The following is a 72,089-nucleotide window of genomic DNA, read 5'->3' as shown; positions in this document are numbered from 1 at the left end:
TATGAGAATCTCATAAAAATATTGGGATGCACCTGTGTTCAAAACTCGCACACTGGATTATAAATATAGACCATATGGTGAAAGAACCTGCAATGCCCTTGAAGGACAGACCTCGCAACTCGATAGTTTAACAGTTCATCAATGGTGACGCTACGGGTTATCATTGAAAACTTCTCGACATCCACTCCTAAGCGTGGCATCGTTTAGTCATGAGACCATGAATTTTATTGATAGCAATAACAACAATAACAAAGAAAAAGGAAGGAGACCAAGAATGTCTAAAACCAATCATGGCAAGCAGGACTGGCTAACATCGATGCTATAGCAACCTCTCCACCAAAAGCATCCATCATCGAGCAGGGCAGATGGATAGGCGGAAACAAATTCCAAAGATTTAGTCTCGTATACGTCTTACATCTAAACACCATTCACTCTGCATTTTCAACTAAGTAGGCCTGAAGACAACAGCAGACTTCGACAACTCTAAAAGTGCAATTAGAAAGGGCCCTCAGATCTCATAGCTAAGCAAAATATCACAGGTAACAACTTCTCATCAGAAAGTGCAAATAGACATATGAAGCAAACCCAAAATGAGATGATCAAAGTTTAATATAAGTGTCGCCAAGCAAATTTCATTTTGCATTTAAAGAACACAGCTTTATCATAGTTCTTCTAACAGAGGCATCAATGATTTGACCTAACAACACAAGGCCATGCATTTTAATGTTGGAAAAAATAGGGCCGTGTTCAGACCAATATCATATGCAAGGGAAGCAATGTTCATAGCATGATAAAGATGGATTACGAAACATGAGAAGCCCTCAGATCTCATAGCTATGCTCTGTCATTTGCTGTTAATTTACTGGTTTTCGTCTCAAGCCTTCACCATATCAGAAGACATGTCAATGTGAAGAAAGAGAGAGAAAGAAAGAGAGAGAGCTGTTCTGCAAATGAAACATAAATGACCAAAGGAGGAAGAAGAAGAAGAAGATGTTGAATGTTGACGCCACTGCTCATAGCAAAGGTCCAAAACGAAATTCGGAAATAACTACTCCATTTCAATGAGTTATCAATCATTGGGCCAAAAAGAATAGCTGCCAAATGAATTTGCCAAAAAGGAGTATTTTTTAACATAAAACGATGAAATATAAAAAACCCAAATCTGCAAAGTAATCATTCACTAGACCAACATCTACAACAATTATGACTGAATCAAACACCATTCCAATAACCAATTATCCTGAAGCATTGCTTACATCAGAAGTTATATATAAACAACACGTATACCATGACACGAATTGAGGTCCAACAAGTAAGCACAGTGCAGCCCTCAATCAGGCTGACGATTCTAGATAGAGATTTTCAAACAGATCCTTAACTTGAACACATAGTCCGAAAAGTCGGCAATCAAGGAACATGAAAACAATGGATCTCTAAATAGACCATATGGAGAAAGAACCTGCAATTCCATTGTAGGTCAAACCACGGAACTCAAATAGTTCTAAAATTTCATTAATGGCGACACTATGGGATTTCATTGAAAACCTTTCCACACTACTAGCAGTGTCATAATTAGTCATAAGATCATGAATTATATATATATAAAGAACCAATAACAGTAACAAAAAGGAGGGAAGGAAAATAAGAATAAAAATAAACCAATGATGACAAGTAGTATAACTGTATAAAGGATGGACGCCAACATTGATGCCATGGAAACCACACTACAGTAAGCATCCATATCGAGTAGGGAAGAGGGATATGAGGAAACTAATTCCAAATATTGCCTGGTAAAAGAATATCTTTTAAGTTTTAAGACTACATGGAAAGACAGTCATATAGGTCTTGCATCTAAACAGCATTCACCCTGATTTTTTGACTAAATAGGCCTGAAACAACATCGACAACCCTAAAACTTCAATTAGAAAGTGCCCTCAGATCTCATAGCCATGCCAAAATCATGAATCGTTCACAGTAAAAGCCTTCACCAACAGCTTTTCACACACCACCAGTAATAATTAAATAAAATAAATAAATGAAGACACACACACACATACATACACAATATACATGAGTGCACGGGAAGAGAGAGAGAGAGAGAGAGAGAGAGAGAGAGAAGCAGGCAGTGTGTGAAAGCTAGAGATAAATTGAAAACCAGAACGATTAAATCAACTCTGAGTTTTCATCATTGGGCAAAATCCAATAGGATCTCAATGAAACCTAAGGCAATTATTTAAAAAACAAAGCACAATGATTACAAAGAATGGATCTAACCAACCTATATATACCAACCCAATACATTTTTCATTTAGGGAAAAAAACCTTTACCACAGTTCTTCTAAGAAAGGCTTCAAACAAAGTAGCATTTTAGTATTGACAAATGTGTCAGAAAAAGATCAAGAGAGAACTAAAAAAGGAACAAAACGCTAGAGCAGCCGCTCAATGACTTTTGTTCTACACCATCGAGTACTTATAGTGTGCGAGTGTTGTTGAATTTCGAAGGTCCATTAAAGAGCTTCATGAGTTAGCTAGAGCCAGGAAATTGTTGGGTTTGAGTTACCTTCTATTTTTCTTTTCTCTTTCGCTTTTTAATAATTATAATAATAAATTATGATTGGATTATTCAGTATATATCGATAATAATTTATGCTATATCCACTTTCATCCATTTTTCTTTAAGTATCCATGCTTGACACTCATATCCGAGACATATCCAAATAAAAATATAGAGATATGATCTTACAAGGATCCAAATACATAAAAGTCTAGAAATAAGTTGAACAAACCCCTGCCAAGTGCCAAGTAACATAAGTCACTATTGTGGACTAAAGTCCACACACACTCATAAGTAGGAAGATATAAAAAATAGCAATCATGGTAAAAGTAAACAATACAAACAAACATTGAGCCTCAACAGTTTGATAGAGAGTTGGAACAATATATGAACAAAAGCACACAACTCGGCAGAATTATGATGATAAAAAAAGAGAGCATTCTATAAAATCCCCTGGAACTCCATGTGAAACAGAGGAAAAACACCTTCCCCAGACCTTGTTTATAGTTAGATCCCTGTGCACCGAGAACTAACTTTATTATTATTTGTTGTTGTTATTATAAATAGCCCAACTAACAATTTTATACAATGATGCATAAACAAAAGAGATCCTTTGCACAAATGACAAATCCCTTCTAGCATAAATAATACCATCTCAAGGGGCATAAAAACAAGAAGTACAAAACGCAATCGTCAATGCATATGCTTACACAATAAAAACAGGCAGTATCATCATTTTCAACATATCTGCCAATTCTATGTGCAATACTTCAGAATAAGAACAGTAGCAGCTTACCAACATCAAACTAATTTTGCATCCAGGCCTGCCACTGTAAAAGAAGAAGAAGAAGTTTGAGATAAAAGTCATGCGGCTTTAATCAGCATCAAGTTCCTTACGCTTCAATTCCAATGCCATTCGCTTATTCTCAAGCTTCATTCTCTCGTTTTCCATTCTCATATTTTCAAGTTCACGGTCCCTCTTCCTACTAAATCTCTGCCACTTGAAACGCTGTTTCTCCAATTCCAGCATCTCAACTTGAATTTGTAGTTTCTGTTCTTCTAGCTGAAGTGAACGAGACTTGATCCACTGTTTCTGTATACAAGTAGCTCCTGAGTTTTCGGGTGGTAATTGATTTATATCAGCTTGGGTGATTGGTGGATAAGAAAAAGTACTTTTGTTGCAATCCTGAGAATTAAAAGGATTCTGCAAATAAGCACCTTCATGAACATGGCCTTGTCTCGACGTCTTTGCAGAGGTCCTTAATATCCCATACATTCCACTATCATCCCCATGTGAAGCTCGATTCTCCTCAAATTCATCATGGTCATCAGTTTCCATATCATCATCATCGTCATCATCTTCATCATCTTCATCAACATTATCATGCCGCTGATCTCTGCTTGCATCATCGATCTCGTGATCATCTCTACTTCTAAAAGCCATTTGCAAGGAATGTTGCAATTGTGGATCATGAGGCAGATGCAATCTGTTCCCATTATGATAAGAACACATTTCTTCATAGAAAAGATGCTTTGAGCTTAAAATTTTCCTCACATCATCCTTTTCTTTCTCTGTTAGGTAATCTATAACATCCAAAAGTGTTGGGTTCTCGACAACCTGACAAGAAGTTCCCCTACCAAGCATATCATTCAGCTTCTTATACCTCTTATTCAGATCATTGAACTTATCCTCGCACTGCTGAGGTGAAACGTGATAACCCCTCTCCGCCATGACTTTCGACACCGATTTCCACTTACCCTTCTTCTGTATAACCGCAAACTTCCTCCTCATCCCACCACTGCATCCTCCTGCTGCATCCTCTCCTATATAAGACACCGCAGTGATTAGAAGCCTCACCATTTTATCAGTCCACTTCACACGCTGCCACGGCGATCCCTTCTTACCTTTGGTTCCATCATATTGACCATCAACACCCTCTTCCGTAAAGCTCAGTTCATCCTCATCACTCACCAAACTTTTCCCTCTGTCCCCCTTGTAATCCGTCATCGAAATGATTTGGTCACAGTTTTGCATGCTTCCCATTTTGAGTGCAAAATCTTCATTAGCAGAATGGACCGAAGCAGCACCTTGGCGAGAGTTAGGGTGGTGATGTTGAGGCATACCATGAGGATTTTGTCCATGATTATGAACTCTCATGGATCCTCGTAAGTCAAGGCCTCCGTGAGAACCACTAACAGGAACCATTCCTCCTTGTGATAAGTTGCCTTCCATTATTTCTTTCAAGCAATCAAATCATTCAAATACTCAATGCTATTAATTGCTCCTATCTGTGATTCAAACACTCAATATACCTAAAAATCCCAACTATTATTATTCACTCTCAACACATTTCCAGCTACCAAACAAACCAGTCACAAAATCACAAAATACCCAGCTCATCAAGCTAAACAATTAAACAGATTTCTATCACTAAGAGCAAATCTCAAGAATATAACTTAAAATCCCAATAAAAAAAATTAAAACCCCACCTTAAAAATCAGCCAATCAAAGCAACCCAACACCAATATTCACTGACACAAAAAACAAAGAAAACAGCAGCTAATAGGTTATCTCCAAGAGGCTTGAATACACAGAAATCGGAAGCAAAAGAAGAAGAAGAAGAAACTTCCCTGAGAGTAGGGCCAGAGTTCCATCCAGGCGCGATAAAATGGGGGAAATATTTCCGAGATGCTGGCCAAAGCAATTTATATATGAGTGTGAGGGTTTTCTTTTGTTATTTTATGCCAACTAGTGTATTACTTTGGGTTTAGCTGATGAAGAGTCAATTTGTCCGGCCAATGATATTAGGGGCGAGCAAATTAATTAAAGGTAAAATTATGGAAAGTTTGTCGTGTACAATAATCAATAGAGTAAAGTATAGTAATGGTCACTGAATTTTTCTAAAGCTTTCATTTAGGTCCCCATGCAATACAGTCCCCCAACATTTAGTCCATTTGCAATACGGTCCCCCAACAGTTACATCAGGGACCATATTGCAAATAAACTAAATTTTGGGGGATCATATTGAAAACGAACTAAATGTTGTGGGACTATATTGCAAGTTTTAAAAGTTAGGGAACCTAAATGAAAGCTTTAAAAAAGTTCAGTGACCATTATTATACTTTACCCCTTTTTATTCAAAAAGAATTATTTGATCAATCATTTTATTGTATTATTTGTGAGAGAGTTTTGTCATTCTATATAAATCAATTTATTTAAAGAATATTGTAAGTGTGGTATTGAGTGTTTAGAATATTATATTTACAAGTGTTAAATAATTAGTGGGAATTATTTAAGAGATAAATTAGCTAAGATAATATCATAAAGAAACATCTACAACTATTATGTGTAATAAAGTTGAGAATCCATATTTTTTTATATTAAAAATATTATAAAATGTTTCTCTCCGACTAAAATTCCGTAAAATTTGTTGATCTAAATTGCATAAAAAAAACTCTATTATAATTTTCTTTACATTTTAATTTTTATTTATTCATCCAAAGCTTAAACATTATTCGATAAAATTCCACTACGCTTTTTCGTATCTCGACACATTCATTACTTTTCTTACTGTCAATATTATTGCTTAATGAGTTTAGCATCTCGTTAGCAGCTCGAACTCGACTCGGTCAAAATTTGATAAACGTTCAACTCGAGTTGGCTCGACTCGAATTCAAACTCGACTCGAGACCTTAACGAGCTGAGTCGAGCAAAGTCTAACTTGACTCGATAAGTTCGCGAGCAACTCGTTAATTTTTTAAAATATATTTTAGTAATTACTTCAAAATTATTTCATTCAAACGACCGAGAAAGAAGATGAATAATATGCCACCAATGTGAGAAAAACGTGTCACAAAGACATAATTATTCTTATTAAAAAACTAAAAAGGAAATAAAGAAAAAAGAGAATTAGCAGTCAGTAACTAACATTAAAATCGTTGTTGACATTGACTAAACAAAATTAAAGAAAAATTATTTTGATCTTTAAAAAAAACGATATAAACTTTAAAGAAAAAAAATTACAGTCAGAGTAATCAATTGTAACATAATTTGTTAAGTTTTTTTTTCTATCATATTATTTTTCAAAAGTTTGTATTATTTCAATGTTATTATAATGAATTAGTTAATAATTATCGTTTTTTTCTATATTATTTGTACGTGTAAGACTCGAATGGAGTGGCATATCATATATTTTTTTTCGCCACCTCCAATTAAGATTGGGTAATATAATATATTAAATAAGGGTAAAGTATAGTAATGGTCACTAAACTTTTCTAAAGCTTTCATTTAGGTCCCCAAACTTTTAAAACTTACAATACAGTCCCCTAACATTTAGTCCGTTTGTAATATGGTCCCCCAACAGTTACTTCGGGACCATATTACAAACGGACTAAATGTTGGGGGACCATATTGAAAACAGACTAAATGTTGGGGGACTATATTGTAAGTTTTAAAAGTTGAGAAACCTAAATGAAAGCTTTAGAAAAATTCAGTGACCATTACTATATTTTACCCTAATCAATATTATAATAATATATTACGTTATCATCGATTGAAATAATCTCTCATTTATTTTGGTGTTATTATTATCAGACCTTAATTTACGTTGGTATAATAATTTGTATTTTAAGTACGAATAAAATTATCTTAGCGATTAAAGGAATTATTATTATTTTTAGAAGTTTCAGGTTCGAACATCAACAATTAAGAAGGAGTAATTGAACGTTCATTCTCAAATAATTGAGAATATTTGAAACAAATATTTGTAATTGCATTAACTTATTGAAAAATAATCTATATTTTAATTGATACTTTATGTTTAAATAGATATTTCTTAAAATTTATTTTTTGAGATATTTCTAACTTATTAGGGTGCGCTTAGTTCGCGGAATGTAAGATTACTAGTAGGAATAAAAGATTATCGGAGAATATGATTACTGAGAATGTTGTATTTTGTGTTTTGTTGATTTAACAGGAATGTAAGATTACAGTGTTTGGTTAAAGGAATAAAATATTATTGGAATGTATATTTTACCAAATTGTCCTTATTATATATTTGTTTGTTTATCAAGTTGAATTCTATTATAATATTACTATAATTAATTTGTATATTTTCTTTAAAAATTTTAAATTCATAAAATTTATATAATTTTTTTTACAAAATTGAAAAGAAAAATAGGTTTAATGAAAGGGTAAAAATTTTATTTTAACCCCTGAACTTCATATAAATTTTTAATTATAGACTTTTTTTGTAAATCTAAAAAAGGTTAAAGATAAATTTGTAATTTAACATTCGTAGAATTTTTATTATTCAACTACAGAAGAATGATATTTTTGAAAAAAAAATAAGGGTATTTTAGTCCAAAACGCTGGTAATCCAACAATACCTAAGGGAATGGGTAATCACATTTCCCGTAATATACTCAAAAAAATCCACTGTTAGTAATAAAAGATTATCGAGGGCTGGGAATGTTGGCCAACCAAACGGGGGAATGAGGAATCTATTCCCCCGGTAATAAAATATACCTTGAACCAAACAACCCCAAGGATATATAATTAAAAATATCAAATTAATCGATGGTTTTATGGCTAAATATCTCAATTTTAATTGATATATAATTGTAAAAATTTGAGTGAATAACTTATGCTATTAATATTAAAAAAAAATTGATTTTGAAATTGCCTACGGGTACATGAATTTTATCACTCAACTTCTTTCTCATTCTTATTCAGGTCACCAACGTTTAATCTTTTAATTTAGGTGTAATACAAAAATAAGTATCCAAATTATGCCTCAAAAAAAGTTTTAATGCCTAAAGAATTTTTTGTTAAAAATATGTGTTTAACGTTTTCTCAATTATATTTTTAGGTGCATACTGCTATTTTTTTTAGTTTTTTTATAAATAAAAAATATTATTTTTAAAAGGAAAAAGGAAAAAGGAAAAAGGAAAAAGGAAAAAGGAAAAAGGAAAAAATAAAAAATAAATTATTTAAAAAACCCAAAGTTTTCAAAAGTTACAAAATAACCCCGATTGGGTTTTCACCGGAGCTTCGAAGCTTCCTCCACGGCAAACTAGGGTGCTACTCAACGAGGGGGTGGTTGGTTTTTTCTCAGCGTGAGATGGTACTCTCACTGATGGAAGCGGTGACGGTAACGGTTGGCGAAGAAGGATTCGACAGAGGGGGAACAAACAATTTTTTACTGTTTTGTGATGATCAACGATCGATTTGGGTGATTGTTGGTCGGGATTGAGGTCGTGAGACGTCGAAGAATCTACTGGTAGTGGTTGTGTACGCCACCAGCTATCGGTGACTGTGGTGCCGGGAAAGAAGGGGGAAGGGAGAAAGGGGAGACAGGTGGGTGGGAGATTTTTTTGAATTTTTTTTTTAAATATATTTTTTTAATAAAATTATTTTTATTTTTTAAATAAATTCTTAAAATTATAAGAATGTAACATGTGTCACTTAATAGTGATTTTTAACGGCGAGCACCTAAAAGTGTAACGTTTAAAACATTAGACACCTATTTTTAATGAAAAATTCTTTAGTCACTAAAACATTTTTCGAGACATAATTTAGACATTTATTTTTATATTAAACTTTTAATTTAATCATAAAAACTTTCGAATTACTTCTATTTTAGTCCCTGATGTAGAACAACATAACGGCAGGAAATGTTTTTGTTTTTGCTGATATGCATTATTGTGTGCTAAGTTGCTAACGTGAAAATTATGTGTTGTTAACCTCATTTTTAACCCCTTTACAACAATTATCATCCAATATAAAGTTTGTAAAAGTTAGGGTAAGTATCCGATGCTAGCAAAAGATTAACCAACTTCCTAAATTCCACTCAATAGCGTAAAATATAAGAGGTTGATCCGGTCATTCTAAATAGTATTTTTATAGATTAGCATGCAAATATGAAACATAGAAAACTTCAAAGTAATTGTATTTTGAATACAATCACAGTGGCGATATCGAGGGCAAACTATGAAACACTTCAACAAATATGTTCAGCATTTAATGCTTGCAAATTAATTTTGTTAAACATAAAATAACTAAGAGGTCACTCCAAGCAATATAAAGCGCATAATAAAAGAAAATGTCATAACATGCGTCTATCTATTCACTAACTATTTAATGATCAAATTAATGACCAAAATAAAGTAAAGATAAAATTAAGTGACAAAAAATTTGTAATTTACCATATAATTACAGGCATATATACTTTCCTTTGTCACCGAGTTCTACCTTTTTTACTAACACAAATAGTATAAATGAAATAAAAGACATTTATATATTTTCACCTGAAAACAATAATTATTTATCTAATTTTTAAATGAAATAACTATTTATAGTATAAATGAAATAATTATTTCTATTTTTTAAATATCAACAATATTTTTCATTTAAATAAAAGTATTACACGAACCATGTGACCTCAGTGGTAAAAAAATCGTTGTTATTCCTTGAGATTTCGAGTTCGAACACCAAAAATGTTAGGAGGTGAGCATTCAATGTCAAATGGTTGAGAATTTATCTTTAAACATATATTATCTTGTACTTACCCTAAATTAATAAAAAATAAATAAAACTGCTATATGTTAAAAAAATATCAAAACTTTTAATACATAATTTCCCTTTACAAAATATAATAAATGAAACCTCCTCATAATGCTAAGAGTGGGCCAAATTATTATATTTTCTAAATACTTCTATTAATGGATTATTATCCAAATAATAATCCTTTAATAAATTCACCCACATGTTTGAATATCAAACTTTGCATTTCAATGCCGTTGCTTAGTAATTCAAACAATTTTAAAATTTATATTAACACAAAATATCAACAAATCAGAATTTACATAAATATAAAAAACCTTAGATGTGATTATTACATTAAAATTATGAATATTTCTCTTTTTATATATATATATAATCATGATCCTAACTCACAAGTTAAAAAAGAAAAAAGTAGAGCCAAAATTTCCAAAAGTTATGCGTGCACTTTGAAAATAATACATGGAAAATAATACAAGGTAAAGATTTAACTCACCTATCAAGGCAATCGAAGCTCATGCATGATCCCATGGTGACTTGCGACAAAAGAATGCAGGTCTTCCGAAATCATATGTATCATCAACAAGTGAAACACAATGCAAATGAAACTGAAACTGAAGAAAACTTTTATATTTTAAAAAGAATATGGCTACCGGGTGGCGAATAATCTGCACCGACGTTGATTGAGATTCGGGGATCCTGTTGCCTGTGTGCCACGAACATTTTTATTGGGAGGGTCCACTGGAGGTCTAAAAGAGGCATATGCAGCTTTAACCGGATCGGGAGCAGATTCCACTGGAAGTGACTCCACGAAGCATGATGTGTTGATGCGAGTCCTCTCGAGCTCTGCTTGCAGCAATTCGGAGCTATATTGCTGCGCAAGAGCCTGGGGAAAACCAACATGTTACGATGGTATTGATTGAATGGAACCGAAAACACAAAAGATTGAAACTATGATAATGGCTCCTGACATGAAACTAATCTGGAAACTACTTGATATGCCCGAAACTGCAGTTCTTCTCATTCATCTCGGTAAAGAATGATTTTATAAAAGCAAATGAATGAACAGCCAACATGTTCAAGATGTCTCCATAAAAAGACAAATATGGGCAGGTATCCTAGAAGGACAAGAATCTTACAATCAGGTCATCTGGAGATAAAGATGCCCCTTGCAGTTTCTCATCTGGAACAGCATCTTCACTTCCACGAGTCGGCCTCCGGTTGTGCATTGGATTTTCAACCTCAGAGAGGCTTTCAGTGGCTTTCTCCAACAGCACACCTTGTAAAGACTTCATAGATTCCCTAGCATCACTTGTGAAATATGGATTTAAAATGGTCTCAAAATATTCAAGCTGCAAAAGACAGCTCGAAAAATCAACCGCATAGCACAAATGGATACATCACTTCCCTCTGACAATTCATTTCAACATCGGGTGAGCAAAAGGGAAAAGGAACTACGGTGTGGAATATGTGAATTTTCCAAAATCTACGAAAGAAAAGAACCTAGTGCTTACAAACCATTAACAACCGGTTCCAAGATCTATCGAAGGATGTTAAAATCACAAGGCACAGATATCAGTAATTTGAAAGAGTTTCAATTCCATCATGCTTGCAAACAATAGTAAGTATTAAATCATTGTAGCACATAAAAGGGAAGCAGTAATCAATTGTCAGAATCAAGAACATTACAATACTATAGAAAAACATGATATATACCTCGAGCATGATCTGGCAGAAACCATTTGTATCAAGCGAACCGAGATCTTTACTTTCGTTCTCATGGAAAAGGCTGATTAAAGTATCAATTAGACCTTCCACAAGAATGCCAAGTGTCTTGTCCAAGAGAGGCTTAGCACCAGCAAAGACCTGGATGAGGTATCAGTCAAGCAGACAAAATTATTGAGTGTATTAACCACTAATAATTGTTTAAACAGATCAGTAGAGATGATGCTTCATAGTTCAAATATGGATTCTCTGACAGATTGTCAAGGAGATGAGCGATGAAAATAATCACTTATGCAGCTCAAACCCAAAAAAACAGAGAAATACACCCAAAAAAAGTTCATATGTCAACACATCATACAGTGGTATTTACCTCAGCATGTACAGCTACTAGAGTATGTAATAACTCAACAGCTGCATCTCTCACACCCTGAAGGCAGAAGCAATTTGTGTCATCACTTGAGGATAAATCTATGCTTACGAAGCTGACCAGAGAAATTATTAGATAAACAATTATGAAATCAAAAATTCTTACTTTTACTGCAGGTGTTGATCCCCACTGAACACCAGAATCTAACAAATAGTTCGTGGCAGCTGTCCTAATCAAAGTTGCCTGATGTAGGGGGGAAATTAGAACATAAAAAAAAAAAAAAATAATGCCCCACAAACAATGTCAATGATGGGAAAGTGTTCCATCAATAAAAGTTCATATATTGGCTATCCAATCAGTTGATAATACTTGAAGTCCATCAAAAGGCTCACAAAGCTTACTAACTTTCCCCATTATATTTGTGGCTGTGTGTGCTTGTTCTCTTTCCAAAAAAATCAATAAATCAATGATGTATGACAATCTTGTCATACCTTTGCAAAAGTATACTGCTCAAGGACCTTCTCTTCAAGTCCCAAAAAAGACACCACTAAGTCTTTTATGTCTGTTTCCCCTCCATCTTTATCCCTACAGCATTTACACGCCATTGTATCAACAAAGAATGCATAAAATACACATGTTCTATGTCAAGATTTAAATATGTGATTGAGCAACTGAAAAACTTGAGCTAACATGGGTTAGCTTGATGGGCCAGGTGATTATTTCTATTAAGGAGACGAGGTATAATCTGAATAGATAGCTGAATACACTGCAAGAATGAGGTCTCATCCTGATGCTGTATGAAAGAATGACTACAAATACCCAGCAATAATAATTTTTAGCATTATTGATGCTCAAGGTATCAGTTGTGAAAAAATCCCAGCATACCTGGGTTGTAGCCAAATGCATTTGTATTTGTTGTACAACTCGGAAGAAAGCTCATCTTTGCAGTATCCTATATTACTTAAAACTATTAACAACCGTTGATGTGGATCAACAATACTTCCTGGGACATCAGATGATAATTCCTCCTCTGATTCATGGGTAAACCCATTTTGCAAGTGCAGACTTTCTTTGCTTGATTTATTTTGGGCGAGCTCAATGCCAATATGCTCTAGATGGCCTAATCAACATGCGCATAATGTATGTCAAACTGTCAGCAGTTCAAAATTCTTCTAAAGAAAATAAGACGTCATTTATCATACCAGCAAAATCCAGGAAACAGTTCAGAAATGCAATCTTAACCGATTCTTGAATTTCTTGAAGTTGTGCAAACATATCTTCGAACTTTGTAGCCTCGCTCCTCAGAGACTGGATCATCCTTGCATAAATAAGACGGGGAAATCATATGAAACAGCTTTAAAAAAGAGCACAATCATCCGTCTCATATAATGCTAAAGAAAGCATCTTTCCCAAGTTTTAAAAGAGGCAAAAAATTCACCAAGAAAGACCAATATTATATACTTCCCCATTATATATGATATGCTTGACACAAAATACCCAAATAGCTATCAGGATGCTCAAGACAAAAGGCCTTTTTCCAGTCAGACAACATCAAAAAAATATGGATAACAAAAAAAAAATTCATATAACTGGACAACTATAAAATTTAAATGTTCTCAAATTTGCATTACTGCCATGAATCAGAAACTCCTACCAATGTTCTGGCTGTATATCTCGGCAGATCACAAAACATGCCTCCTGCATGGCAGCAAGCATACAAAGAACACCTAAGACTATTCAAGTTTTTTTTTGACAACTTAGCTCCACATGTTCATTTTAGACATGAGATTGTAAAGAAAAAATAAGTTGGTAATGATAAATGAGGGCAAATAGATAATTTAGCTCTAAAGTTATTTTCCAAAATCCAAAAGCTAAATATTTTAGCTTTATGGTTTGGGTTAAAACCAATTTGAAAAGCACTTCTGACTTGAAAACCCAAAGTTTAGCATTGCTTATGGTTTGAAAAGCTTGTTTGAGGTGAAAAGTACTTTTCAAAAGTAGTGCTAAACACACCCTTACTCTACTCACATGGCATTGTAACTAATTATGCCACTTAGAAATTCAACATCATAAGCTTTAGATACTTACATATTGATCTGATCTACTGCTGAGGTCATAACTGAACGAAAAGCCAAAGGTAAATAAGAGATGGTGTAAGGAGATTTGTTCCTTTCAAGTTTAGATACTGGGACCCAAGTTTCTTCTTTAGTTATTCTCTCTGTTGTTGCTCGCATCCAAGAACAAAGTCTTAGTATGTAAATCTTTGTAACCTCTGCTTGAAGTGTCCTGAGCGCCATGACTGTTGGATGAAAAAGGAAGCAATCAGAATTGTTGGAAGTCAAAGGCAGCTTCAGAGATAGTTGGAATACCAGCTATAGGAGGAGCAGCTTCTTTTGCTTCAAAAGCAAGACAAATTTTAGATATTTCCTTTATGGCATCACTCATGTACGACTGAAGATTAGATTCTTCAAGATCACGGAATGCATTGAGGACCTATATCAACAGCAAACCCAGTAAGAGCTACTCAAAAGTAAACGATACGTGACAAATGCAAGTCAATTGGACTGGAAACTTTGCAGTTTGATTGTTAGATAATATAATATTTTGAGGATCTCTTACTCATATTTTAAACCAAGAACAAATTTGACTGAATGAAGGACCAAATATTGTTCAGAAGGGAAGAACCCACATATTTATGTTTAAAGAATCCAGTCAAGATATAAACCATGCAAGATATTCAACAGTTCCAAGCAAACAATATTCACCTTGATTTTATATACAGATATTGTACCACGCAGCATTCCTGCAACTTCATTAAGAGAATGACTTGAGTATCTCCCGTCTCCAACTTTTTCCTTGCTTTTACTTCCCGAGGAATCAGAAACCTGAGAAGACTGAAAGGCAAAACCATTATTATATTGAAAACTAAGAAAAGGCACTTATGAAAATGAATATACGACCATAGAAAATAAGCAGAAATTATAGGGGAAAAAAAGATGTGCTCTTAAACTATAACTACTATATGAGAAGCAACTTGTATGTATTATGTAATGTTATATAGTTCATAATATTAACAATTTTTGCAAAAATGATTTAGACAATGTTCAGAGCACCTTTGCAAATTTCCCACTAAAAACAGAAAGTGCCACTTTCCAGAAAGCTGGTATGTGCTGCACAAGTACAGTGGTAAGCCGCTTGATATATTTTCCTCTAAGAACATCAACTTCTTCACCAGTCAAGGCCAACGATTGCAATTCTATAGGCAGTTCGGAGTTCCCAAAAGTGTAGTTGGCATCTGACTGAGTATTAGGAAAAAAATAGAAGAAATAAATCTCATAGTTAGGCAGAGAGCCAAGAGTTTCTCCTCATACAATTATCAGATCATCATTCACACTAGTAGCACTTACAGAGTTCTGTTGAATTTGAAGCCACTTCGCGTCAGAGATGGCTTTTTCACGTAACTCATTATGCAATGTTTCCATCCGTGCTTCATGATCTGAAGTGCACTTCTCAAGCAACCCTCGAATTCTATGATTCTATCAAATAAAAAACCAGTACATTTCAGATACCTGACCTCCTGAGTGGCTGATTGTAAGCTAATCGTGCTGGTAGCAGGCTTCTTGGAATAGAACACATTATTAAGTTCAAGTTACTTGAATACAATTCAACTCAAAAACTGATTGTTCAGAAGCACTCCAGAACTTCCTGGATTCAACTCTCATCAGGTTCACTATGGAGTAGGTGGTTTTTAAGCATGCAAAGTTGGTAGCACACTTCTCGGAATAGAACATATAATCAAATTAATTACTTGAATAGAAAATCAACTAAAAGTTATTTGTTTAAAAGCACTCGAGAGTCAGCAATTTGATTCCAAAACTGATTTGATCAGAAGCACTCAAGAGCTTCCTGGAATCTACTCTCATAAGGTTCAAGTTGATCAACAAGTAAACTATATCTGCTAAAGCCCAAATCAACCACTCACAAATACTTCCTGATTTAGAAACAAATAATTTTAAAACGAACACTCAGGAGATAATCCAAAACCTAAATTGCCCAATTTCTCAAAAAACAAGTCCCAAATTATCAAATTTGAACTCACAGTCTGACAAGACCATATTTATACGAGGGTTGGGAGAATAGGGTTATTGTATTAGAAGCTCATACAACCCAAATAAGAAAGAAATTTTCGTTCTAAATCTTCACTTAAATAAGTGTTATGCAAAATTTTGGATAAAGGCCACTAGCATCGTAGATGCAAGGGCACTTGTTTTGGGTTTGGGGGATGGAAATGAGAATTATAGCCATTTTATTTGACTTTACTGGACAACAGAACAATCATCTTACGAGAAAAATGCCCAGTGCTTAATAAAAAAAACATGTAGCAAATATACATGTGGACTAGAACATTTTCATTAGTCAGAAAAGGAAAAAATATATAGAGAATTTTGGCACTTTATTGAAGAGTTCACGATTCACTAACCTGTACATTTAAATAATGCCATACTGGATCTGATTCAGGTTCAAGCTCCAACAATAACCTTACTGTATTCTCAATCTACATGAGACAGAAATATCATAAATACTTATCAGACAGGTAGAATTTGTTCAAAGTTTCCATGCATTAAGTTGTATTTTCCTCAAAAGAATACACAAAATTAAAGCATGTCAAATAGATTCTCTTTGATGGATCTATTTACTAATACAACAACAACACAACAAGGGTTAATGGAAATGCATTATTTATTCAGTGTTTCTTGGATTTTGAGAAACTTGTCACAGTACATCAACCTAAATCATCATTTCTAGAATAATCAAAAGCTTAAAAAATAAGAGTTCCCCAATTTTTTTTTCCTAAACTTAAAAAGCAAATAATATCAATAAAACAACATTTTGATGAGACAATACACACACAACAATGTTAATGGGCTTCTTTACCTTCTGAGATGAAAAGAAGAAAAAAAGACCATAAATAGTCAAAACTGTCTTTTACATGAGAGCAATTACAACTGATATAAAATAGGAAGCAAAGAATAGCACATTAACATCTTTACCTAACCAGTCCTTACAAACTGCACTACACTATCTTCACTAGTCAAACCACCACCATTTTATTCCATCGTAGATTAATGAAAACTAGCTGATGCCCTTAGCTTAATTTACTCCAGGGTCAGTTGATCTTTTCTATTTGCTTTCCACATCAACATTCTACTATGTTACTACAATCTACAATCAACCATCTAAGACAAAAAAATTAAAATGTGTAAATAACATTACACATCTATCGAATATATTTGGATAAAAACAGGATAAATTACATTTTTTTTAAATGATCAAGTGTTATGTTAATTTTCAGATAGATCAAGATTCCATGTTCAACCATCCCATAGCTTTTCAGCATAATATTGCATAATTCTACTCCTGCTAAGGGATCAACAAGGGCAGATAGATCATGGAACATTACAACTCAAATGGAAACAGGTGCATTCTGACATGGGTAATTAATGGAAATCTTTTCATTGACTTCTCAATAGTAGACATTTGGTTTGTAGAACTAGCAAGTTCTCTTTTCTCTACATCCCCACCCAAAGCTTACCCAAGTACCTCATAATTTTTTTTAAGACTGACTTTAACATTATAGAATTGATTTAGTGGCAAAAAAGCTTGCATACCATGGTTTAGTAAGCATCAAACAATTGTTATGTTGCAAGAACTTTTCATTTTTTAAATTACCTGTTTTCTACACCTATGGCTGACACATATTTAGATATAGGTATTGGAAGTATAATCCACCACATATCTATGTTAAATACATATCTGAATCTAACACTCACCCCAAAGTCCAGATTAAGGTAGAGCAATAGTATTTTAATAACACGGGCATTAAAATTCAGCAAACATCGATGGACAATCTAGGTCTTAGGTCAACTTCAATTGTACATCTCCTCACAAGTAAAAATTGTAAAATTTTTGAAAAACACATGTCAAACGCTTACGCTTGTCAGGTCTATTTTTGGATCTTCCATGGACTTGTAAAGCGTGCCTTTGAATTCTTGCCTCACTCTTTCAACTTCTTCAAGAACTCTTTTCAGTATATTTACCTGACAATAAAGAATAATGTTAAGTTTGTCTGCTTATGCAGGAAAAGAGCAATGCCATGTGAAATTCTATTAACTATAGATTATAGGTATAGTATTCTTCAACCAATACATAATGTCTTCACAAATTTACCTCTTGCAAAGGTCCCTGTCTATACAGACTTGAGTGGAAATCAATACTAAACTGAGAATAAGACCACCAAAATTAAGTGAAACATGCATAAAAAATAAAAGGGCCCAACACCTGATGTCAGCCATCAAGGAATCAATGCATATAAATAATGTATACCAGATTAGTTTATAAATGCAAAGGATTTATGGCTAGAATTTAACTAAAACCATGCTCAACATCAAACAATCTGTTCACCACTTGCACCGCAACCAAATACCAGACCAACCATGTTCAAGCATTTAAAAAAACCCATCTTCTACATAACAATTTCAAGCATTCTGCTTACGTGCGAGGGGAGAGCGATTGATTTTGCCTTCTTGTATTCCCTTACAGCCAAATCATATTCACCCTTACTAATGCTCCCACGAATTGTACTAGGTAAATTAAAGAGTGTCCTGAACCTCTGAAGTGTTCCTTGGACAGACCTGATCTTCTCAGCTTGAGCCTACATCAAATCACAAATAAAAATAAAAATCATATCCCATGCTATTTGAATATCACAATCATAAATGAATTTGAAAGAAAACTAAGATGTTCAGTTACCAAACCTGTCTCTCAAATAGAGGCTCAAAGGCGTGTTCTGCCCGTGAACATACTCCTTGCATACAGTTATGCAAGTGAGTTGTCCCTGAACCTTCGGAGTCTTCCTCAATTTGCTTCAGTTTTGACTCGATATCTATGCAAATACCATCTCCACATTAGCACTGTTTGCAAACAGCTAAAATTCTACGAACTTATATGGCAAAGAGTATGTGAAGAAATTGGTTTTCAGCCCATCAAAGATTTGCACTGCCACAGTTAAAATAGTACCAGAATCAAGTGAAGAGAGGTGTTTTACCATCAATTGTGGTTTTGCATGAAACAAAGCAGTCAAAATTATCTTTAACCAATTGTTTCCTCTGTTGAGTCCGCCCTTGGAGATCTGTTTTTAGAGCAAGAGCTCCAGCCTCCAAGTCTGCTGCATGTGTATGTTGGTGTATTCGGGATAGAAACAATTTTGCATCAAATTTTTCAGAGCAATACATCAACTTCTCTGCAAAGTTTCACCCAAAAAAATTACATAATTCACTGGCATTTTACTTATCCAAAAATTACTGGAATCAGTGTTTTAGGCATTAAATTAAAATATTCAAGGGAGAAAAAGCAGCTCGTTGAGGAATTCAGTCGAGGTGATACCCATCTAAAATAACTTAAGATTGCAAATATACAGTTTGAGAGAGTGATGCTGTTATTAAAGTCTATAACAAAGTATAATCTGGAGAAAACATATTGAAAGACAAGCAAAAAATATACCACGGAGGTTACTATCGATATGATCTTTCTCTTTATCATAATAAGTGCTTTCAGATGATTCAGTGATCAACCTTAAGGTCTTGTTGTCTACTATCCTGGCAATCATACAAAACACAGGTCAGCAGAAAAACTTATAGCAAATGAAAATTGAGGAACCACCGACTCTGGTTAAGGCTAGGAAAAAAATGACCAGGCAACAATTCACGTTATCAAATTAGTACAATAATTAATAATAGAACTAACTTTGCTCACGGTCTTACTTTAATGAGACATAACATAGAGTGAATTCCTCTAAACTAAAGAAAAAATGAATATCAGGCAAAAAGAAGTTGCTGAAAAGATTTACCCTATTCCAAGTGGATCAACAAATTCCATGCCACGAGGTAACGATTGCAGAGTGTTAAGCACTCTCCCCGCTGGTGCGGTTGCTTTGCGCTCGAACTTCTGTGCCACCGGAGCTCTTCTCGACTCTCTCATCTCGCGAACCCTACAAGCAAGCTACCAAAGAAGAGCTCCTGCTTCACTAATCATAAATTCCAATAGCTACTTCAATTTTTAAAAATTCATTGAAGAAAAAAATGTACCTCATCTTCATCGACACGTTTCCATGTATCAGGCTCTTCTCCATCCCACACTCCATCGTCGTCTTTCATCGGCCTCCCTCCAGGTCTCCCTCCGACTCCTCCCTTCGGATCTCTCCCTTCATCCTCATCTCCACTCGAAATGCTCAGAATTTCCACTTCCGAATCCTCGTCTTCATCCATTGACATCTTCCTACCCGTCGGCTTTTTCTGTGCCTGTTTCGCCGGTTGAACGAAGTTCACCACCGGTTTACGAGAATTGGAGGAAGACGGTTTCTCGTAATTCAGATCCCGTTGGGATTGCTCCTTCAATGCTCTTTGAAGGAGCTAGTCTTCGTCATCGCTATCGCTTGACATTTTTGGCGCAACTTCTTCGCTGCTTTTTGGCTTAGATCTGATCAATTATACGAAGGATGATTTTTTTTGTTAGAAATTGGATGAAAATGAGTTTCCTTGCATCGAGCCAGAAATTGAGAGCAGTAATATCGTCATGTCACTCGGGGGTTCGATGAGACTATTCTACAATTTCTCGAACGGCAGTGCTTGTCTTTGAATATGGAAAAGTCTAATAAGTTGTCAAACTTTTTGTTATTGTGCTTTTGAGTCCCTTATGGGTTTTTAATGTTCAATTTGGTCCTCAGTGTCAATTCCATAGTAAATTTCAGCTTTTATATGGATAGATCGTGGAAATCTATTAAATTAGTTCAAGGTGGATTTTATTTTGACAATTGAATAAAAAAATATTAATTAAGTTAATAAGCTTTTAACTCAATTTCAATAAAATATTAATAGTTAATTTTTTTATTAGCATAAATATTTTTATATAATAATTTATTTATAATATGTGATTGACTAATTTAGATCAATTATTATAGAGATATTATAGAACGACTTCCTAAATCTAATTCTTTCTATTTATAAGCTCAAAATTCGAACCCCACCGAATCAATAGTTAATTGTTAATAGACTTCTCAAGATAACAATTAAATAAATATGACATTATTTATATATTTTATTAATTTGATTATAATTGAGATAATAATTTATTTGATCTTCATTGCTTACATATTCTGTCAATTTAATTCCAATTTTTATTAAAGATCATAAACATATAATTATAGAAAAAATAAAGATATTACAATTTATAACTAAATCGATAAGTTAAGTTTCGAATGGTTAAAGTAATGTTGTTAGCTCTTACGATCAACCGAAACTGTAAGAGGAGTGTGAAATAACTTTTAAAAAATTTGGTGCAGAAACAATTGAAAGTGAAACTTTTACACAATGATTTAAAGTGGTTCGACTTTATTAATCAAAATCTACATCCACTACCTTAGCGTTTATGCTAAAGATTTCTCAAATCCACTAGATTTGCTTACTTAGGACAATGTGTAACCTTACAAACACTTCAAGATTTACAACCCAAAATCTTGAATTACGCATTCTCCCAAAGAGTAATTACAAATAAAAAAAGAAAATAAAACCTCACAAAAGGCAAATGTGTTGTCCTTGTTTACAACAAATAAGCCTTCACCAAAAATACACTTGAGCAAAATAAACAATGTTGTCTGCAAATATGTTTACAACAAAGAATTTGATAAATTAAGTACGAAAGAATATTTTTATGTTGGTAGGTTAATTCCATATGGTTCTTGATGACCTTGAGATGATTAGACCTTAGATTTATATCTTATATATCAATTCTAGCCGTTTGGAGTCATTGACAGTCATTATAGTCGTCACCTACAATAAAAAATAACATTTAATACACAAAAGATCGATCCTTTGATAAATCATTTTTCAAATATTTTCGACCATTGCAAGAAAGGGATTGATCCTTTAAGGGAAGGGATCGATCCGTTTCATCGGAGGATCGATCATTTGATGAAGGGATAAGTTTTTGGAATTCAAAGGATCAATCCTTTAAGCCAAAAGTCATTGAAAACTCGATATTAAAGCACAAAAATGATCAAGTATGTTTTTGAAAAGGTTCGACTAAGTTGGAAAATATTTAAAACATATTTTTCAAGTTAATTTGGACTTTGAATTATTTTTGATAAATTATTGACGAGTTAATTTGAACTTTGAATTATTTTTGATAAATTATTGACGAATTCGATTAAGTCCAAAAATCAATTTTACAAATTATTATTATATCAAAGGTTTAAATGCACCATTGCCCCCCTAAACTATATTATTTGTACCTAGTTACCCTCTAAACTATTTTTTGGGACGTTTCGCCACGTTAACTTTAAATTGTTAATCCGTTTGTCCCGAAACGTTAATTCCGTTAAAAAATCTCTCTAACCAATTAGAACAAGCGACATCACTATTTATTTTAATTTATTTTATATAAATAAATAAAAATCAATAAAAAATAAAATAACATAATATGTCAAAAATACCCCTCCCTTCTCTTCCTCCATCATCCACCCTCCCTTTCCCCAACACCAACACTAATTTTTCCCCTTTCTCCACTTCTCCAACACCGACACCGTCCACCCCATCTTCTTCCATGTCCAAAAGTTTTTCAACCACCATTTCAAAAGTTTCTCAATCACCATTTCCCTTAAGCAATCAACTCCGGAAATTCTCCCCAATTTGTTGATCCGGATAAAATCCTAGAAAGAAAAAATCCAACCAAACAAAACTTGCATTGCAAAAATGCAACAGTTTAGGAAGAAATTATCCCTAAACTACTATTATTTAAACCGGTAACTCAAAGACTTTGAGAGAGAGAAAGAAGAAATAGTTCTTCTCTCTTTTTGGTCACTAGTAATGGCTTTCAAGCTCTTCACCTTCCTTATTCTTCTTCTTCTTTTTCAAATCTCATGTTCAACGCTCTCATTTGCATTGCGAGAGAACTCATCGGCGACGAATCACACGAGAGGTTACCAAGTTGGTGGAGAAGGCTTTGTTATTGTAAACCCTTGAAGAAGTTGTGCGCAAACACAATATCACCATTTTCGCTCCCAAAAATGAAGCTCGGGATCTCGACCCTGATTTCAAGCGGTTCTTAATCAAGTTTGGTAATCTCAAGTCTCTTCAAACTCTTTTGCTCCATCACGTTTGCATGTTAAGATTATTCCGAAATCGAATTCGATGTTAACCCACAACCAAGTCAAACTCAACGACGACGATTCGTCCGGTGGCAAATTCATCGGTGTGGCTGAAGTCATTACTCCCAACGCTATCAATCGAATAATCAGAGATCAAGGGATTCTAGAACTTGGGTAACTGGGAACAAGACCTTGCTTTCGGTGATGCTAGAATGAAATATGTAATTAAAATGGGTGTTGGGGAAAGAGATGGTGGACGGTGGAGGAAGAGAAGGGAGGGGCATTTTTTGACATATTATGTAATTTTATTTTTTAATTGATTTTTATTTATTCATATAAAATAAATAGTTGGTCAGTAATTTTTTTAACAGAGTTAACGTTTTGGGACAAACGGAATAATTATTTATAATTAATGAGGCGAATTATTTTGAAAAATAATTTAAGGCGCAAATATGCATTTAAGCCGACTAAAATTTTTTAATAATGAAGTTGAAAAAAATATTTGCTCGAATAATGCACTCAAGAGATTATTTCGTGAAATAGGGTGAATGCTATAGTGAACCCCAAAGATACATTGCAGTACATGCAACTTACCCGAACCCCTTGAAGACGCATTGGAATCCATACGTCTTACCTTGCTCCCTTCGAAGACGTATGGCAATCCATACGTTTTCCCCCTGCATGCAACATCCACCAGCAGCCCCACCGTTCACCGCCTAGTGCCGACAAGCGCCTCAAAGATGCATGGATTACCATTTGTCTTCCCCCTGCATGCCACCACCGAGTCCCGACAAAGCCATCGAAGACGCATGGATTGCCATGTGTCTTCCCCCTTGCATGCAACGTTCGTGGACCCTTGCAGGCGTCATACGCCCGTGAATCCTCTGCATGCATGGTAACAATAATGGCGTGTAATACCACGTGAATCTGCATGCATGACATCAATAATGCTGCAAGTATTGCAGTAATAATGGTGGGAGTAGGGAGGGACGACTGGGGTTGTGGTTGGAGGCATTGAGGTTGGGTTATATATATATATATATATATATATATATATGAGGTGTAGGGAGGGAGGGTTACACCGGGAGTGAAAGAAAGAAGAGAAGAAAAAAGAGAAAAGAGGAAGAAAGAAGAGAAAAGAGAAAGAAATAAGAAGAAGAGAATCGGTTCGTGCTACATTATCGACAAATTTAATCCAGTTAGTTAATTTTGTTTTTAAAATCTATATTATTTATAAAATAAAATGAATAATATAGACGATAAATTTTAATTTGTTCGATTTATTAAAGCGATTAATTAATTAATATTATTGAGTTCGAATAAAATTTAGTTTAAAAAATAAATTATCTTGAATTTAAGAAGAATATATAATATGTTAGGTTTAAAGAAGAAGATTCAAACAAGGTATTTTTTTGTTGTTATTGTTGTTTTTAACCAATTTTTACTTGTTTAAATTAAATTAGTTACTTAGTAGATTATTTTTAGATTAAATTAATGTTTATATTAAATGTAATCTTTAAATTGAATTCGTTATAATATTGTCATTATTAAACATTTAATCTAGTAAACTAATTCGTTTCAATTAGTTGTATGTGTTTCTTATTTGTGTTGAATACTTAGATGTAGTTAATAGTATTTTTTTTTTATTCAGTATTTCCCTCCAAGCAGTAGTAGCTTTATGTGTTATTATATTATGAATGTTATTAAATTTTGTTGTACAAATTCGTTGAAATGGCAGAACAAAATCAACTACTTCATCTTGACGCTCAACATATTTCTAGTCATTTGGAAGCAATGGTGTTATTATTATTTAATAAAATATTATAATTGTTTATTAAATATTAAAAATATTAATGTTTATTTTAATGATTAATTGATATTAATTTCATGAATATTATAATTATAGGAAGATGAGTAGCGAGTCCTCCGTCATCGGATTAATATTCCCGCTAAGCCATACCCTTTTATTGAGGATAACCTGGAAGAGGTTGGATTTTATTATGTTACATTTGTTCGGGAGTATAAGTTGGTCCCGGGTTTGATAAGTGCATTGATTGAACGTTGGAGGCCAGAAACACATACATTTCATTTACCGTGCGAAGAATGCATGATAACCTAGAATATGTGGCCTTACAACTCGGGGTTCCAACAAATGAGATATCGGTGGGGATGAGAAATGATTATAATAATGTGGAAATACTTTGCAATGAGTTTCTTGGGCAGACGTCAGTAAGCCCTAATTTAAAAGGGTGGCGTTTGAAGTTGTCGTGGTTGGAGAATCAATTTAAACTCCAAGAAAATAATACCGAAGAAGAAATTGTACATGCAACTCGAGCATATATCTTACAGTTGATTGGGGGAGTTTTGATGCCGGATAAATCTGGTAATCTAGTTCACACACAATATCTCCCGTTTTTGAGAAATTTTGAGAATACACGTCAATACAGTTGGGGATCTGCAATATTGGTGTTCTTATACCGTGATATGTGCAAGGCTTCAGTAATCGTCAAGAATATTAATATCACAGAAATCAGTGGATGTCTGATGTTACTACAATCTTGGGCTTGGCACAAACTTCCATTTTTAACACCGATTAGTCGAACATCGATTAACTTTCCTATTGCGGGGAGGTAATATTTCATTTATGTATTTTAATTTAAATTCTTAATTAGAATTTATTTATTGTGATTAAAAAGAAATAACGAATATTTTTTTGATTTACAGACGGATGCATAAAATAGAAAGGACGAGACTAGTGCATAATAATATCAAAGAGTTTCGATTAAAGATCGACATTTTTAGCAAAAAGAATGTATAGTTTATAATATGTAATATAATATAATATAATATAATATAATATAATATAATATAATAATTATAGTATTTAATTTAAATTAATTTATTTAACTTCAATTATTTATTTATATTTTTCTTTATTTATAATTTTATAACTTTGCGTAATGAATTAAATTTCATAAATGTTAATTTTACAGTTTGTTTGGATGTCGTACCTGGAGCAAGAAGTTTTAGCGTGTGTGTCGCCACGGGTTTTGTTGGGTTATGAAACTTGGGATGTTGTTACACCATTGATTCATTTTGTTGTTGTTGATATATTGTTTGCAGATTGAGTGTTGAGGCAGTTCAAGTACCACCAACCTATTCCGCCTATTCCATGAGATCATTACCCCTTGCACAAATTAGATGGAGGGGTAAGCACAATGTGAATTGGGTTGCGAAGCACGCATACCACATTAATGATTGGAACAATAGAACTTTATTCGTGTCACCTATTGCTCTAATGAAAGATGATGAATTTAATTTTGAAACTTCGGCTTACCTTCAATATTATTGCGAGCATGGAAAGTCATACCTGACGACGTTGGGAGAAAGACAACAATTTTAAAAATATAAGAGAAAATTTGGTAGAGTCGAGAAATTTAGACAGAGTGAACGTGGGAGCTCATCTCAACAATATAAAGCGGGAATATCATAACCGTTTGATGATTCTTCTGTTCTGGCATACATACCGGAGTTGATGCCTCCTCATGCACCCAACTACTCTCCCATGTTTGAATTGAATCGATGTTTGACTTTGATCAATTGACATCTATGATGTCAAATACCACAATATGTTTCCAGGAGGGATGAAACAACAAACTGGTGGAATGGGAGAGCATAGTGGTGGGTATATATTTACAAGACCAGCTGATATGCCCCCAATGAATGAGGAGGATGAGTACCATACTCCTGAGCAACCACAACGGCCACAACGCATTAGACGTCCGTCCCGACATTATCATTCGACAACACCCGACATCGACAATAATTATAAATTCAATTGTTATTTGTTTAAAAAGTAATAATAAATAAATTGTTATTATATTATTAAAATTAAATATTTAAATTATTCTAGTATTTTATTTTGTAAACATGAGTAAATATTTTTTGAAATTTTTTAACATAAATTCAAATATTTAAGATAAAAATATTACAAAATAAAGTTAATTCTTTTGCATAAATTATTACAAAATCAAGTTAATTAAGTTAATTATTATAAAATCAAATATATACATAAATTATTAAAAATAAAGTTAATTATTATGCATAAATTATTATAAAATCAAGTTAATTATTATGCATAAATTATTATAAAATCAAGTTAATTATTATGCATAATTATTATAAAATCAAGTTAATTATTTTAAAAATTTAAATATATACATACATAGAAATACATATATGATTATTATTGATGAGGTATATATCTTGGTAGATTAGGACATTTCTTTTTTGAACGACCTTCACCCTTACATAATCTACAACTCTTTGGTTGACCCCTCTCTCTAGCATGAAAATTCGTACTGGTATGAATACGATTGGACTCAGGTCGACCCTTTAGACTTCTACGAAGCATTGGATTTGGCAGCCATTTGTCATGATCCTTTTTCAGCCAATATGATTCATTTGGGATCTGTCTGAACGCATAGCTGTAGACATTTAATATCATATGTAGGTGAAAGCACTCATCAACATAACTGTATGCGCTTACACCAACATACATACATGCAGCGACTGCATGAGCACATGGATATCTCCATGCCTGAAAGCGACCACAAACATACCATTTGAGTCGTAAATCAACTCTAAATGTTTGGCATTTTCCTCTTTCGTTGTGGTATATGCATGACACAACAAAAGTATGACCAAATCGATCGAAATTATGAACAAGCATTGAGGTTGTCAATCGCTCATTTGTTCCCATTGCTTCTACCACTGTAGGAGCCCAAGTTTGACCTCTATTTACGAGACACTCAATCTCCTTGCCCTTATCGGACGAAACCTTAGCCAACCTAAAGTATGTATCCTTCACCACACTCGCTATTAGGAGATGACATATACATTTTAGTACTAAATTTATGACCTCAACAAGGTTTATGGTCATGTTTCCGTATCGCCAACCCTCGTCATATACTTGCGACCATTTTTCTCACGGTATTTTTGAAGCCTACTACCATACACGTTGATCATCATAAAATACCTTCAAATTCTCCAATCTCTTGTCAAAATTTGGTCATCATAGTTCATATCCTGTTTCATAATTTATATATATTGTGTTAAAGCTCAATTAAAAAAACCACATAAATTAATACACAAATGTTGAAAATAAAAATTACCCATGGTTACCATCTCGCTATGAATGCGGACGTTATGAAACTGATCGATACTATTCTTACCAATATGGCGGATACAAAATATGGGATATGCATGTGGAGGTATCCAACGACTTCCTGGTCGTTCAATTACCTCCAAAATACATGTTCCTTGATTGGGTATCAAGAAAAACTCATCTTCTCGAATGACATATTTACGTAGATTGGTCAAAAAGAAATCACATGCCTTTGTTGTCCCTCCTTCAACAATGGCAAATGCAATTGGGAAGATATTTCGTTCACCATCTTGTGCAACTGCCATCAATAACATGTTTATATTGACCATACAACCACGTACCATCTACTTGGACCATACGTTTGCAAAAAGGAAATCCTTCTATGCATGACTTGAATGCCCAAAAGAGTCTATAAAATATCCTCTTCCCTGGAACAAGTTGACATTCTTCGTCATATGCAGGCATGGTTTGAGACTTCACTATGGTTCTCGGGATGAATCGTTTCATTGCTTGTAATAAATGTGGTAGCTCATTGTACGATGTATTTCAATCTCCATATGTCAGCTTCATTGCCTTCATTTTCGCATTCCAAACCTTGACATATTTTATTTGGTATCCAAATTGGCTTCGAATAGATGCAGCTAACACTGAACAAGGGATTCTTGAATCTTTCTCAACCAACATCTTCACATAATCACATATTACATCAGAGTCCAATAGTCGGTGGTCTTGTTCGATTGAGTTCCGCAAACATGTGTGATGACCATTGTACCTTGTGATGACCCAAGCATCGTGCCTTTGAATTTTGGACACTTTGATCTTCCATTTGCACTATGGGCAATATTTAACACACTTCGTATATATGATTTTTTTTGTTGGACTCTGCAATATGGACATCAACATGGCCTTTGATGCAATACTCTTTAATCGCCAGCGTAACTTCATCTTTTCCTCTGAATTTCATCCCAGCCGAAAATTCATCAGAATTTTTGAATGATTTAGTCATATGGTATGGAGGTATATGTGGCATGTTTGGGAATTCTGGTGCCCTCATCGCATCATAATCAATCTCGTACATGTGAGGAGTAGGTTGATACGATGTTGGAACTTCACCAGTGGCCAGGTTAGGTTCACCATCAAAGCCAAACTTATCATCATTGGCTAAAACGGGTTCCTCAATTTCTTCATCTTCGCTAGAATCATCATGGATTTCTCCCCATCGATTTTCAGCATCAACATCAACAGTCAATTATGAGTTATATATATTTCTTTCCTCGTACTCTGCTAATGCGGATGTTCTACCGACTTCAGTTCTATTTTCTAATAGCGCCATAAAATTGTTTATCGATCTGTATGTCGGGTCCTCAAACTCACTTCCGAAAGCCATTTGAGATGAATTTCCAGCCACATTTCTTGATGACCTAGGAACATCATATATGTTACACAAATATACAAATAACTCAATAACTGAAATATTTGTTGACTCATGTAATCCAATCATGATTCCAATATCATTATCTTCTTCAACTGGTACTACAACATATCTAATTGGATTGGGACTTACCATGAACTTATACTTCAAACCATCAACTGTAGCTCGGATTTTCCTTTCTATCCTCTGATTCATTTCTACAAATGTGATGTCCCTTTTGAAAATCATATTTATAGGTCTTTCAGACTGGAAAACAACTCCGACCTCATTTTCCATAATATATCCATTATAAGGGATAATCGTGAAAAAATTATTGCTCATTTTCTCTACAAACATCAAAATTTGTATTTAGAATAAAATATAATATATATAATAACAATATAAAGATAAACATAACAACAATCGTAACATTAACAAATATTTAAAATAATAATAATAAAATACCTCAAATAAAATTTCTTCAAACTTAGTTCAGCGTCGTTCTTCCAAAAAAATTAACAAACTATTAGACTAATTTAAAACAAAATAATTGAAATTTAAACAAATTTACCATATAAAACATACTCAAATTAGAATAACGAAAGAAAAAACACACCAAATTTTCTGAAATGCTCCCTCTATTAATCTTCTTTGCAATTGATTCTGCTCCATCTATCAATTTTCTGAATTGCAATTGCATCTGCTCCCTGTATCAATTTTTTGAATTACGATTGCCCCAATTTCATTCTTACATATATATAGTAGAAAGAAAATTTTTTAATGTTCAACTTGTTCTTACAGGTATATGTTAGGACATGATAGGAGTATGGGTTACACTTTTATCATTTGAATGCCATCTACCTACTGCACCTACGTCACTGCATGCCATGCAACTTTGTCGGCCATGACAGGGGACCCGGGAGACGCATGCGGGAGACACATTTACGAAGAAACCGACCCCCTCCCTTGCCCTATCCCCTCGTACTATGCTACTGCAGCCATGCATGCAGAGGCTTCACAGGAGTATGACACCAATTACCATGTAGGAGGCCACAAACATGCAGGGGGAAGATGGATGGCAATTCATGCGTCTTTGACGGGCTCTTCCTGGTGGCCAATAGGGTGCATGCAGAGGGTGGGAAGATGCATGGAAAGCCATGCGTCTTCGAGGAGTTCTCATGCAGGGGTTTATGTTGGGTGTTCACCGTTGCACGTCTTCAAGGCTACATTCATGGCAATGGGGAATGAGTGTATTACAAATGAGCGCCAATGCATCTTTGGGCGTACGTGTATGGCCCATGCAACGTGAGGAAAACGAGGGGCAGTACATAGGAAAACGCATGGAATTCCATGCGTCTTCGAGGCGCTTGTCGGTACTGGGCGGTAGAGCTGCTGGTGGACATTGCATGCAGGGGGAAGACGCATGGATTACCATGCGTCTTTGAGGGGAGCAGGGTAAGACGTATGGACTCCAATGCGTCTTCAAAGGGTTCGGGTAAGTTGCATGGATTGTAATGCGTCTTCAGGGTTCACTGTAGCATTCATTATATTTCACAAAATAATCTCTCGAGTGCATTATTCGAGCAAATATATTTTTCAACTGCATTATTCAAAAAATTTAACCCATTTAAGCCTATATCAAAACATTAATTCAACAAATATTTGTGATCTAATTTACAACTAAATCAAATAAAAATATTATAAGGCTGATCATATGGAATACAAACACAATCATACTTAATATGATTTATTGATGATATGCTACAACGTTATATCAATAGAAATATTAATCAATACAAATTTATAACTAATTATTTTTATTATTTTGATGATAACCAATCATATCGATTCAAAATTATTAATTAAAAATAAATTTACATCATATTGATTCAAAATTAAATAAATTGAAATCTTCATTTCTTAAGATTCGATCACCTGTATGAAGGGAAAAAGCCTAACCCATTTTTTCATATATTTCAAAAAAAATTATTCACTTCTTTAGACTTTAGTTTCACGATCAAGTATTCAAGTATATTTGTCAACGAGAGTTAGAATAAGTGGTTGGGATTCAGGAATTTGAGTTTGTAAGGCTAAGTTCAAATCTTATCGCTTCATTCTTGGTGAGCAGTATGTAAATTCCTATATAAATTCCAATTAGGTCTTAGATATGCCATGATCGAGGATTAGGGTAGTCATCCTAACTTAAACTTTTTATACCAAAAAAAGTATTCATGTAACACCCTAATCCAGTGCGACCCGAAGATCCATGAATTACGATGCCATACGAAACCATCGAAATGATCAACTCGAAAATTTCTTTGAAAGCAATTGTTAACATAAGAATAAATCACACTTGCAATGGAAATCAAATCCAACATTTACAAAATATAGGAGTCCTCCAAAATACGTACAATATAACCATAGAGCTTAAAAATCCAAAATAGAGTTATGACATGATTATACAAGGTCTATATTGAATATATGCCCTCTAAAATAAATTCAAGTCATACTCTGCTAATCTTCTGGTCTGGAATGTACGAAGGTGAAAGCCTCCTCAACTATCCCCTCTACCAACTTGTTTCCATACGTTGACCTCACAAGCTTAGTGCCACGAAAATAACTAAACGATACTACATGCATTCACTACATGAACATGTTGGTATGCAGAGTCCTAAACATGCATAAGTACATATCAAACATGAGATAGACCAAGTAATGTTGTCAGAGGAATTGCATGCATCTCGGACAACACACTAGCTTATCTAGAACGTGATAGCTTTGGGGTAAGAACCGAAATTTACGTGTATCAGAACTTAAAGCCCTTAGTCTTCCTCGGATCCTTGAGAGGTCGGGGGAGGTCTGAAATTTACGTGCATCAGAAGCTCACATCCCGTACCTAATTAAGCATAAGGTACAATTTCGGAATTTACTTTCATTGGAATTCGTACAGGTATGACCTGAAATTTACGTGCATCGGATGTGTACCCAAACAAAAGATATCTGGATATCAACATAACATAACATACAAACATCATAATGCTAGAGTAACTCGGGTGTCCTAGCCGTTTCCCGAGTATCAAACAAAAGATAGTTTTATGTCACCTTATTTCATAACGTTATTAGTCGAGTTGTTCATTATCGATGATATCCAAATTAAGGGTTTAAGTATTTAAGCAAATCGATTAATGGACCAAACTGAACTCATTCAAACATGCTGAGGTCAAGACAACATTCCTCAACACTTTAGACCACTAATGAATGCAATTTCACCCTTTTCCATCGAGCAGAACAATGAAGGGATTAATCATTTCTTTCAAAGGATTGATCATTTTCCCAAAGGGATCACTCTTTTTGAAAAGGGGTCGATCCTTTACACAATAAAATGTTTGAGATCAATCCTTTTGGTTGAGGGATCGATTCTTTTTCCCAGGGATCGATCCTTTAAACAACAAAAAGTTTGGGATCGATCTTTTTGGTCGAGGGATCGATCCTTTTTTTTTGGAATGGCTTACTTAAGTTTGGGAAACACCCAAAAATCAACCCAACAATTCCCCTAAGACTAGCAAATGTGCTTAACGTCTTATTTAGGGTCTTAGAGGTCAAAAGGTACTAATTTTCATGCTTGCAACACACAATTACCATGGAAATTACTCTAGCATGCTTCATGAACTAAACAAACCATAATGCACATACAATGAACTACATGTGGTATGGACAAGTCAGAATCATGTTACCTTGAGCTTAGGTGACTGAAAACACCCTTGAATCACCCAAGGGTAAGTTTTTCCTTACCTCTAGCCTTGGAGGTCTCCTATTGCTTTTTCACTAATTAAAATGAGTTCTAATGAGTTGTAAGCTCATTTTAAATCTTATAAGGAAGTCTAAAACATTTTCTTACAACTTAAAACCCACAAAACTTGTTAGAATGAAAGCTTGAAGGATAGGGTTGATGAATTTTACCTTGGAATTTCAATAGAATGTTGGAATAACTTAAAGCTCTCAACTTTTACTTAGCTCTTGAAGGAAAAAGGAACGAAAAGTGAAGAGGAAGAAGAGACAAGGTTGATATGAAAAAGAGGATGAGAATTCAGAACTTGAGATCATCACATTTAATGAGATTCAACTTGATTAAAAAATGGGTAAATTACCCTCTTGGTCCTCCCACATTTGAGCTAAGGTTAAAAGCATCCAAAATCAAGCTTGTTGGGCTCATCCCAAGCCCAATTTAAAAACCACTTGGGTCAAAAGTTTCATGGGTTAGGGGAAATTATTCTAAGGCCTGAAAAAATAAACATGAAATTCCTAACCCATAATTCGGGGCATTACAATTCAAGTATATTCACGATCAAGTATATAACTAAAACTTTAGTTTTATTAATTAGAAAACATAACATTAAATGATGGTTAGTATAAAACCCTAAATAGGATAATTGTGTTTTTATTGATACTATGTTTTATTTTGCTTCCGGCTCCATTCATCTCTCTGTTTTGTATGTATTTGCTCATGACTTGTTTTACACACAATCTCCTGAAAACATTAGCTTCGGCAACTGATCTGAAAATCCTCAAAGCAATCTTGGGTTTGGACATATCGTGTTGTAGAATTTAATCATAGATAGGGATAGATCGAAAATGCGACTAGAGTAAGGATTTTATAAGTTCACCCAATAAATTTTTTATAAATTTGTTTCTGATAATATAGAATCCCACTTCCGTCTCTTGTCATAGACATGATCGACTGGCAAAGGTTAATAATGAGTTGAAGGTGTCTTCGAATGCAAACATGTCATAGATTTACACGATGTTGGGATTGGAGAGACAAAAGGGTCGCATGATCTTGGACTCGTTCTCCAGGTATTTTCAATCGATGGAGTCGGACAAGAGATGTTTGTCGATGGTTTTACAAGTAGAGGAGAATAGGATTATGGGACACAATCAGGGATGAACACATGATTTTATGTTAAGAGAGTGGATTTCTAAAATTTTATAAAGAGATTAACTTATAAAATTCTATGAGGCAAAAATAAAGTATACAATTACATAAAAAAATCTAAAATATATGATAACTTTAAATTTTTAAGAGCAACAGTCCCATCCACCCATTCGACCCATCTTTAGAGTTGTTGAGAGTTTTATATGATTTGGGTTATTTGTTTTGGTCAAAATTCAAGGGTCAAACTTGAAAAACAACTATGGTTTCATTACAACTTGTCAAAATTTAATGAAGAAAAACTTAATTTTTTTTATATATACAACATTATTCAAGTAACCAAGTCTTCAGCTCATTGTGGTTAAAGGTTAAGTTTTTTTCCCCTTTCATGCCTATGTTCGAGTACCTAAAGATAGATTTTATTTTTTATATTTTGAACCAATGAGATGATAAAAAGTCATCATTTAATTAATTGTCATTAAATTAATAAAAATAATTAGTTATGAAAAAAATTAAATTATTTTTTAATTTGATATTGTATCATATCATCAATTAATCATATATGATATTATCATGTCAACATTTCATCTCATGTAGCTCTGATTAGGGATAGACGTTGGATTTATTCTAGGGGTTCATTTAAGAAATTATTTTAGAAATTTATGGATGAAAAATTTAAAATTTTTAGAGATACGAACTTAGATCATTAATAAGAAATATAAAAAATACCTAAAATATATAAATATTTAAAAAATTTGAGGATGTCATTTTTTATTCTACATAGATAATAAAAAACGTTGATCAGTAGTCAATTGTCAATTTTTTTATCCAACAAAGTGTGACATCTCTACTTGAAAGTGTTAATTTTGAAATTTAGGAATTAATAAAAAAAATTCAATGTCTTGGCATTAAATTGTAATTTAGAAAAGTTTGTATCCATATATGTAAATATCAGTTTCTTCAGGGACTAAAAATATAGTTTACTATATTTTGAAATCAGTTATAAGAAAAATAGGGGTTATGCAGTTAAAGCATTCGAAGCTATTCCTCAGTCCAACATCCTGATTTCGCTACAGTCTAAACCCCTCGTTTTCATCACCGCCGTTCGAGGAGTCCATCGCCGTCCCGGTTTTACCCGTTGTTTCCATCGCCATTTCCATAGCTATTTCCATTGATGCCATCGTCTTCGCCTGGTAAAGACCTCTTCTTCCTCTATTAACTTGTGATCTACTGCTAAATGGTTGTTAGATTCCTATAATCTTTATCGCCGCCGTTGGGATTAGACCCACTTGCCTTTGTTATATTCTGTCGTTTGACCGTCGTTGTTTGCTTTGGTTGTGATGTCAAAAAATTGTGTCGCAATTGGTTCGCTGATCCTTGCAATGTTGCAGTCGCGAAGGGCGCCAACGCCGTGGTGTGGCCGCCGCCTGCTGTTGAAGGGTCAATTCCAAACCCGTATCTTGGGAGCCCTTCTAGATTCCAAAAGTTTATTAGGTTCCCAATGTAATGTGGGACTCTAATTTCAAATGAAAATGATAATAGTAATATATGTGTTAGGATCCACTTACCTAAGGGAAAACTTCTTTTAGTTTTACACATATTTAAGACTGTCGGATGAGTGAAAATAGATCCCTCGGTAGAGCTCCTTGTTTATGCTTTATGGTTTGCTCTTTCTTATTTTATTTTCTTTGCTCTTAACAGGTTTATCCTTGGAGAATAAGCGGCATACCAAGTTGATTATGTTGGCTAGTAATAGATTGTTGCAGAGGTTGGCTTCTTGTTATTGTAGGCTGTACTCTCATCCTTCCCATCTTTATCATTTTCGAAACTTCTCTCTTTGGTCAATGAAGAAAGACTCGGATCTTGAATCAGCTCTTTCGAGAAATCGCCGTTGGATAGTCAATAACCAGATTAAAAACATAATACTTAGATGCCCAAACCAGGTGGCACCTTTGAAGCATCTTCAGAAGAAGTTTAAGAGTCTCGATCTTCAAGGCAAAGCCCTCAATTGGCTCAAGAAGTATCCCTGTTGCTTCGAAGTTTATCTCGATAATGATGAGTATCATTGTAGATTAACAAAGCAGATGATGCATTTTGTCGAAGAGGAAGAATCGGTGAAAGATATGCAGGAGCCGATATTTGTACAGAGATTGGCAAAGTTGTTAATGATGAGCATGAATCAAAAGCTTAATGTTACAAAACTTAATGAGCTCAAACACAGCTTTGGATTTCCAGATGACTACATCATTAGAATTTTACCGAAGCACCCAGAAATGTTTCGACTGGTTAATAACGGTTGGAGGAAGAGTTCAATGGAAATTGAACTTCTGGCGTGGAACCCTGATTTAGCAGTCTCTGCTGTTGAAGCCTCAGCTTGGAAACAGGGAATAAAGCCTTGTTTCTCATGTTTGTTACCTCCAACTTGGATCAAATCACGACAGAGGTTTGAAGAATTTAATGCTATTCCCTACGTCTCACCTTATTTAAATCCTAGATGTTTAGAGGAAGGAACAAAGGAAATGGATAAGAGAATTGTGGGTATTGTGCATGAGTTGTTGTCATTGACATTGTGGAAGAAGCTATCGATTATAAAGCTAAGCCATTTCAAGAAAGAGTTTGCTTTACCTGAGAAATTGAATGTTTTGTTGCTCAAGCACCCCGGCATCTTTTACGTGTCGAACAAGTATCAGATTTACACTGTGCTCCTTAGAGAAGCTTATGATGGGTCTGAATTGGTTGATAAAGATCCACTAGTCATTGTCAAGAATAAATTTGGAGAATTGATGCAAGAAGGGCTTCACGAATATAACCAGAGGCATCGATTGGTAAATTTGGAAAAGAAGAAGAAAGGGATGAATTTGATGAAGTCGGAGAGAAGGAAAATTGGAAGCGCTGAAAATTCTGACCATGATGACAATGGTGATAATTTAGGAGGTTTATTTGACCCGGAAGAACGGAAACGATTTTATAAGGCTCTTTTTGATGAAAAGGATCCATAAATTCAAGCTGATTTTAACCTCAATGTCTTTTGTTTTTCGGATCCAGCTAGTAATGAGCAAAGCCTGGGGAAGGCTTTAGCAACCGGGTTGACTACTGAGAATAAGGAACTGAAACTACGGCTACAGGCTATAGAGTAACAAGCACATCTTAGAGATGGTATGCATGCTTTTTCACATTTTTCTGCTTCATACACACCTTAATGAAGCGACATCATTTTTTTATTCATTCGTCAGTTGTGACGGATTGGTAAAACCATCAAAGCTTGTGCTATTTCATCTTCTATCATGTGAGTCATGTGGGTTTCATAATTTAATTAAATAAAGGCTTATATTATAAGTAAGTACATAAAGTATACCATCTTTTTCATTTAAGTACCTAAACTATCTTTTGGTTAACATAAGTACGTAAACTTATCTTTTTGGTAAAAATAGGTACCTAAAGTATTTTTTTGTCAAAATAGGTACTTAAAATATTCAATCTTTTTCATATAAGTTCTAAAAATAGTTGACATGTGACATTAATTAAAGAATACTTTAGGTACTTAGATGAAAAAAATTGAATATTTTAGTTACTTAGATGAAAAAAATTGAATACTTTAGGTAATATTTTGACCAAAAAGATAACTTTAGGTACTTATTTTGACTAAAAAATATTTTAGGTACTTTGATGAAAAAATGATATACTTTTAAGTACTTATTTGTTATATAAATAAACCATAGTTAATATGGCATGGAAAAGCTTGTCACATTTTGATTACATATGGTTTTCAGATACCTTATAGATATTGTCATTATTATACATTTTTCAATGTAACCAATTCCAACTATGTCATAAAATAGGCGATATAGTAAACAAGTTAGCCTTTGAAGGTACTTATTTAGTATTTTCTTTTCAACGGTATGCAGCTTTGCATGAAAAATTGAGGGAAGAAGTGCAACGGCTTAGGATACAAGCTGGCCAAGTGTCTGCTATGAATGGAAATCCTTTCAGTAGAGGAGTGCCTCAAATTTTTTCCCCATCAACATGCTCCACATCACTTTGGCGTCCTGCAGAGACCGTCACAGCAGAGCAGCAGATGCCTCGGTTATCCACCAACAACCAAGCTTCGAATGGACAGCCTCAACCAGGGATGGACTCATGATTTTATGTTAAGAGACGAACTTATAAAGTTTTAGGGGACAAAAACAGATTATTAATAGTAAATAAAAAAAAATACTTAAATTACATGAGATTTTGAAAGTTTCAGGGGGCGATCGTCCCGTCAGCCCCCTTCGATCCATCCCTGGCATCAACCTCACTTTATTGGAAGGGTATACTTGGTGAGCGTAAGAACATTCATTCAATGTAAGCATCTTGTACATAGAATTATGTGTAGGCATTGCAGGTTAAGGTCGTGAAGGAGTCCTCTGGGATCAGTCCCGTTGTATCTGTTTCGCATAGGGCTTTATCACCATTAGTGTAGAAAGGATAAACTGAAATGTGCCGTTTAGAGGAGTTATTATATAGCATAATCGATAGACAGACGATTGTTGTTGTAACAAATCTTTATATTTAGAATAATATTTTATTCCTTGGTGTAGATATATGACTTTGATATATATATATATATATATATATATATATATATATATATATATATATATATTATCATATCTAAAATTAACTGAGTATCTCAAATGATAAAATGGTACAATTGAATGTTGTGACAAAGGTGAACCTTTTTTTTTCATTTTTATTTTCTTGTATGTTACAGTTAATGAGGCTTTCACAGTTTATTGTAAACAACAGCTGACACAATTTATTCCTTGGTTTATCTATCATGAGTAAAAAATAAACAAAATGTTCTTTTGTTGGCTTTAAGTTCTCAAACAAATTAATTTTCAACAAATAGCCCTAAGCATTTGTTTTCTTCCTTTTATACTGACATTTTTCTTTTGCCACTTATGGCTGATCAGGATCCTTTCCATCAGGTAAGCAACAAACCTCTCAGAAGATGCCGACCAAAGAATTGATAAATCTTAATTTTGGTTTTCCCCCCTAGTGTTTACATTGAAATAATCATTTCCATTACGAAGCTAAGGCTGTGCCTGTGTCACCATAGATTCCAAGGTATAAACTATCACTTGTAGTCGGTTTGTATATATATATAGTAAGTGATGATGTTTAAATAACAATTAGATTACTTTTAGCATTTGCCCCTGGTGATTGAAAATGAGAAGTTGAGTATTAATCAAATGTTCTTTATGTTTCGAATTATCTTACTCGAATTCGAGGGTCTGATTCATGTACTTCAAGAAAAATGAGAAGTTGAGCAAGCTGATATATGTGTTTACTACTAATATATACTGTTTTCCCTCACCAGGTATGGAAAAGTTTGAAAAAACAATTCCATTTTATCAACACTCGGGCGATCGAAACACTGGATCCATGGTCCGGTCGAAGAATTTTGGTCCTTGAAGAGGCTTCTTCTGTTGAGTATTGTGAAAAAAAAGCAATTTGTTTTTTGGGTAAACTACAAGTTTAGATTTAAACTATTACTTTTATCCCGTTTTGGTACCTAAACTTTATTTTTTTTAAATTATACTTAACATTTATTTTAGGTTTCAATTTGGTATCTCGGTGTTAAAAAATTAACAGAACTGTTGGCGTAATATATATTTTTAAATGGTGGCAAGTCAATAAAACCTAAACTAAACGTTATGTATCATTTTGGGGAAAAAATAAAATTTAGGTATAAAAACAAACTAAAAATAATAGTTTAGGTACTAAACATGTAGTTCATCCTTACTTTTTTATGTTGAACTCATATGGAAACTTCGAACTGATAACTTTCTAGTTTGCAGTTCACTCTCAAAGTAATTGGCAACATGATAAATGAGCCTTGAACCTATTGGTGAAGATCAGGAAAAGTTTAGAGCCAATTTTAAACTCATTTCTTCATCTTCCTCATTGCCTCTCAAAATCCCAGGAACTGCTTTTTATCGTCGTATCAAGGTAAATTTCTGTTCAGCCATGGTTATGTTGTCTATGTATAAGAGGTAAATGAACGGATCATTCGTTGAATTGTTCGTGAATTATGTGAACAACATTTGTTTGTTAAATTAAATAGACTAATATGAATAATATTTTCATATTCATTCAATAAATGAACAACACGAATAGTGACGTGTTCGGTTTATTTATCACAAACAAGCCTATTGATTTGTTTATATCATTTTCCTTTTATTTATTTATTTTTTACATTTTACGACTTTGGCCCACATTATAATATTATTGTAGGATGATACAAGATCGAGATTAGAAATCGTTAGGAAAATTTAAAATTTGCTTGAGAGAGCAGACTTTAGTTACAGGGATGGGGTGATGGGTGAGGTAGTCGTCCCTTTGAAAATTTAAAAACGTTATATATTTTAGATATTTTTATGTATTTTCTATTGAAAATCTGTTTTCGACCCTTATAGAATTTTAATTCCGCCTCCCAGTTTAAGCTTGCCTCCTAAATTCAAGTTTGTCATTCCTAACATAAGATCCTGCGTCCGTTATATCAATCATTACAAATTATCAAGTGCAAGTTGTCTACACAATATGAACTCTAGGTTTCGTAAATTCTAATTTGACAATTAATAATTCTATTGTAATAAGTGGATAATTTCTCTTTTTTTTTCATTGATATAAATTTGTCATAAAACATTTTAATTTCTTTAAATCTCAATCGTAATTTTTCTTGTTGAATTAATTTTTTTGATACGTTATTGTCAGTTGTTAAATTAAAATTAAATTATGTTAATCTTTTGATTAAATTGAAGTTTTTCGCTGTTAAGATTAACTGTTAGTCATTCTATTCATAAAAATATAGCACGTAATAGGTACACATAATTTAATCATTAATATAATATTAAAATAATTCGAATACACACTCTTACAATCACGAAGACTAAATCTACTGATAAATAAGGATTTTTCTGTAATTGACAAAATCTATGGTCAAATAAAAGAAATCAAAGTTACTACTTTTGATTACTATGGATGTTTATATATAATATATTTTAAAAAAACTAAGCATATTTACGGAAAAAAAAGAAGGAAGAAGAAGAGATTTAGAGAGTTACCTGAGAGAGGAGCTGAATCGTACGACCGATTCATTTTCGCGACCGGAGAAGGAGAGAAACCGAAATGTCGAAGAGTCTTCAGGGTCTTGAGGGGTCTTTTTAGGTGATTTCGGCCTTAGATCTAGGCTCAGGACAATATATCGGAGCGAAGGGTTTATTTTGGGTTTGGTTTAGGAATTTCGACCGTCGTGTGTGGCGGCAGGGACGGTGATCGATCGAAAAAAAAGAGGAGAGAGGGGAGAGAATTTTTAAGTTTTTTTTAGGTTTTTCGGTGGAAATAAAAAAAAGAAAAATGGGTTTTATAGGGAAAGTTTAGGGTAAAAGCACGCATAGGTTCCCCATAGTCCAGAGTATTTTTGCATGTTGGTCACTTGTAAGGACCAAAGTTTTTTGGGATATTTTCTATTTAGTCCCCCATAGTTTAGGATATTTTTGCATGTTGGTTACCTGTAGGGACCAAAATTATTATTTACCCTTTTTTCTTGTATGTTATGTGTTTATTGGAATATTTTCTATTTAGCCCCCCTTATTTAAGCTTATTTTTACATTTTGGTCATGTGTAGTGATTATTTAATTTAATTTTATTATTTTTGGACTGGTTTAGTAATTTACGCATTTTTATTTAAAAGTATGTTTTAGGCTTGTAAAAAAGGAATAATCATTAAATAGTCCCTGTAGTTTCAACATGTTTTATATTTTGGTCTCTAAACTGTTTTTTATTTAATTTAATAACCATGTAATTTTATTTTATTTTATTTTAATTTGTTCCCCATATCTTATTTATTTTTACTCATTACAATTTTAGCACTTAATGTTAAATATGTTCATTTTGGTCATTTTTGCACTTCATTTTATTCTAACTTTTTTATATACCCTCATAAGCATTTCTTGACCCGAACCAAAATAATTTAACTAAGGGTAATATTCGTTTATTTTAATTGTCGTGAAGTGACTGTATTAACGTATAAGAAAGTTACTTTTGATAATTTTAAAATGAAAGTTTATCCCATTAAGTGACACAAATTAAATTGATTTCATTTTAAAATATGGGATTGAGAAAAAAATCATGTTCTTTTAATTAAGTTCACCGAGAAAAGTCTGTTAGATCGAATATAAGGTCTCGTCTATATGTATTTAAATAATTGAACATCCTTATTCTCATTAAAGGTTGGTAAAATAAATAATTAATTATACTTGCTTGATGTATGTTTTTAATTTTTTTATTTTATTTCTGCATTTGAATTAATATTGAATTTTATGATGAAATATTAATATCTCTGTATTTCGATTGGAATAATAAATGATTGCTTTAAGGCACAAGAGATAATTTATTCTCGATTGGAAATAATTAGATATTATCGTTTTTCCTCTTGAAATTCAAAGAATATGTTTAAAAAAAAGAAGAATAAGGTCTTAGAGTTATTTTGTTTAATTGTATTGTTATTTATACGCTTAATTTTTGAATTAATAATGAGTTCTAGAACGGAATTGTAATATTTCTTTATTTTAGTTGGAGTAAGAATTTGTTACTTTAAGGCATGAGAGGTCGATTATTCTCTATAGGAAATAATTAAATATTATTATGTTTTGTTCTAAAATTCAAAGAATATTATTTGTATGGGATCTTAACTTAAATTAAACTCGAATTTATAAATTTCATTGCAAAGACAACTAATTAATCGACTAGGTATCGATTTAGGGCGCTATGGGGGTGCTAATCCTTCCCCGAACGTAACCGACTCCCGAACTCAAATTTTGGTAACGCAAACCGCAAATTTGTTGTTTTAATTAAAATTAATATTTTTCTTAAAATAAAAAATACGTTTTGAGTGCCCAATCACACCCTAAACAAATATTGGTGGTGACTCTTCGAACCGTGTTTTAGTATTAAAAGGTCACCAAACTATTCGAAACAAGATATTTTAAAAACCATATTAAAAAAATTTAAAATTTGTTTTTTTAAAGAAAAATCGTTTCGACGCCACTACCCTAGAACTTGAACAACCCATTACTAAGCCCATGAAGCAGCGAGTTAAGCATTTGGCGAGAAAAACGACCCCACCACCATCAAAATAGATGTTAGTCAAGGTACCTTGCATTGTATTTCATCTACCTTAGTTTTAATTTAGTTTTCATGCATTGAGGACACTGCATCCTTTAAGTTTGGGGAGGTAGTGTTCATAGTTAGGCATTCACATTGATAGTGTTAGTAGAAATTTTCGCTATGAGGTTAGTTAGGTTTAAGTTAATTTTTGGAATAAATTGACGATGCCAAATGATGATGAATATTTTTATGGCAGTGATTGAATGTAAATGACTTTTGTGATTGAATGTAAATGACTTTTGAGATTGATAGAACCAACTTTAGGTCTGGGTTGTTTACGTTCAAATCAATATATGATTGTATGCTTTCTATGCTTAAGGAAATTAGAAATTTTCTATGAAAGAACTTTTGCACATCATATCATAAATTGTTGTTAATGAACTTAAATAATAAATGATAGCTTGAAAGGCTAAATTAAACTCCCTTGTGCTTATTGAAAATTTTGAACTATGAATAAATGCTTCGGCATAACTGTATAGGGATATTCCTCTTTGTTATGACATTGGAAACCCCCTTGAATAAATGACAACTATAACATATGAGTGAACGAAAATACTCACGAGATGACTATGTTCAATAGGCTAGGGAATAGGGTATTTGCTCCACATTATTTTCAAGTCTATGAAAGTATGTATGATAGGCCCACTTCCCTCGTAGCAGTACTAAAAAATTGAATTTTAGGAAAATGAGAGCAAACTTGTGCTTAATGGTTGAATAAATGCTATAACATAATAAAGAACTTGACTAGAATTTTTCTAACTTCGTTAAGCATAGACTAGATACAATATCGCACGTACATGCAAATGATCTCGTTATAGGGAAAAGTTCTTGTATTCTTAACTAGTATAGCATGTTGAAGCCAATTATTTCTAAGGGCTAAAATCTTATGCCATACAACTATCTTGATTTGAACTTTGCCATAACATCTTCTTCTATTAATCACTATCCATTTCTTGAGAACAAGAAATAGCTTAAGTTTGGGGGTGTGATAACCCCGTAAAAAGGCTACATTTTATTCCTTTTTAATTAGGTTATTGGTTGTCCAAAAGCTCATTTCATTGCATTTAGTTGCATTTAGGCCTATATAGTTGCATATGGTGATGTCGTTTTGCTGTAGCATCTTATTTTGTAAACTGGTACTGTTGATAGGAAATATTGTTCTCTTTTGTTGATGAACATGTGAAGAAAGCTAACGGAGAAATAGGGATTTATCGTAGTATTCTAGATGAGGAGATTTGGTGAAATGCCATAACATTTTTAGATGGCTTTCCTGGCAGAAAAAGATAAAAATGACTAAGATATATTTATGAGAGCTGCCAACTATCCATGTTTGCATGTGAATTCCTTACCCATCTGTCCTTGTGAGGGCCACATGCCAGCCTTGCATACCCTTCACGTGAAAGGGGTGATACTTAAGGTACAAAGGGAATTTTCTGTAATTGACAAAATCTATGGTCAAATAAAAGAAATCAAAGTTACTACTTTTGATTACTATGGATGTTTATATATAATATATTTTAAAAAAACTAAGCATATTTACGAAAAAAAAACGAAGGAAGAAGAAGAGATTTAGAGAGTTACCTGAGAGAGGAGCCGAACCGTACGACCAATTCATTTTCGCGATCGGAGAAGAAGAGAAACCGAAATATCGAAGAGTCTTCGGGGTCTTTTTAGGTGATTTTGGCCTTAAATCTAGGCTTACGACGATATATCGGAGCGAAGGATTTATTTTGGGTTTGGTTTAGGAATTTCGATCGTCGTGTGTGGCGGCAGGGACAGTGGCCGGCCGAAAAAAAGAGGAGAGAGGGGAGAGAATTTTTAAGTTTTTCGGTGGAAATGAAAAAAAAAGAAAAATGGGTTTTATAGGGGAAGTTTAGGGTAAAATCACGCATAGGTCCCCCATAGTCTAGAGTATTTTTGCATGCTGGTCACTTGTAAGGACCAAAGTTGTTATTTACCCTTTTCCTTACACGTTATATATTTTTTGGGATATTTTCTATTTAGTCTCCCATAGTTTATGACATTTTTGCATGTTGGTCACCTTTAGGGACCAAAATTATTATTTACCCTTTTTTCTTGTATGTTATGTGTTTATTGGAATATTTTCTATTTAGCCCCCTTATTTAAGCGTGTTTTTACATTTTGGTTATGTGTAGTGATTATTTAATTTAATTTTATTATTTCTGGACTGATTTAGTAATTTACACATTTTTCTTTAAAAGTATGTTTTAGGCTTGTAAAAAGGAATAATCATTAAATAGTCCCTGTAGTTTCAACATGTTTTATATTTTGGTCTATGATCTATTTTTTTATTTAATTTAATTTAACGATGTAATTTTATTTTAATTTGGTCCCCATATCTTATTTATTTTTATTCATTACAATTTTAGCACTTAATGTTAAATATGTTCATTTTGGTCATTTTTGCACTTCATTTTATTCTAATTTTTTATATACCCTCATAAACATTTCTTGACCCGAACCAAAATAATTTAACTAAGGATAATATTCGTTCATTTTAATTGTCGTGAAGTGATTGTCTTAACGTATAAGAAAATTACTTTTGATAATTTTAAAAAGTTTATCCCATTAAGTGACACGAATTAAATTGATTTCATTTTAAAATATGGGATTGAGAAAAAAATCATGTTCTTTTAATTAAGTTCACTGAGAAAAGTCTGTTAGATCGAATATAAGGTCTCGTCCAGATGTATTTAAATAATTGAACATCTTTATTCTCATTAAAGGTTGGTAAAATAATTAATTAATTGTACTTGCATGATGTATGTTTTTAATTTTTTTTATTTTATTTTTGCATGAATTTTCAATGGGATTTCAAAATAAATAACATTTGAATTAATATTGAATTTTATGATGAAATATTAATATCTCTTTATTTCGATTGGAATAATAAATGACTGCTTTAAGGCACAATAGATAATTTATTCTCGATTGGAAATAATTAGATATTATCGTTTTCCCTCTTGAAATTCAAAGAATATGTTTTAAAAAAAGAAGAATAAGGTCTTAGAGTTATTTTGTTTTATTGTATTGTTATTTATACGCTTAATTTTTGAATTAATAATGAGTTCTAGAACAAAATTGTAATATTTCTTTATTTTAGTTGGAGTAAGAATCGATTGCTTTAAGGCATGATAGGTCGATTCTTCTCGATAGGAAATAATTAAATATTATTATGTTTTGTTCTAAAATTCAAAGAATATTATTTGTATGAGATCTTAACTTAAATTAAACTCGAATTTATAAATTTCATTGCAAAGACAACTAATTAATCGACTAGGTACCGATTTAGGGCGCTATGGGGGTGCTAATCCTTCCCCGAACGTAACCAACTCCCGAACTCAAATTTTGGTAATGTAAACCGCAAATTTGTTGTTTTAATTAAAATTAATATTTTTCTTAAAATAACAAATACGTTTTGGGTGCCCTATCACACCCTAAACAAATATTGGTGGTGACTCCTCGAACCGTGTTTTAGTATTAAAAGGTCACCAAATTATTCGAAACGAGATCTTTTAAAAACCATATTAAAAAATTTAAAATTTGTTTTTTTTAAGAAAAATCGTTTCGACGCCACTACCCTAGAACTTGAACAACCCATTACTAAGCCAATGAAGCAACGAGTTAAGCATTTGGCGAGAAAAACAACCCCACCACCATCAAAATAGATGTTAGTCAAGGTACCTTGCATTGTATTTCATCTATCTTAGTTTTAATTTAGTTTTCATGCATTGAGGATATTGCATCCTTTAAGTTTGGGCATGTAGTGTTCATAGTTAGGCATTCACATTGATAATGTTAGTAGAAATTTTTGCTATGAGATTAGTTAGGTTTAAGTTAGTTTTTGGAATAAATTGATGATGCCCAATGATGATGAATTTTTTTATGGCAGTGATTGAATGTAAATGACTTTTGAGATTGATATAACCAACTTTAGGACTGGGTTGTTTACGTTCAAATCAATATACGATTGTATGCTTTCTATGCTTAAGGAAATTAGAAATTTTCTATGAAAGAACTTTTGCACATCGTATCATAAATTGTTGTTAATGAACTTAAATGATAAATGATAGCTTGAAAGGCTAAATTAAACTCCCTTGTGCTTATTGAAAATTTTGAACTATGAATAACTGCTTCGGCATAACTGTAGAGGGACATTCTCTTTGCTATGACATTGGAAACCCCCTTGAATAAATGACATTGGAAACCCCCTTGAATAAATGACAACTATAATATATGAGTGAATGAAAATACTCACGAGATGACTATGTTCAATAGGCTAGGGAATAGGGTATTTGCTCCACTTTATTTTCAAGTCTAGGAAAATATGTATGATAGGCCCACTTCCCTCGTAGCAGTACTAAAAAATTGAATTTTAAGGAAATGAGAGTAAACTTGTGCTTAATGGTTGAATAAATGCTATAACATAATAAAGAACCTGACTAGATTTTTTCTAACTTCGCTAAGCATAAACTAGATACAATATCGCACGCACATGCAAATGATCTCGTTATAGGGAAAAGTTCTTGAATTCTTAACTATTATAGCATGTTGAAGCCAATTATTTCTAAGGGCTAAAATCTTATGCTATACAACTATCTTGATTTGAACTTTTCCATAACATCTTCTTTTGTTAATCACTATCCATTTCTTGAGAACAAGAAATAGCTTAAGTTTGGGGGTGTGATAACCCCATAAAAGGCTATATTTTGTTCCTTTTTAATTAGGTTATTGGTTGTCTAAAAGCTCATTTCATTGCATTTAGTTGCATTTAGGCCTATATAGTTGCATTTAGGTCTATATAGTTGCATATGGTGGTGTCGTTTTGTTGTAGCATCTTATTTTGTAAACTGGTACCGTTGATGGGAAATATTGTTCTCTTTTGTTGATGAACAGGTGAAGAAAGCTAAGGGATAAGTAGGGATTTGCCGTAGTATTCTAGATGAGGAGATTTGGTGAAATGCCATAACATTTTTAGATGGCTTTCCTGGCAGAAAAAGATAAAAAGGACTAAGACATTTTTATGAGAGCTACAAACTATCCATGTTTGCATGTGAATTCCTTACCCATCTGTCCTTGTGAGGACCACATGCCAGCCTTGTATACCCTTCACGTGAAAGGGGTGATACTTAAGGTACAAAGGGAATTTTGGCATAAAACCCTAGAAAATTCCCCCACTATATACCCTACAATTAAGAGAGCTTTGAAAAGTATGAGATAAGATATATGAAGAGGCGTCTGCAAAAAAAAACTCCATTTTTCTTTATTTTCTTATCCCTTGGTGGTGTCTTCCATAGCCAAGCTTCAAGGGGATGGCAAGGTAGACCTTTAAGAGAAGCTACCTTGTTAAAGTGGTTCATGGTGGTTTGAGGAATCTCAAAATAACTCGAGTGTTAGGGAGTTTATTTTTTCCCTTTTTGCTTTCATTTTATTTCTTTCAATGGGTTGTAATGGACAAATTATTCTTGTGGATGATTTGTACCCCACCATGAACTAACTTATTTGATGTGTGCTTATTTTGGATGATTATATTTTGTTTCGAATAAAGGGTTTATATTTTCCATGTTTAAATGTTTGCTTTGGTCATTGTAATTATTTACATAGTATTATAAGGGCTTATGAGAGTAGCCATTTCCTAAGTTTGATACCTATTATTCGAGAGAGCTAGGTGAGATCAACGTGAAAAATGAGACTTAGCTATTAACTAATACCTAATCCACCTTAGAGATAAGGAAAAGGGTTTCACTGACTACAAAGGGTAAGACTTATTCGATATTATTATGCTACAATTTACGCTGAGAGGTATTGCTGTAACATTTTCATTACTCGGTTCCTTACTAGAGATAGCCTAGGAAATCTTTAGTAAGCCCTGTTGAACAACATACTCATGAAAAAGCGTGAACCATTTTAGGGACAAAGCATAAGATTCCTTAGTAAACCAAGCCATTTATCCCTACAGAAGCTTGTTTGTGCGAGGTTATCAAGTTTCTTAATTCATACCTCAGTGCTCATTTTTTTTTGCCATAGCAATTTTATTTGTTGTTGCCACTACATTTTCTACTCCACACTTAAATATTGGCCATAACATTTCCAACTCAATTGTTCATACCACACTATACTATATTAGTTAGAATTTAGGGCATTAACTTAACTTGAAAATCCCTTCAATCCCTATGAAGACGATACTCACTCACTACTATATTACTTGTTCGATTGTGTATACTTGCACAGTTTTACGTACCATAGCATAGTACATTACGTGTCCTGAGTACTCGAAGGGAGTAGACTAGCTAGTTAAGGTGTCAACGCTTTGTGACTCGGACCTAGCCTATGATACTGTAAGATGTTGATGTTATGTAATCTAGATCTTACCCAAGGTACCTTTAGTAAGCAAATAGAGTTGTGAGTTACGTGATGCTATAGTGACCCCAAGCTACACCATGATGCTTACTTTTGTTGTGCGATAAATGTACTCATGATTTCATAACTATACATGTAACATGCTCATTTATTGGATGCATATAGCATAGTTGGGTTATTTGTGTGGCAGTGAGATTGTGAGCTCAGCGTATGGAATGTGTTTCCGTGCGTAGGTTCTTAGGTTCCCGTTTGAGGAGCTCATCGTCAGATCTTAGAATTTCCAGACTTTATCTTCTATCAAAGTACGTCTCAAGTATTGTAATGGGCATGAACTGTCATGGACCCTTATATAATATTTAGTCCTAAACTCTATTTGAAACTTATATATTTTTGAGACTATTGTTGGAAGCTCCATCATATTTCCAAAACGTATATACTTGGTATTTTATTATGTCATGAATTTATGGATTTGTCAAATGATTTTAAAAAATATAGTTAGCCACTTAGGCGATTCTGTGTAATATTATAATCTTATAGATTTTGAGTCGAATCGGATTAGGCTGTTACACTCTCAACTATTTGACAATAAACACTCAAATACCCTATAGTTGTTGATGCTCAAACCTAAAACCTTTAGGAATAACAATAATTCATTTAACCACTAAAACTATTGAGTTAATGCAATTCACATAATTATATTAAAAGTTATAAACCATTTTCAATAACATAATAGAAGTAAATATAACTATTTTCACATACAAAATTAAACATTCTTCTGCCTCTTTCCTATTTCTCTCTATTCTCTAATTATGTTTATAAATTCCAATTAGCAAATAATTCTAGACCTATCAAATGAACCATTCAAAATAATTTATTCTTACTTTGTAAGTCAATAAAGATATTATTAAATAAAATTTTAAAATTGTCAATAGTTATTATCAACTCTAATAAAGTTGGGATACTTGCAGCGGATTTTGTTCCAATATATTTCTAATAACAAAATTAAAAATTAAAAAATATTAAAATTACAAAGATTAAAATGAAAAATTATAAAAAGTTTATAAAAATAACTTGCATATTAGAGGCCATAAACATTTGTTAACATAAATACAAGTCGAACGACCATAAGTTGAAAAAAATCGATAATTTTGGAGCTTTGAATGAGGAATTGATCTAAAAGTTATTGAAAAAAACATGAAATTAATTGTTGGTTCGTAAATGTGCAGACGTGCATGATGTGTATAACAAAAATGTCCTAATCGGTTGAACTCTCCGCGGATTTACAGATATTTTAACCCAAATATGAAATATTTTCTTCAAATAAGTATATCTTTTCAAAATTTTGTTTTGAAATTAAATGATAAATATTAAAAGGTTTCTTTAATTAAAACAATAATTTTGAAAATTGTATGATTCTCATTAATGCTTTATTAGGTAAAAAAATTTCAGTAGTTCACAATGTGAAACCCCTATAAATACCCTGTAAACTTGTTAGATTAAAATCAATTTATTATAAGTAAAACAACTCAAAAGAATTATATTCTTCTCTTCTAGTTGTTTTTGGGTGATAGACGAAGATAAGAGAATAGTTCATTATCTCTGTAGAAGTGTAACTATATCTAATCTTTATAGTTATTGTATCTTGAGAGACAGACAACCAATAATCTTAAGCATCATAAGAGTGGTAAAAAGTATGTCTTAAGGAAACTACATAATCGCATGCCTAACTTTTTTCTAATCTGTTAATTTGTCAGAAATCTGATTTTTATTTCTTAATTATTCTTTTAATCTATTTAATAAATTTATTTATTTATTTTAATTTTCGTCTTGAATGATTATACTTATAACAATACATACATGTATTAATATTACTTTAGATCTTTAAATAAGTCTATTTTATAAATTATATATAAAATTTTTAAAAATTAATATTAAACAATGTAAATTTACTTCCTTACACTATTAAATCATGAATTATTTAAATATTGGACTTTTCATAGATTTGAATATAAATTTTCTACATACACTTATTAAATGAGGTTTAATTTTATAGAATATTATGTTAAAAAAAACAAAGGTGATTGAGAATTATTTTGGGATTTAGATAATTTGTTATAGCATACGTGAAACTCGTCACACATACTAAAAATAAAACTTGTCATATTGAATAGATCAAAATTGTCTGAAATTCGTCATATCCACATGATAAATTTCAAACTCGTCACTTCTATATCACAAGTTTCACGTGCATCGTAACAAATGACCTAGATTCTAACATAATTATTAATTACTCCATTTTAAAAAAAAATCTCGCTTGTATTATTTAGTTAAAGAACCCTGGTAAATGATTAACGATAAATTCGATTACTAAATTTATACTCATTTTTATATTAAGGATAAATTATACAAATGATTCATCGAGTATAAGGCGTTATGTTGTTGAGTCATTAACTATTAAAAGTTACAAAATGGTCTATGATTGTAGAGTATTACTTTGTTGAGTCATCCAACTATTAAAAATTACAAATGGTCACATGATTATTCATATGTTTCAAACTCATATTTTTATTAAAAAAATAGATGGTCATCTAAGCTAGATGTTAACCTAATAACCGATATATAATAAAATTATATTTTAACGATATATACTGAAACCATTATTATTTTCAAGTATCGGCTCGACCATATAATATTTCAAGCATTAACTCGACGATATAATATAAACAGAGACTCAATCCAAAAAATACAACTCAAATAGTTCTGAGATGATATTTTATTAAATCCCATTGAACATATTAACATCTAGCTCAAAGGGTTGCCAAAATTTTAAAGAAAAATGACGATTTTAAAATATATGGATAGTAAGACGACTATTTAATAACTTTTAACAATGGAAAGAATCAATAAAATAATACCTTATCGCTGAGAGACCATTTTATAATTTTTAATAATAAAAAAACAAAAAAACAACAACATCCTATAGTTAGAGACTGTTTTTATAGTTTATCCTTATATTAATAAGTAATTTTTTTTAAAACAAAATTTGTTTAAATTTTCAATTTATTTTTTCTCTCTAATTTTATGAATCTTTTTAGAGTCCGTTTGTTTCACGTAAAACGTTTTCCTCATTTTCCAATGTTTGGTTGGAGGAAAATTGGTTGGTTAACGTAAAACATTTTCTTGGTCAACATAATTTTTTTTATGTTTTTATGGAAAATGACTTACGGTATGATTTTCCATAAGTCATTTTATGAACTTTTCACTTCAAAGAATAAATACTCAAATAATCTTATTTTATGAATTTAATATTAATAAAATATTTTAATATCATTTTAATCAAAATATTAATTATTAAAATATTTAAAATATATTTATTAATATTTATAATAATATAATATAATATTTTTAATATTATAATAAAATAATCAGTTATATTATAATAATATAATCAATTATATTTTTATTTTAATAATATATGATAAACTATTAATAAAATTTATATTATTTATTAATTTCATAGAAATAATATTATTAAATTATTAATAATGAATAATATTATTTATATATTTAATATTAATATAATAATCAAATAATATTTTAATAAAGATATTTAAAATATACTAATTAATATTTTTAAAATATAGTATAACACTATTACTTTAATAAATATAATTATAATATTTTTTATTGCAATAAAATATACCAACATTAATATTTTATTAATAAAATTATAAAAATAATAATTTAATAATAAATAAATTGTTTTAATATTTTAAAAACAATAATATTAAGTTTTATTATAAATAATATTATTTATTATATTTAATATTTGTAATAAATAATTTTTTTAAAAATAATTTGATTAATAGAAAAAATATTTAAACAATATATTCTAAAAAAACGTAAAACGTTTTTTAAAAATATAATTTATTTTTTAAAAATATTTTTTAAAAAATATTTTCAAAAAACAAACCCCCCTTATTTCCGAACAAAAATCACATAGGGTGAGTATCTTGTCGGAAAAATACCTCAAAAACCGCGTGTAGCGTGAGTCGATGCAATAATACCACACCCACTACGCACGAATCTCGCTCCTTTTCTTTTTCTCATTCTCTCTCTCTCTTCACGAAAATGGCATTTTCGTAGTTCCTGTGAATCTCTCTATCTCTCTAACCGTAATTCTCTCTTATCCTCAAGGTTATTTATGTACATTCTTAATAATTTTTTAATCCAAAAAACCGGCTAACTCTATCGACTTCAATTCTCTCTCTTCCATTTTCCTATATTAAAAAACAATAATTAAAAGACAAAAAAGGAAAACGAAGTCTCTTTCCTTCTCACTTTACATGAACTGCTCCTTCTCTGCTACACTTACCGAATTTGCAAATTTACCCTCCGAATTTCCTCAAAACCACCATTATCTCCCTCCATTTTTGGTCCTCTCAAATTCCACGACGAGTCAAAGATCTGCTTCACTCTGATCAACAGCGAAAATAAACACAGTGACTCACCTCATGCGATGCATAAATAGAAACAACGAAGAAGAAGAAGAAGAGGAAGAAGAGGAGTAGATTTAATTGTTGATGGATTTGACGGAAGGTGTCGGAGAGAGCTCATCGCCTCCGAGAAGCTTCGGCAGCTTCAACGGCTATGATGTCCGGAACGACGTGTTCAATCGTGTAGTTGAATCCGGTCACGAACAAGCTGTTTCTGATCCCGACTTTCGCGAACTCTTAGATTCTCACTTCAATCGTTTTCCTGCTAGGTGAAATTTAGTTCTTAAACGAATGATTTTCCGCGTTTATAAGTTGTAATTGTTTTATGTGTTCATATATTTGTATAAGTTGAAGCTGATGAGGTTGTTTGGTTATTTGATTCAGCTATGGACTTGATGTTAATATGGATAGAGTGGAAGATGTTTTGTTACATCAGAAGCTGCTTGCATTGGCCAAGGATCCGGAGAAGCGGCCAGTTTATCATATCCGCTTCTTGGAGGTATTACTACTTTACCTTTTGTTTTAATTGCAAATGTTGAGGGTTTAAGAAGAACATCTTCCGGTTTTGTACCTTTTTTTGTTGTATTCAATATATGGTTACAGAAACGGCAAAAATGGAGATAATTGTTTTTCTGTTCAATTACTAGTTCATAAGAAGTGATTTTTGTTGTTAATTTAATGTGAAGAGGTTGAAAATGGGCCTTTTTGTGGTGTTGTGTGTAATTCAAGCCACGTGATAGAAGCTGAATGTAGTAAAGGTATTAAGGTATATTCTTTTTCAGAAAAAGTAGGTGTTGCAAGAAATAAAAGCAAACTGTGTTGCTACCTTACTGATCAATAATGATTAAAGAAAAGAGTGCTCGGAGCCTTTTTTTTAGATTTGTGCATGCGTGGTTTGTGGTGCAAAAGTGTAGGAACATATGAATTTTTCTAAAGGACGCAAGTGCTGGGAAAATTTTCCCTTTGTGTTTGATAGTTAATGTTGTAATGGCATTCCAAATCTTTTGGTGTGAAGTTGACCCCTTATGTTTTTCTATGAGAGGACCCAAAAGAGGTACTCATCAGAGAGCATTTTTATTAGTAATTATGCATGTTAAAACTGTTGTTTTATTTGATCAAGTATTATCTGTTGCTTTAAGTAGAAGCCTAATGGACTTGGTGAAAATGATTTTACTATTATTCTTTTCCAATTAATACAAGTAAAACATGTTTATACATTAACAAAGGGTAAACAGTTTTTAAAATGAAATTTATCTTAAAGGTTTTTTACTTGGCAAGTAAGATATATTGAGATAGCCTGGCCATACCATTAACAAAAAGCCTTTGCCTATATCTTTAAACACCTTAAATTGTTTGTTTATGACTTTGTTCCTTTTTTTTAACTTTTTAATTTGCCGATACATGGTCTATGCTACTACATGTATAATATATTTGTAAATGACCTCTTTACCATATTGTTGATATAATGGCCTTGCATGTTGATATATATATATATTTTTAATGTGGTGCATATTTTTTTGCCTTGTTTTCCTGATTCTGCTTGTTTTACCTTTTACATGATGTTGTGTAGAACCTTTGTGCCAAAGCAGATGCTATTGATGATCAACAATATATAAATTCTTTTACTAACCAGTCTTTTGACGATGGAGATAGCGAAAAAGTTGTTCCATCGAATAATAGGTATTATATTATAAGATTGTTAGTTATGTTCCCCTTTCCCATTTCAGTATTTGGTCCTAAATGTTTTTTTTTCAATTTTATTTTCATTATTACTATTTTAATGTCACTTGAATTGCCTGTTTTCTTAATAAAATTTTAATTATTCGTCTACCACCTTCTGTAGGAGAAGCAAAGATCATCCTGCTGACTTTGAACCTTGCTCTATGCTTGAGGACCTAAATTTGGATATCAGAAAGAGCTCCAAGTGTGTAGAGGACATACATCTCACTGAGAACTTTCCCGAAAGGTACTTTGTCAAAGGTTGTTTTGTCCTCTTTTCCCTTTTCTGAAAGTTTGGCCATATATTATATTTGTTAACTTGGCTATGGGTGAGGATATTTTCCTAATTTTAGGAATGAAAACCTCTTTATTTTTGTTTGGACATGTGGGTTGTGCTTGTGCTTGAGTGTGCATTTGGGTCTTCCCTTAGACTGAAATGAAATGGCTAAATTAAACATTGTAAATAGGCTAATTCTTCATGGTCTATCATTCAGCACTGTACTTGTGACATTACCGAAACTTAAATTGGTCTATTTCTTTCATATTGGTTAATACATCTACGCCAATCTGTATGGATTCTGTTTTTCCTATTTTAATTTTATTGAATGGGTTTATGTTCTCGTGATATCTTTATGTACTTCCTCGCCATTCTTATTTCTTGCCTTTTAAGGTTATTGATTTGATTCATTCTAAAGATGGAAACTTAGACTTGGACTGTTTTTATTGGTATCACATAATGTGGTCGAAAGTCTTGGCTCTACCAAGTAGCTCGTCTTAAGGGTTTTATTATACATTAGTAATTAATTTGGGTGATGTGTTTCTAATTAACGAGATGATTATAAGTTGCCTAGCTATACATGATTAATTTTCAAGAGGATCATTCGGAAGCATTTGTTTTTTCTTGTGATGCTCAACCTCTAACTCCCTGTTCCCTCCCTTTGGTTGAAAATTGAAGCAGCAAATGTATATTTCAATGTATACATAAACATGTTCATATATGTACTATATATAAATGAATGTGCAGAATGCACGCGTACTAGTATGCAGCTAATATATGCATATGTCGTGTTAGGCATGGATTTCTCACATGTATGCATGGGAAGTAAGTTGGCTTTTGGTATATGTTATGCAGACAAGAAATTGTACATATTCATGAAGTGATATTTTCTACCACCGACAAGCCAAAGCTGCTTAGTCAGGTATGTTTTTGACAATAAATGTTTTTTTATTGTTGAAAAGAGCAGTAGTTTGTTTATAGTGAACTGACACTTTAAAGTGAGTGATTTTCAATTTTTTCCTTGGTTTTAAAATGCGGGATGCGCTCTGATGCGTTTAGTTCTCCGAAGTCGATGCGTAATGCGTGATGCGTGATGCGCTCGCATCACGAACCCGATGCGCCAATTTTCACAAAAAAATACTTTTGAACTAATTTTATACATTGTAAATACTTATATATAAAAAATACTTCAATTAATACCAAAAGTAGTTTAATAGTACTTCATAAATGTTGAATAACAAAATAGGCAAGTACGCGTAAGAAAATCAAAACAACCAAAAGACAAATCAACAATAGCCCCCACTTCCCTTTCCCCCACTAAGTTCTCCAAACTTTCTCTAGTCACAAACTAAATGTCTCCAAGATCCCATCATCAAACCCGAGCACGTCTCCATCTCCCTCATCATCATCAGTCACTCCAATGTCTTCCTCCATCTCATCTTCATCAACAAGAGCGAGTATTTTTCCTTTATCATTTCTTGATGGGCCGACCCCATCATCACCTCCTCTTCTTGATCCTCTAGTGAAATGACTTTACTCATTAGCCCCGGAAACTCTACCCACCGCATCCCATGTAAGATCATCATCAAGAAACACCAAATCTTCTTCATCTTAAAATAACTAAATTAAGAGATCAAAATTTAATTTGAACTATAGTGTGAATCCATATGGTTGAATTAATGCGAAGAACTATTTCAACCGAGTAGTGCATCGAAAGGCATACCCATTATCAAACAGAAAAAGATCCGTTACTAAGCCCGCCCAAGAGTCCGAGGCACGCATCACATCCTCATCAACTAACATCCATGCAAAGCTGCTCAACCAAACACGCGCACGATACTCCAGACTCAATTACAACATTACACCTTTCTAGATAATACGGTACACGCGTATGATAAAGGTGTATTAAATATACACTTCACCTCCCTCCTTATAACGCCACCCTCACAGCTCTCTTTTTCACCTCAACATCCCTCTTTCATCATCTTACACTCCGTTTTGCCCTTCTTTTGTTGATCTCTTTCATTGTACGATCAGGGCTTTTCATCATGTCGAATGATCAAAAGAAACCCATGACTCAGAAGCTGTACGAGTCAGCTCCATCATCTCGGTAGGCGGCCAAGTTTTTAACGGCGACCACACTCAGTGCAACGTTGCTTTTCTTGTCAGGGTTAACCTTGACCGGGACTGTGGCGGCCAAGATTTTACTAAACGCCCAAAATAACTTTTGCTAAACGCATCGGCACGCATCGGCCCACATCAACCGCATCGGATCGCATCAGACCGCATTATGTACCCCCTACCGCATCAGGCTGCCAGATGCGCTTTGACCATCGCAACGGCCGCATCACGCATCAAGCGCGCCTGATGGGCGCTTTTTTAAACCAAGATTTTTTCTACTAACACCTTGTGATTTTTCTCTCGACACTGAACAGCCTGTGGCTTCTATTATCATAAGGTTACTGTGTTAATTATTTCAACAAAATGATAAAAGTATCCTAATATTTAGGAGACATTTTTCTTTTATGTTATGGCTTACTTAACATGATAACCACTATGACAACATAATAAAACTACTGGGTGTAACGTGTCAAGGAAAAAGCTGCAAGGTGTTATATGAGAAACTGTGAAGCAGAAGGGTGGAAGTCTAATGTACCCTTTATATTTGCCACAGCTTTGGTTATACTGATATCTGATATCACCATGCTTAAAGTTTTAGCATGTCTCTAAGCATGTATTCAACATGTCTTCCAACACAGTTTCAGTTAATTAAAGCACAACCATTAATATGTACATGTGTGTGTGTAACACAAAGCAGAGCTTGAAATTGATTCTTTGAGGTCCGAAACAACTTATGATGCTCAGTTTACTAGTTTCATGTTTTTGTGGTTCAATTCATTAATGGAACTTCTACAGTTTGTTGCCCTAACTATATGCTTTTATACTCTTGAAAATTCTTGTTCCCGTTGTCATCATATGGTGGCTTATACTAAGAGTGTCCCGCCTAAGCTGCTTTCTTTCTATTTGCTGATAGATGCATTGTCTAGTTGCATGAACTTTATGATTTTCATATGATTATGGTGTTTATCTTTTCCTTCAAAACAGGAAAGCAATAGTTTCTATTTTGTGAACAATGTCAAAACTTGTGTTAAGAAGATTATCATGATAAGTACTCTTGGTATTAGTAAAGAGACAAACAACTAATGTTGAGTTATATTTGGCTGTTTGCTGGGCTTTCAACATCATTTATATTGTTAATCTAGTCAAACTGAAATACTGAACTGTTATCATTTTTCCCCCCTAGCTTTCTGCATTGCTTTCAGATATAGGACTTAACATTCGTGAAGCACATGTGTTCTCAACAACTGATGGCTACTCCTTGAGTGTGTTTGTAGTAGATGGGTGGCCTATTGAGGTAACCTTCACTTCATTGGATGTTTTGCTGTTATTTTGTCCTTATATCATCATATAATTGGATGAGTCATATGCTGGACAAATAACAATGGATCTTGCTTTACAGAAGATAATGTATCTTTTGCTATTGTCTTGAGGCACAATATCTTCAATTGTAATTCTGTTCTTTTATTCATGAATTATTTTAAGCAGTAAAAATCAGTTCTAATTTGTTGAAAAGAACTACAGATTGCCCCAGTGTGCTGAGAAAGGAAATGAATGAATGTTATTTCATGTTTTAGACTTTCTGTGCTGATGCTGTTTTTGTTCCTGGCCTAGGTAGCTCTTTCTGTTTCATTTTGAGCCTAATCATATAATGACTGGCATTCGACATAAACTCAAGAAATCATCATGGTTTGTATTAAAATTTATCAAGTCGGTTACATTAAGCAATATACAGTTTATCCACAGCCAGTAGCCATGTAATGTATTAAGGAGCATTGTGATTATATTTCTTTTATGACAGGGATTTCTGGTGAGTCCGAATGTTGCTGACTTTGCAATGTTGTGGCCAGGATACAGATGGTTTATATAAAGCTATGGAAAAAGTGGTTGCTAGAAGCAAGGTGAACATTGCTCATGTGAATTCTATTTATGACCTTCTGCTTCAATTTGTTGCAAATTTGCAACTATCTGATTTTTTTTTATCAAATCCGTCAGAAAAAATGATTGTTAGTATTAGTGGTTTGTTGGTTTTAGGTTTTAAATGTGGTAGTCACCATGGCTCGACATTGAATTTTGAAAGATTTAGAATACTGTGCTTCTAATGGAAGTTAAGATGGCTCATGAAAGAACAATAGGAGAGTTTTTCACTTTTCGGTTGCATGAAGCTCTTGGTGTAGCTAGTAACAGATTCGTGCATTTCATGATTGATCTGTATGTAAATCTGTACTTCATGAATAATTGGGTAGATTGTAACCGTGTTGTTAACCCCTTATAATTTGTTTTTTGATGCATTAATTTTCTTTTGGCCTTTTTTAGTTACTATTTTCTTCATCTCTTTACTATCTTCCGGTTGTATCTAGTGTTCTCAGATAATATGTTACTTAATACCTTTTCTTTTTTGAACCTCCCCTTCCATGAGTAACTTATGAGTTATGAATGCCAAACAGATAATTTATCTTATGATCCACTGGAAATGTAGGGGTCGTATTCTGGATCTTCACATTCTCCTGCAGCTATAAATGATACATCAGCAACGCAAGAGAACTCTGGAGATTGGGAGATAGATAGAAGACTTCTGAAGATGGGAGAAAGAATTGCGTGCGGGTCTTGTGGAGATCTGTATGCTGTGCTCTTATGAACTGGCTACTTCTGATCTACTTTATTCTCTCTTTCCTCTTTCTTTTGATCTAACTTCTTCTGATCTTCCTTTGAAGGTATCGTGGTATCTATCTTGGGCAAGATGTTGCGGTCAAAATTCTTAGATCCGAGCATTTGACTGATACACTTGAAGATGAGTTTGCTCAAGAGGTGGCAATCCTACGGTGAGAAGCTTTTAACTGCCACTCTAGAGTTCACTGGTGGTTCACATTGTCTTGGCAACTGTCGTTAATACTGTTGAATCCAGTATATTCCATTTTAAATCCCCTCTCTTCCTCTCTTTCTACACCTATCCACTTACCCAAAGGAAATGGTAATGAAAAGGAAAGAAATAGTTGAATTCATGAATACATATCTTTCCACGTTATAGAAGGTCTCTCAGCTTAGGTCCAGTCTCCTCCAGAATTGTGCCACTTATGTCTGACAGGCCTTGAACCTTAATAAGCTATAGGTGTACAAACAAGTTGCTGAAAATCTGTTGAGTCAGAGAAATAAATAACAATGTTTCTCGAGATTCTAAATTGTATAATCATGTACTTGCTCTTAGGTTATAAATTGAAATAAAAAATATTTTTCAATGGCATTTCTTTACTAAATGATTGTGTAATGATATGTTTCCCCCATGTTGGGAACTATTTCAGCAAAAAGCATTTCTATATATGTACCTCTGTCTCTCTTTTTCTCTCTGTCTAAAGAATTAGAAGCTTTCTCTTTAAGTTGAATTTAATTTTGATTTTATTGAGGATATACTTGTACTATTAATAAACTAAAAAAATATAAACTTATACACGAATATAAGTTTTTTTCTGCTCTTTCTCTTCTTAGGCCCACAATCTATTGGCTAATTTCTGGTACAGGACATGGTGTTGTGTTTCAGTGTACTTGATTTTATGTAGGGCCATAATCATATGAATATTTGTCTTACTTTTCTGGGTTCTTGAATGCAGTGAAGTCCAGCACAAAAATGTTGTTCGTTTTATTGGTGCCTGTACGAAGTCTCCGCATTTGAGCATAGTAACAGGTATGGAACTTCTGAGGAATAGAAAAATTCTCTTCAAGTTCCATCCCCTATTATTATGTCATATTTGGTCATAAGTTCAGAAAAGTCTTGTGTTTATTTTGATTAGTCAATCTTATTAGCTCTCCTTGCTCTTTCATGTTCATTTTTGGGTTGTTTTAACATCTTTCAGAGTGGTGTTAAACTAGGCAGAGCTAAAAGAATTCGTTCATTTGACAGCAACCAGGGGCTTTAAATTCTCCTCTCTGCAGCACCCGCTACTTGCTGTTTCAACTTTGGAATCCATTTTAACTTCAAATTTATTTATAAAATTTCTCATTTTTCAGAATACATGCCTGGGGGAAGCCTGTATGACTATTTGCATAAGAATCATAATATCTTGAAGCTCTCGCAGCTGCTGGAGTTTGCAATTGATGTCTGCAAAGGAATGGAATATTTGCATCAAAATCACATAATTCATCGGGACCTGAAGACAGCAAATTTGTTAATGGATACAGACAATGTAAGAATTTTTTTAAGATCATTGGTGTAAGTGCACTGAAGGATTAGCTTATCGATTTTATAATAATTAAGGTTTCTAGCGAGCAACATGACTGAATATTAAGATGTAAACCAGAACCTTGACGTGTGAAAGAGTTGGGTTTCCCCCCTGTAAACCATCATAGTAAGGTGAAACTTCCATGAAGGATAGTAAACTAATTTTATGAATTTATTTACTAAGGACTAGTGAATAGAAAGCCACCAAAAAGCCATATGTTTATCAGGAAAAAAAGCATGGTTGTCTTGAATTACTTTTACCCGATGTTTATGGACATGAAATCCATTTCATAGCGGTTCTCTATTTGGAAATTAGTTGAAGTGTCTCTGTAATCTGTCAGTAATTTTTTTTCTTCGTTTTGTTAATACTAAGGAAATTAGCATGTGGATTGACAAAGAACTGTTGAAGGGGCTGTTGAAGGGGAGTAGTGGTTTATGTTTTGAAATATAAAAAATATAAGCGGTAATCTACATCATAGGATATGATCTATTGAGAGCCATCTAATAGGCAAACCGATTGCATCTAGGGTTTTGAGCAGTGCCAAGTACCGATTGTTTAACGGTAGTATATTGCGGATGCTTACATTTTTTATAAGTAGCAAGTTGTAGCTGGATTTCACTGTTTTCATTCGTATAATTGTCTCAAGCAAACCTCTTACTTCAGGAGTTCTAATGTTTTTGGGAACAGTAGGAACTGTATTTGGTGTATCTTGTGGGTTTTGGGATAGTTCAAGATACCTTACTAGGTCAACTATCAAAGTTGTCATGAATCAAGCAAGTAATTGTGATTTTTCACTCATCTTGTAATTTGGTGGTTAATGTTTTAAAAGTATTTTACTTATCATAGTCTGTACCAGAATAAAACCTCTTACTTCAGGAGATTTTGCAACGTTTCATAATTTCTAAAATTGAGACCTTTATCTTTCCTATCAAGGTTGTCAAAGTAGCAGATTTTGGTGTTGCTCGGTTCCAGAATCAAGGAGGAGTAATGACTGCTGAGACTGGGACGTATAGATGGATGGCACCTGAGGTCTGAATCTCTTTATTTATTTCCGTTTTCTCCCACCCAGAAGACGCAGTCAGTGGTTTTATTTTATCCATTAATCATTTCAACATTCGGAATATCTGTGGAAAATCAGTGGAAATTGCCTCTAACGCTCTTATTTGTATAAATGCTCAACTTTGTTCTATCATAACGTTTCAGTTCATGTGTTGTGCTCCTACTCATTTATCATATTTCCCCTGCTTTGTACATTAACCGTCATTGTATCCGGCTTTTTGTTAGGTGTTGTATAATCATCTTACTTTATTTTTCTTCCACTAGGTCATAAACCATCAGCCCTATGATCAAAAGGCTGATGTATTCAGTTTTGCTATTGTACTGTGGGAGCTAGTGACAGCCAAGGTATTTTCTCGAAATCATTTGATGTTGATGAGCAATTGGATGTTCAAATATTTGAATGTTACATTGTTGAATCATTTTTTTCTTGGGACTGCAGGTTCCTTATGATACCATGACACCACTACAAGCCGCGTTGGGAGTTAGACAGGTTTGCATTTATTTTTAGGGAACTAAATAATAACCTAACTGTTTTGTACCAAACTCGGGATTTTTTCGGTACATGAGATCATTTGTTGAATTTAGGTCCTTTTTTACTCTGTTTTTACCGCATTGTAATGTTTATGGATTTTGTATGCTGAATTTCTAGCATGATATTGAGATGACTTCCCTGTCATTTAGTAGTGAATATGTGCAGTTCGAATTTTTATCAGATACTTGATAGGTTTCATAATAAATTTTCGAGTTCCGTTTTTGCTAGCATGCTATCTTCTGAGTGAGATGCTTCCTTTGGATGCACATCCAACAGGCTCCAACAGCTTTTCTTATGTTTACTGATAATTTTCAGGGACTGCGTCCGGAACTACCCAAGAACGCACATCCGGAACTCTTGGATTTGATGAAAGGATGTTGGGAAGCGGCTCCGGACAAGCGACCGTCCTTCTCGGAGATAAGAGCTGAGCTTGAGACACTCTTGGAAAAAGTGAAGGTATACAATCTTCACAACTAAGTTAATTTTTAGTTTTTCTGAAGATTGATTTATTTTCATCTAATAGAATGTAAAATAACAGGAAACAGCAGAATCAGTAAATGGGAAGTGAAGATTTTTGTTATGTAAGTAACCTGATTAACACATTTTAATATTACTACACAAACCTAAACAAAATGTTGATTCGCAATATCTTTTTTGGTTTTGTTTTGTTTTTTGTAATAACAATCCCTTATATGAACATGATATGCTTAATTTCACGTCTTCTTATATAATATATCGATGATAATGTCAATTGAATTAAATCAGTTTTTCTTCAAGTTATTATATCAGCGTTTTCAAGTTGCATTTTATTGAAGGGTGTCTTAGTAGTTTGATGTTCACCTTTTTTCTCTGTTAGCCTAATTTTATGATTAAAAAATTACATAACTATTATTTTGGATAAAACGAAAATTCTGATTCTCTGATGGATAAATTTTATATATACTAATTTCTTTTATAATGGCAATTAGCACCCTTTAACCATGTTTTATTCTGAGAGGAGTTGCATTATTGGATTTCAAAGTTTTAATTTGGATTTAGATTTTAAAGATTGTATAAATTTCGATATCAATTGTTTTGGGAAAACAATTTACAAATAAAGCTCAAATCTCATAAGGAAATCTTCATCTTTCGTTGTCTCTTTATTCATCATCAATTTAGTGGTGTCTTCTAGAATCACATCTAATTTCTGGAGCTGGCTTGAGTTACTTCGATCTTTAACAAGTTCTTGGTCATCTATTGATGTCACTTTAGCTCTACAATTAATACCCAAACTCTCATTCAAAGCCTTTGCAGCAAGATCCTCTAATGACTTCTCCCTCTGAATCACAATAGTCATTGTGCTCATCAACTTTGACATTTGATCTCTTTGACTTGAAACTTTTTCGCTCCATCGATCATTTCTTGTTGAGTCCTAGCAAGTTGTACCTGGAGTCTTTCAATCCTACTGATGCTAGTCAATATCTCATTCATTGCTTTCGATCTTTCTCTAGATATGATACGGGTAGCTTAAATTTGCTTTTAAAATTTTTGTCAAGGAATTATACAAGAATTATTCTTATATTTTCATGATGCACGTGGAAATGCTTAAATGCTATCAAGCAATGTATAATGTAGATATGCAAATGTAAACGCAAAAATGCAAAGATACGAATGCAAATGCAAAAATATAAATGAAGCAAAGGTGCAAAAGGTATTGATCTAAAAATAATTGTTCCCATAACAATTCATGATTAACTGACAATGTCTCGGTACTATGAGAAAGCGAAAATAAGAGATTATGGATGAAATATAATATTTCTTCTAGTTATTCAACTCCCGCGAGCAGTTAGATAATGAGTCATTCTTTGTTAGACTTTAGCATGTAAAAAATCTTTAGAGCTTTTACTTCATCTCCTGTAGCAAAGGTTTGTTGAATCGGTTCATGACCTTTAGCTACTGCCTTTAGCGTTGAATTTTTCTTAGTCTAGATCGTCTCCTCAGTAGGTAAGTTATATTCTAATTCATTCTACTTTTGTTCTGTCCCCGGATAAATCTTTGAAATTCTATCTAACTCAACGAAAGACATTGTCGTTTCAATAACCTTTTAAATGATCATCTATTTATGAGATTAATACCTTTAATGAGATGTCATATCCATGTAAAAAAATGAAAACACAACCAAATACATAACAAGACAAAAGGAAATCAGGTTAGTAGAAATGATAATTAAAGTAATACAAATCATTAAAGACAAGAATAATTGAATACAACTCATAGATGAGAAATCAAATAAGTATTGTGAATAAAACATACAAAGTAAATTAAAGTCCTAACCACACACGTTCTAGTTCTCCTAGGTTATCCACACGGCTCTAGTGGGGTAAGCTTACTAAATTATCTACATGAAGTTCGATTTTAAGAAAGATTCCCAAATTGTCCCTATAACCTGTTAAGGTGTATAGAAACTTCGATTCTAGCCCATTATAAACTTTGCGAATCAAATTCACTCTAGGTGATCACATCACTAAATGAGTGTCGCGGAAACCAATATCCAGACGAACACTTAGAATGCTTTCCAGGGGTACTTTATCGGACCTACACAAGGAAAATCATTATTCCTCGGTGGTATGACGTTTTCCATACTTGGTTGAAATAGGATAAAGCTCGATATAGAGCTATGATATGCAACAATCCTAAATATATTCACACAAGTAAAAGTATTAACCAGAGAGAAATTCATTTTTCGATTTTTTTTTTTGAAAAAACATAATGAATCGTAAATGAAATAAATTCAAACTCAAAAATTCCAAATTTCAAATAAAGGGTAATCAACTCGTGACTCAACTCTCTATTTGTTTTAGAAAACAAAATGTCTCCATCGGAGTCGCCAAGAAGTCGCAACCAACTTTTGGTGGAAAATCGATCCGACGATTTTGAAAATAAATTATTTTAATGGAAAGTTTGGGAAAATATGAGAGTCGCCACCGATCATTTTTAAGGTGCGATTGAACACCTAAAATAGAGTAGTTTTAATTAAACATTTTATTTTATAAAAAATATTAAGTTTTGGTTTGCGAAAATCAGAAATCGAGTTCGGGAGTCAGTTACGCGTGGGGAAGGAGTATCACCCCCACAACGTCCAAAAATTGGTACCTAGTCGATTATCCTATAGTTTAAAATTAGAAATTTTGAGTTCGAGATTTTATTTAATTTAAAAATCATCATATATGCAAATTTTGGTAAAGGATGTTGATTTACTAAGACCAATAACGATAAGCCTCGGGCATTTAATGCGAAAGTTTCGTTATTGATCCTAGTAAACAAACATTGCCTTAATGATTAAGAAATCATGATATAATGTTTTAAAAAAGAATGTTGTTTTACTTTGGGAATTACCAGTGGTCACCCCTTGAGCATAACGCAGAAGATACACTATGTAACATCCTCAATACCGGGTTAATGACTAAATTATAAAATTTTAGAATTTGGTGATTAAAGTAGAATAGTTGAAAAGTTCAATGATTTATTTGGGGATATTTCCTGAAAGTTATTAGTAATTATCCAAGGAATTAAAGGGCAAAATGGTCATTTGATAAGAAAGATATTTTTCCCCTTATATTAATAAATCACGTGGGGGAAGAGTTATCTTCTTCTATGAAGGAATTATCCAAGGATATTTTTCCCCTTATATGAAGGAATTAAAGGGCAAAATGGTTATTTGAGGTTTAAGATGAGATAAATGGATATAAATGAGTTTAAGCATGTATATGCAAGTTAAGAATATGAAAGGGGATGAAATATGAAGTATTTGAGTTGAATTGAGTGAACTTTCGTACTTAAAATGTGATTTATGGGCAAAGGGAACTGATACCCCCTTGAACGAAAAATTCCAGATTATGCAGGGGGTACATATACCCTATGGGGGGTATTGATTCCCCCTAAAGGAAAAATGGAATTATGTTTATTAATTAGTTTAAGTTATTGGAACTGAGTTATAATGTTTAGGATTCTGATAATCGTTTCGAAAATTATGTTTATGTAGATATTGAGTCTAAACAAGTTCCGGAACAATCAAAGAATTAGGATCGAATCAAAGCAATGCTAAGGTGAGTGCATACTAGTTGGAAATGATGTGTATGGAAATAAGACTCGCGATGAGTCAAATTCCAATATTTGAATGTTAGTATGTGTTTGAGATGACTATTATGTATGCATGAATACATGAATAGATTCATAGATGTTATATGTTATTTGATGAGATAAGAATATGAATAGTTATATAATAACAATGTATAAATTATATGAATTTAAATCTAAGTGGTTAAATGAAAAATGAGAATAGAATATAAGTTAAGAGATATTAACATAAATGAGTATAAAAATGTGTCAAATAAGTTATATAGGAGAGTTGATATTTTTAAGTGGAACTGTGATCTAAACTTGTTAGATTTCTATGTGATATGAGTTAGAAAATAAAGACCCAAAAAATTATATGTGAATATTTTAGAAATTAAGTAATGATCATTTATGAGAATATACGTCTATGTGATAAGTTATGTGAAAATGAACTAATGGAAAATATGAAATTAGTGTATAAGAAATGTGATATAGTGATTATGTAAAACTGTGAGATAAGTATAGGACATTGATATACTTGTTTACATGAACTCATGAGAAATGATATATGTTACATGATATAAACCTATGTGATACATGTTATATGAAATGATACAGATGTTTACACATACATGTGATATGTGACAAAAGAAATGCATATGTGATCACAAGAGAAATGACATGAGTACATGAACATATGAAACATAAGAATAATGTCCATGGTATATAATACGAGAGCTATAGGTATAGTTGGCATGCCAAGAGTCGAGGGTCTACGCGGTCCTTCGGGACAAATACATAGGTCATTCGGGACAAATTTCATATGCTACTCAGTGGGACTTATACGAGCTGTGGTGACAGCAATAGTTCACAACCTCAATGTACTCGAATACCTTGAGTTCTCAATAATATACATGGGCTAATAAAGAGACAATGACAAATACAATATATGAGATGTATATGCTTGTGGTGATATGAAATGTATTATATGAATTACATGATGTTATATGTATTATATGATATACAGAAATGATAAGTACAAAATCATATGCTAAATAGAGATTATGATAATGATGGTATATGTACAGGTATGCATTTTGTTACGTGAAATGTTTTATGGTTTATTATATGTTTTATATGCCTCACTAAGTCATCGACTTAGCGTGTGATTGTTTCACACGTAGGTTTGGAAAGCGAAAAAGAGAAGTAAGAGGAACAAGACATGTCAGTTCTCCTTACCGAGGATCAGATCAGAAATGTAGATTGAATTATATGTATTTTGTTAGAAAGTATTTAGTTGGCATGTAATAAAAAAAAGATTTGTATTGGATACGCTCTGATCGAGTTTTGGAATGTTTTAAACATATATATGTAAATGGTAAATGTATAATGATGAACGTTTTAAATTTTATGAGTTTTATACATGTTTTGCCGACGTACTGTAGCAGTACTGTAGCAGGGTATCGATTCCCTGTAGCAGGGGAATCGATACCCCTTAAGAAATCTGGCAATTTTTTACAATCTGGTACTGTTCACGGTACTGTTTATACGTCACTGTCATACGGTATTTTACTGTTCATGAATACGTTTTTGACTTGAATTCTTATACTGAAACATAATTTAATAGAATATTGTGGCATGTTCTTAAAAAGAGTTCAAATGTTTTGATATTTTGTAAGAATATCGTTTTTAAAAAGTCAATGTGACATCTCAGACTCGCATTCGGGTCGGGTACAGGTTGGGGTGTTACACATTATTAATTCATTGATAAATGAACATAACCTTATTATTATTCTTTTAAAATCAGAATGCGCTCAAATAGTTAATTATGGAACCTAGTTATGCTAGGTGGGTTAATTAAGGTTTCCCTCTAACTTAAAGTGTCAGATTATGAAATTTAAAGGACCTAGATGATTAAACCTAAAAATAAAGGCTCTAATATTAATCATAATTAATTTTAACCAATCATTGAATCAAACAATTAATTCAGAACATCGAGCATAAATGCGAAGACCTAGTTAAAAGTTCACCTAATTAATTTAATTTAAAGAACTAAAATAAGAGAAATCTAAATAAGTGACAAAACTATCCGAAAATGCAATTAATTAAACATAAAAAATACAAACTAAAATTAAAGAGAAAGAAATAGTGAATTTATAAATGGTAAAACTTAAAACAAAAGTCTAAAAAGCACATAAAACGTTAAAATAAACTAAAAGGAAAAGATCAAATTAGTAAGAAACAAAATATAAAAAAAGGCAACATGAAAGAACTTGCATGGGATATTATGGTTAAAATAATAAATTTTATGGAACCACCCGAATTAATCACGCCACTGCTTAAGAAAGAATTAAATGACATTTTTATTAGAAAAATTACAACTTAAAAATTAATAAATCTTTAAATAAATATTTAAAATCAAACTACCGATGGTTACATGACTTATTATTATTTATTGAGGTTCTCAGTTCGAACCACATATATAGATATATGAGCTTTTTTTGTCAAATAATTTAGATTTTTTAACAAATACTACATTATATTCACCCAAGATTTATCAAAAAATAATAAATTAATAAAATTTTAAATAAACCATTTTCACTCTGTTTATTAGCACAATAGAACCTCTATAAATTAATGTTTGATAAATAATAACTTCTCTAAAATAATCATTTTTCGGTCCCGACTTGAGCCCAAGATCTAAATTAATAGTTTCCATAAATTAAGTAGATAATACTTTTTTTTGGGAAATCCTTATATAAATCTATGGTGCTTTTAATGTTATAAATTAATAATTCTATAAATTACAAATATAACTAGGACAACTTAGTAAAATATGATTCTATTGTTGTTTGCTTCTTTTTAAAATTTAAATCTTGTATTTCATATCTAAAATTATAAATATTTAATGTTGTTTATATATTGGTTGATTTTCTTACCATACATGAACTTGCATTAAGTTTTAACTAGTACTACCTACTACAACGAACTTTGTTTTTCATAGAGGTATGTATTATATTTAATTAGTCACATTATACATGAACATCATTAAATCAGTTAATATAATGTA

The 72,089-nt window shown here is 32.8% G+C and overlaps 4 protein-coding genes across 7 annotated transcripts; 2 read left to right on the top strand and 2 right to left on the bottom strand.

The window, feature by feature from the left end:
• Positions 1 to 3,231: 3,231 nt before the first annotated feature.
• LOC120191337 (MATH and LRR domain-containing protein PFE0570w-like) lies at positions 3,232 to 5,346 on the bottom strand. The gene has a single exon (XM_039194311.1). It carries the CDS (start codon positions 4,785 to 4,787, stop codon positions 3,429 to 3,431), a length of 1,359 nt encoding a protein of 452 aa, XP_039050242.1. The 5' UTR covers positions 4,788 to 5,346; the 3' UTR covers positions 3,232 to 3,428.
• Positions 5,347 to 10,517: 5,171 nt separating this feature from the next.
• Positions 10,518 to 20,893, bottom strand: LOC120191319 (exocyst complex component SEC5A-like). The gene is made up of 21 exons (XM_039194288.1): positions 20,352 to 20,893; positions 20,114 to 20,265; positions 19,768 to 19,862; positions 19,313 to 19,507; positions 19,023 to 19,150; positions 18,761 to 18,919; positions 18,201 to 18,305; positions 16,688 to 16,762; positions 15,615 to 15,743; positions 15,321 to 15,506; positions 14,973 to 15,101; positions 14,577 to 14,700; positions 14,296 to 14,506; positions 13,410 to 13,525; positions 13,093 to 13,327; positions 12,699 to 12,792; positions 12,373 to 12,450; positions 12,211 to 12,267; positions 11,832 to 11,981; positions 11,255 to 11,467; positions 10,518 to 11,001 (listed from the first exon to the last, which is right to left on the bottom strand). Exons 1-21 carry the CDS (start codon positions 20,535 to 20,537, stop codon positions 10,765 to 10,767), a joined length of 3,054 nt encoding a protein of 1,017 aa, XP_039050219.1. The 5' UTR covers positions 20,538 to 20,893; the 3' UTR covers positions 10,518 to 10,764.
• A 15,074-nt stretch (positions 20,894 to 35,967) lies between these two features.
• Positions 35,968 to 39,162, top strand: LOC120191226 (protein WHAT'S THIS FACTOR 1, chloroplastic-like). The gene is made up of 3 exons (XM_039194200.1): positions 35,968 to 36,108; positions 36,617 to 38,071; positions 38,821 to 39,162. The coding sequence occupies exons 1-2, from the start codon at positions 36,090 to 36,092 to the stop codon at positions 37,912 to 37,914; spliced, it is 1,317 nt and encodes a 438-aa protein (XP_039050131.1). The 5' UTR covers positions 35,968 to 36,089; the 3' UTR covers positions 37,915 to 38,071; positions 38,821 to 39,162.
• A 15,768-nt stretch (positions 39,163 to 54,930) lies between these two features.
• On the top strand, positions 54,931 to 65,567 carry LOC120191245 (serine/threonine-protein kinase STY46-like). Of its 4 annotated transcripts, none has more exons than XM_039194220.1 (17): positions 55,000 to 55,057; positions 55,089 to 55,274; positions 55,390 to 55,504; positions 56,576 to 56,685; positions 56,852 to 56,971; positions 57,857 to 57,923; positions 60,306 to 60,416; positions 60,970 to 61,020; positions 61,599 to 61,738; positions 61,834 to 61,941; positions 62,725 to 62,798; positions 63,122 to 63,297; positions 64,267 to 64,362; positions 64,657 to 64,737; positions 64,832 to 64,882; positions 65,240 to 65,380; positions 65,463 to 65,567. In XM_039194220.1, exons 2-17 carry the CDS (start codon positions 55,093 to 55,095, stop codon positions 65,490 to 65,492), a joined length of 1,653 nt encoding a protein of 550 aa, XP_039050151.1. In that variant the 5' UTR covers positions 55,000 to 55,057; positions 55,089 to 55,092; the 3' UTR covers positions 65,493 to 65,567. The 4 variants fall into 4 exon arrangements, with proteins under 4 accessions (XP_039050150.1, XP_039050152.1, XP_039050151.1 ...); XM_039194218.1 differs by having other exon boundaries at positions 56,849 to 56,971; XM_039194219.1 differs by having other exon boundaries at positions 54,931 to 55,274; positions 56,849 to 56,971.
• The last annotated feature ends 6,522 nt before the right edge of the window (positions 65,568 to 72,089 follow it).

This window comes from Hibiscus syriacus, unplaced genomic scaffold (assembly GCF_006381635.1).
Source record: "Hibiscus syriacus cultivar Baekdansim isolate YM2019G1 unplaced genomic scaffold, ASM638163v2 tig00116965_pilon, whole genome shotgun sequence".
In the NCBI taxonomy this organism is placed as follows: Eukaryota; Viridiplantae; Streptophyta; class Magnoliopsida; order Malvales; family Malvaceae; genus Hibiscus; species Hibiscus syriacus.
This window is presented reverse-complemented; position numbering and strand designations above follow the sequence as displayed.

What these genes read in the sequence shown, in the direction of transcription:
- LOC120191337 (XM_039194311.1), bottom strand. Translation starts at nt 4,787, where the DNA reads ATGGAAGGCAACTTATCACAAGGAGGAATGGTTCCTGTTAGTGGTTCT.
- LOC120191319 (XM_039194288.1), bottom strand. Translation starts at nt 20,537, where the DNA reads ATGTCAATGGATGAAGACGAGGATTCGGAAGTGGAAATTCTGAGCATT. An exon ending in CTGTTTCCTGGATTTTGCTG is followed by an intron (nt 13,328 to 13,409) that starts GTATGATAAATG and finishes CATGTTGATTAG; the next exon opens with GCCATCTAGAGCATATTGGC. An exon ending in GATCAACACCTGCAGTAAAA is followed by an intron (nt 12,268 to 12,372) that starts GTAAGAATTTTT and finishes TTCTGCCTTCAG; the next exon opens with GGTGTGAGAGATGCAGCTGT.
- LOC120191245 (XM_039194219.1), top strand. Translation starts at nt 55,093, where the DNA reads ATGGATTTGACGGAAGGTGTCGGAGAGAGCTCATCGCCTCCGAGAAGC. An exon ending in TGCGGGTCTTGTGGAGATCT is followed by an intron (nt 61,739 to 61,833) that starts GTATGCTGTGCT and finishes CTTCCTTTGAAG; the next exon opens with GTATCGTGGTATCTATCTTG. An exon ending in ATAGATGGATGGCACCTGAG is followed by an intron (nt 64,363 to 64,656) that starts GTCTGAATCTCT and finishes TTCTTCCACTAG; the next exon opens with GTCATAAACCATCAGCCCTA.